Consider the following 72,089-nt stretch of genomic DNA (forward strand, 5'->3'; position numbering starts at 1 on the left):
TATTTAGATAGAAATATTTTCAGCCTGGACCATCCCTTTAACAAATGGTACTGCACACTTAAAAGTGGATTATTTTCCTCAAGATTTTTAAGGGGGAAAATACATCGTTGCTAAGGTAAATAGTGTTGCTAGGCAATGGAATTGTGTCAGTAGATAATGGTACAACTCCGGAAAGCTGTTTGCCTATCGATAACAAACTATCATGTTAATTTTCTCAATATTTTTACTCTAAGGCACAACTTCCTCAGCACATTTGGCCGAGATGAAGAGTGGTAACATAGCCGTTGCTAGGGAATGTTGTTTCTAGGCAACACCTTTGTCTCCAAGGAAGCTATAAAATAGTCAGTTTGTTGAATGATTATTGAAAACGAGGTTGTAGGCATCTATATGATAATTGTGTCAGTATTATTGCTCATAATGGACTATTTTTTCCACAGATTTGTCCAGGGAAAAGAGTGTTAACATAGTCGTTGCTATGGAAAATAGTCGTTGCTAGGCAATGAATTGGTATCCATGGGTAATATGAAATGGCCATTTTGTTGTTGTTCTATTGAAGACAAGATACTACATGTTAATTGATCAGGTATTATCAACTCAGTCAACTTTTTCACCACAAAATATAAAGTATGTGACTTGTACATACATGTTTCAATGCACGCAGTCAAAATGAACATAATATGGCGATTTGTACAATGTGAAGGGGTATGTCAGTTAGAGCTTAGCAAATTTATTTGAGGTTCGCAATGGTTAAAATGGGGGTTTTCAGTTCTTTTTATTATTTTTCAATAATACTTCATAGAATTTCATTGGTGTAATTTATTTGGTTTAATTTAACCTAGTTAAAAAGTTAAAAGTTAGGTTTGAAATGGAAAAATAAGTGGTTTACTTAAGGAGCTAAATGGTTGCTAAGGAAAATTTTGTTGCTAGGCAACAGTTTCTGAGAAAATGTTCATAAAATTCATGCTAAGTTGTTTTTCAGTAATTCTTCTTACAATATATAGTGGGTCTATCCTTTGAAAATTAGAAAAAATACCTGATAATTCAAATTAATGAGTAAAAAATCAATATTCACAAGAAATATTCAATAAGTATTTAAAATGGGCGTGGCTTATTCAAGGCTGGTTTCCATGGTGATGCTACACATTACAACATTTTTAATGCCCAATTCCGAAAAATTCAGAAAATTTCCTTTAATTTGATGTATGATTTTGCTTTGATCCAGCCGGGGGGATTAAAGTCAAGAAATAAGGCACTTTTTGGCTTCTGGCCGCTCACCTATTAGGGGGGGGGGGGGGCAGTCAAATATATTGCTGTACACACGCGTGCCAAAAAAAATGCGTCCAAAGGGGTGTTTTTCTTCAGTTTTGGACGCGGGCCGCGCGTGCACTCGTCGAGGGTATCAAAAACACCGATTTAAAAAAGGGGTAGTTTTGAAAGACTAGTCAATGGTCAATCGCAGGGTCAAACGTATTTAGGGTATGTTTTTTCCCCAAAGCTTTTTTTTAAGACTAGCCAATTAACATGTTTAGAGTATGTTTTTTCCCAAGCTTTTTCCCTGGGGCCATAATCTAGTGACAACTTGTTTAGGGGCCAAAATGTATAAATAAAGCCCACGAAAACTTGTTTAGGGGGTTATTTTGCGCATAGAGAAAAACTCGTTTAGGGGGTGTTTGGAAATAATTTGGTCACGCATGTGTACAGCAATACATTTGACTGCCCCCCCCCCCGGGGGCAACACCCCTATGTATATATCTCCCTTATCTTTCTTTGTCACGAACCCTCACACACGCCGCTCTGTTGATCTATTTTGTTCTTAGGACCTGGAAGAATTCGTCCAGAGTTCAGGGGATGACGGAATCATCATCTTCTCTCTCGGGACCTACGTGATGCACATGGAAGAAGAGTTCGTTGTCAAATTTGCAAATGCCTTCGCCAAACTTCCGCAGAAGGTCCTCTGGCAGTTCCGTGGAACAGTGCCACCTCTAGTTGACAAGATACCCAACATAAAGACCATGGAATGGCTTCCTCAGAATGACCTGCTTGGTAAGACCGTTCTCGTGTCTTGATGTGTCTATGCCAACATTTAAAATTATGGGTGGAATGACCAAAACTGTCTTTCATTGATGGCATGTATTAAGAAATAAACCCTGTTTGTAGTTCAACATATAGAAATTAGTTTAACTTCATATTATTTTATGAGGCTAAAGTGGAACTAAAAAGTTACGAGTGGAAAATTACTTGGTTTCTTACTTGGTAACATGATGATTCTGGTATGATTGCATCATATTAAATTTTCCAATTATCGCCCTTTTAATATATTGTTACTGCAGGCCACAATAAAACACGTGTCCTCATGTACCAAGGAGGAAACAACGGTCTGTACGAAGCGCTTTATCATGCCGTTCCTGTCGTCGTCATACCCTTGTTCGCTGACCAGTCCGACATCGCAGCTAGGGTGACGTCTCGAGGCATTGGCATCTCACTCGATATAGTGACCATAACATCGGAGAAGATCGTCGACGCCCTTAATGCCGTCATCCATGATAAGAAGTAAGTATATCGAGGCGAATCCTACCTGGTGTTTCATAAAGCTGTACGAATTATGGCAGTCAGACGGCAGGTCCCAAGAAAGTGGCTTCTTTCATCCAAGTGATATTCATGACTTGATATGTTTTGCATATTTAATGAGCCTGATGCGGACCAAAACACCTCTTTTCATTCGGTCATTGCTGCTCTAATTGTGCATCGAATTTCATGAATTTGGTGTCATTGTAAAGAAGAAGAATCATTCTTTCAGGTCATGTGTTTGAATTTATTCAAAGATTTTGTGATATAGGTTAAAATTTTTATCTAAAATATGCTACAAAATAATTATTTTCACCTGACAAAAGCTGCTATTTTCACACTTTATTTTTGTTTGAGCCCAAATGATTTTTAGATCATGATAAAGCTGAATATGTATGCTTTGAAATGATATAGGTTTCAAAATAAGAATTGGTTTAATCGGGTCAAGATCACACTTTTTATTTGCCAAGTACATAAAGCAGCTTGAAAACAAGAATACTGCACTCTGATTGGTCAAAGAGACCACACAGTGGCAAATTCCAACGGTTCCAGTGCCTGTGTTCATGGGAAGGTCACATTTCCCATGTGGTAATCTCCTCAAATACCCCGCGCCTGTTGTTCTGTGAACCTTATCCAGCCAATCAGAACTCTGGATTTCATGCAAGTACAAAATTTCAGAAATCTCGTCTTGTACCTTGGTGGGAAAAGTGTGATCTTGACCCGATTAAAAGGTGCCGCATATTAAGAGTGGCATTGTGAGAAAGTACAGAAGTTCAGCTTTATGGTGATATAGATATCATTGAGGCTCAAAATAAAAAGTTTTGCACAATTTGCAAAAGAAAACAGAGGAAGAAAATTCAGTTTTGAGGCACATATTCAGGCCAGAAATTTACTCATTTAACAAAATATTGTATACAAAATAAATGACCAATATGAAAGAGTAACATTTACTCTATCTGATGACGCAATAATATTTCATTTAACTTGATGTTAAAACAGGTAAATTCTTAGAGAAGAAAATCTCACGAATCACGATATTTTGCAAGGAGGAATATTCAGCCACGAGATGATTTGGATGAATCTGGCCTTTTTGCTCATTAGCATAGGGACCTGCGGTCTGACTGTATGGTGATCATTTCACATGGGCGGGTCCAAGCACGCCCCGCCCCTAATTTTGGGGCAACCTTCATGCAGGAAAAAGTGTCCTTATTAACTTCAGATAAATGCTCAAGAACAGAAAGAAAAGTAGGAAAGAGGTATCATACTCATGTTTAATACGTCCTCGTAACGGCCGGCCCGACCTATATAGGCCGCATTCTGTTGGTTCTAGTCACACAAAAGAACGCAAACCACGCTATCGCACCTGCGCGCCCATCAAAGACATATTCTGCACATGGGTTTCATGTAGTCTGCTGTGCAAACCCTTCACTCGAGTAAAGGGTCTGAATTTGCAGCCTATACTCATGCCTTGTGTACTGAAGGTCGTCTCGCTCAGGCAAGTGTTGTATGTGCTAGTCTTTGCGTGGAGACACACTTGTTGATTAAAGTTTCAATAAGGGTCTGTGCCTGCAGACTAGGTTTCCTGCACGCCATCAACGGTCGAGAAGCTCAAAAAGGCCGTAAGAAAAAGACATATAGGCCCTACTAGTAGCCCGATTTCGAAAAGGTGGAAAAAAGGAAGCAACAGCTCACACATTTCGACAGCTTTTCACACAAAAAAAGGTTTGTTCCCGACTTTTTCCACAATGCAAAAACACCGATGCTAATTTACTACCAACCCGGTATCTATACTGTGCTTATAATAGAAAAGGGGACACTTTTGAAAAGTCTATCAAAATTTTGTTTCAAATCATGAGGTTTAATTTGGATTTTTATAGATGATCTGATGTCTTATCTTTCAACTGCCATTAAAAATGAGTTCCATTCATGCTTGAGCGAACACGGAATTTATATTTAGTGGTTCGAAAAGAAAGCTTGCGCCAAATGGCAGAAAATTAGAAAATATTGATCATCAGACTTTTTGCTTGTTTTTGTTCAGTTTGCTGTTATTTATTTATTTCTTTTCATAACTGGTCAACATAATCCTTGAATGATATCATATATCTATGAGCATAATAAGGTCCAAGGTCATCTAGGGGTACCTATTTGAATAAAAAAGTAAATTTTCACGGGTAATTGGGATCTTCCTTTTCTAAAACCATTTTGTTTGTTTCTTAATATCGATTCAACAAACGATTAGGAAGCGTTGAAGCATACATCGTAGCTGCAATTGGTGACAATGTGTTACCTCTTTAGTTTGATGGTGATGAAATATCCCCTATCTTTCGAATAGGTACAATGGACGACAATGAGAAAGCTTTGGGTTTATTACCAGTTAGAGTTGCATTACAGAATTTGAGAAGAGTTTCGTTAATACATGTTAAAAAAGAACTCTTCCATAATTATCATAGCAGGAATGTTATTTGGGTCAAATGACGTTGAAACTTGCACCTTTTCAGAGCACAAATTAAGAAGCTCTGCCTTAGAAAATGACCCTGTTTTGATAAGGAGATCACAAACTGTCCTGAACTGGTGAGCCGAGAAGGTCTCTGAAATGCTTTAGCCAATAACCTCTTCTTTTTTCAGAAGTGTCACCTTTCATCATAGTAACTGGATTAGTTATATGTGGAGCGTTGTGGCCCAGTGGATTAGTCTCCGGACTTTGAAACAGAGGGTCGTGGGTTCAAATCCCAGCCATTGCGTAGTTTCCTTCAGCAAGAAATTTATCCACATTGTGCTGCACTCAACCCAGGTGAGGTGAATGGGTACCTGGCAGGAATTTATTCCTTGAAACGCCCCAGCGCTGTAAAAAGCTGCGGGGCTAAAGCCAGGGTAATAATATCCAAGTCCTTTGGAAGCGCATAGAGACGTTATTTATAATGTGTTATGCGCTATACAGGAACTGTCTATTATCATTATTATTATTATCTTTCAGGAGATGCCAAGCTGCTGCGTATTTCTTATCAACCTAAAGACTTTCAATCTTTTTTCAGTTTTGTCTTTCATTTTGTTTTCAAGGGCCATTGTATAGGCCTCATCATGCTGCATGTTTCTTACCAACCTTATACCTCGGTCACATTTGCTCTTAGGCGGCCGTACGGCGAGTCGAAAACACTGAGACGTTTTAACATTTTGTGTCCCAGCTACATATAGGTGTTTAGAATAAAAATTAATAAAACGGCTGTTTTCGACTCGCCGTACGGCCGCCGGATATAGAGCAAATGTGGCCGAAGTATAGACTTTCAAACTTTTATGTTTTGTCTTTAAGTTTGTTTTCAAAGGCCATTGGATAGGCCTCAACATATGCCTTGTTCTGTTTACTATTTTGAGTAGGCCTTGCGTGATATTGAGTTGAAGCTTTTTTTTTTTTATATATCCCTAATTTTCATCGTTTGAGACATCACTCATTTTCTTTGTTTTCCTGGGGAGAGTTTGAAGTGCGATCTCTTTATCACCATCAATGGGTTTATTGTATGCTTCCGATGCCTCACTATACAGCGCGTCCCGCCAAAAATATCCCTCTCACATAGGGCTGAATGATTAACTCCGAGATGTAGTAGTATTCTCAATAAAATGTACAGGAGTATTAAAAAAAGCTTATTTCATAATCTAACTTCTACGAAAATTTCATTGGTCTCGCTTCAGCGTCTTTGAATACACACCCTGTTACGTATAAACAGTGGTACCTTCCAGCCTATTCCAGGTTTTCAGCTCTACTGTATTGCTGCATTGGCCGTAGCATGTTAACCCATATTTACCATCCCTGGGGGCCGTTTCATAAAGCTGTTCGTACGTTAAGAGCGACTTTAAGAACGACTGGGGATCCTTTCTTGGGGTAAATAATATACACAAAAACCTTCACTGGCGAGGGTTTTGCGCGTAAGAAAGGATCACCAGTCGTTCTTAAAGTCGCTCTTAACTTACGAACAGCTTTATGAAACACCCACCTGATCTATCAGGGCTCATCCAATCATAAACTTTAGCATGCGCAGAGGGGTAAGAATCATCAAAAATGAAGTTTTTGACGATTGACGGGGGATCAGTGCACCGAATTAAAAGAAAGTATAAATGATGGATAAGTGCTTAAGCTGAACAATGAAGGGCAAACCACAAGTGTATCACACTTCGCGAAAGCGAACCCTACTCGTGGAAATTGATTTTTCATTCAAAATGTACAGTGAAGGAATGAAAACAAAAATGCAGTATTGTTGGAATTAGGCATGAAGCAAAAATGACCTGTTGTTTCAATCATTTGCATCCCCCATTAACAAACTTGAAATGAATTTCCCGTTGTTACCTTTCTGGAAGTTCTGGGGCCCGTTGCAGAAAGAGTTGCGTTTAAACGCAAGTCAAAATATCAATCGCAAGTCCGAAATGCGCGCTGTTGATTGGTTGAAAATCAAGTTGCGCATGATTTTTAGAGTTGCGATTAATTGCAACTCTTTCTGCAACAGGCCCCTGGACATGCAAGGTTGTGATTTGATAAGCCTTCTTAGATATTAGAAGTGTAGGCCTAGATCTAGGGTCTACCTTTTTTTTATTTGATAACGTCTAGAATTTTACTTTTTAGGTTAGGCCTAGATCTAGATAAGTTAGAATCTAGTCTTGCATTTCGGATCACACACATTATATCAAGTTATCTAGATCTAGAGTTCTAACTTACATGTGCAACAGTTAGGTTTATACAGCTCTACAGTGCGTACCAGAAAAAACGAAACCGAGATTTAGCGATGACTTATCATAACTTAATCATAAATAAAATAGACAGATGACCTACCAATGTAAAGCTTAGAATCTCCTCTTTCATCTGGTATAACTTAGATTATTCCTCATTCACGCATGATTGAGCAAAAACAATTCGAAGAAAGGATGCCAAAAACTCATTTGGCGGGGGGTATCTGAATTTCAAAAAGAAAATCACATGACTAAAAAGTTCAATATCTTCTCTTTTCTTTGATACCTAAATCACAGAAAATTGTCAAGTAGTAAAAAAGTTATGATCCCTCGAAACAATGCTTGTATTTCCATAATTTCATTAAATAAACGTGTTTTCACCGGTTTCCCACTGAAACTATCGCACGGTAACAAAAGACTTAATGCATGGCTGAGCGTCAACAAAACGGAGTGTCGAGTGAGTTTGAACGCCAGCCTGTAAAACCTCTTCATTTTATGAAATTATTGAAATTCAAGCCTTATTTCAAATAACCAGAACTTTGTTATTTCTTGACCATTTTCTGTAATTGAGGTATCAAATTAAGAGCAGATATTGAACTTTTTAAAAATGTATTTTTCTTTTTAAAACCCAGATACGGCCCGCCAAGTGACTTTTGGGTATCCCCTTTTCAAATTGTTTTTGCTCACTCATGCGTGAATGAGAAATAATCTAAGTAATTTCAGATGAAAGGGGAGATTCTAAGCTTTAAAATGGTAGGTCATTTGTCTATTGTATTTGCGATTAAGTTATGATAAATCATCGATAAATCTCGGTTTCGTTTTTTGTGGGACGCACTGTATTGTGTAACTGTCAATATTTGTGTGACAATTTTAAAGTTGTGCATGCCATGACAACTTTGTTGTCAGCGACATGAACGATTCGTCATGCAGTGGGTTTCCGTGCAGTGCTACATGACAAATTATTTTTCATACATTACGAATTAATTTCCATGCATGACAAACTTATGGAAACTTGGAATGGGCTTAAAAGCACCATCGTTACATATAGACTGTGTATTCAAAAGCACTGGAGCGTAATTTTTTTTTGTCGAAGTTATATAGATAAAATGGCTTATTTAAAGATCAACGCATTTTCTTTAATGATACACAATCCTATTATGTAAATTATGTGATCTTAAAACAAAGAATTCAGGTCAGTAGAGAAAAAAAAGAATGCAGTGGTAGGTGAGCGAAAAGAAAGAAGGAAACTATACGAATGTAAATGGAGGTCGTGAAGGTGTAATGATATAAATGGAGAGAATGAAAAAGGGAAGAGAGAAAGGGAGGAGAAACCAAAAGGAGAAAAAGAACAGATCGACGCTCATCACATCTTGACATGTACACACCATATACCACTTAATAGAGATGGTAATAGGTAAAATGCAGTGAGATTTAAAAACAATATGATCGAGATGAGCTTCCCAATACAACACATTATAATTGAGAACAATTTTCAACTTTTGAAATAATTCAGCCATATATATTTTTAGGGACGCGTTGTACTATCATCTAATTAATCACAAAGTGTACAAAACCTTTGATATTTTTTTTAACACTTTGTGATGAATTAGATGACAGTACAGCGCGCGTTCCAAAAAGTGTCCCTCTGATATACGGCTAAATTATTTCAAGAATTGAAATTATTACAATAATACTCATTATAATGGTAATTATTATATAATAATTATACGCAACAACATGTGTATAGATCTTTCAACTGGTCATTTTGATTTACCAGAGCCAATCAATCAAATACTCTATTAAACTTCATGAGGTCTTTAGATTGAGTTTTACACATCCGATAACTTCTTTGACATTTACATGATGCAATTCGATCATGATCAGACCCAACTCTTTCAGAAAACCGATATGCTGTACTATTCTGAACTGAATAAGCCAGTTCGTAGTTCCTTTCTGCGCATGATGAAAAGATTCTACGCATGATCAGAGGAAGGTCATTTGTACTAAAGGGACATGGTGGTTTAAAATCTAATGAGATAAGCACCAACTTAGATGTCTTGATTATTCAAATATTCTCTTGAATAGTGGTATTCATTTACATCCACAAAAAACAACAATGCGTCCACGAACGACTGGTATTTCACAGTTTGCCAAGTACATTGTGCAACATGCTATGATGTGCATTCAAAGTAGGAATGCAACAAATACCTTCATAAAGCGTTCATTGGTGTGCTATTCTAGTCACCTGTTCTATTCAAGTTCTTCATCCTGCTATGTAAGGCAAGCTTACGTAATATCTTGCTTTGAAATCTGCCTATCATAATGAAAGAAATGAAAGGTCATTTGACCAAAATTGTCCATGAAGTAACTACGAACTGGTCCATTGATCCACTTCCTTCTGACTAGGATATATTTGATTTGAGCAAGCTGACCATTTGCTCGCTTGTGGGTCCATTCCGGTGTTGGAATCTAGAATTTGTCGCGAGGAGGTTGTGTTGCTCCATAAAGTCTTTGAGGAGCATGCCATGCCTATTAGTTTTGTATAAAATGGTACAGTAAGCATCTTCGGGCCCAAGTTGTGCATTAAAATCATCGCCAACATAGAATCATGTGCAGGCAAAGAGTATATAGCGAAAGAGAGCTCATCATAGAACTGAGCAACGTCCTCTTCAGAATATTCATTATCATGATTATGTTGACTGTAACAGCAACCACTAAAGTTTCCTGTTACTAACAGGAAACTTTAGTGGTTGCTGGATTGCCGTTCAAAGTGATTTCAACGATACGATTCCCAAGCTTTCTAATTTTAAGACATGAATTTTAAGACATGCTCTCAGAGCAGATGGTGAGATTAGAAAACCAACACTTCCAGAATACTAGTATGCATTTATGGAGATCTTCCATGCAGAGAAAGTAATCAAAGTATAGGCCTACCCGTTCGCAAAATTTCTGTTGTACAATTGGTTCAGAATGATCTATCCGATGTTCTTTGAGAAAAATAACATCAATGCCGAAAATATGGTGCTTCATCGGCTAGTTCAACCCTCAATTGCCTCTTGATCTTGAAGTAAAGGTATATTAAAACTACTCACTATTAGAGTTTTCTTTCTTTTGATAAGATAATCCACCTTGACTTTGTCACTATCATCAAGGTTGGTCCGTCCCGAAAGCTTTAGGGTCAACCCGTCACTAGGGTTTGGATTAGAAGCAGGGGGCTGAAGCCTGGTGCTGTACTGTTGTGATTTCATTCTTGTCTCCTCATCTTGCAGCCACTCCTCATCTCCCATGCGACAGGTAGTGCCGACCCAGGGGCGGATCCAGGATTTTCCAAAGAGGGGGGCACATTTTTCCGAGGAAAAATTTGACAAGGTTTTTAACCAAAATTTAAAGAAAATTGCTTCGCAAAAACAAGTTAATATGGTCTTCAATATCAAAGGGAGGGGCAGATCCGCCAGTGTACCAACCTACATGTTATCGGTTGCAGAAATCTGCCCAAACACATTTACGTTAGAAAGACTGACCTGACTCAAGTGTGGGCTGTAACAGTTTCCGATTACAGCCGACACAGTAAAAATATAACAAACATGCTATGAAAGAGAAATTAAAATGAAACCTAAATCTTTCAAATTTGGTAACCAATTAACAATACATTAATAAATACATGTTTATATCTTGAAATCGCCTTTCCCCGTATAGTGCCAAATGTAAATCTTTAGTTTAAGGACTTCTTGTGTTTTCTACGTATTTGCAAAATTGGTAAATGACTACATTTCAACTATTCAAACATTTTCAAATTAAGCCTTTAAACACGAAAAATAAAACATAAGTTCATTAATTCTTTTCACAAAAATAATTTCTTGTAAATTCTTTAAGGGGAAATGCATTTCATAATCATGGTTCCAATTCTGCTTTTCAGGCATGTCTAGTTTGAGGTTTTTTTTCTAGATATTTGCAAAATTGGTCAATTAACCAATTATAATAATTTACTAATTGTAAATTTCAATTATTTGAACAATTTCAGATACAAAGAAACGGTTACAAAGCTGTCGGCGATATTCCATGACCGACCGATGACACCTCTTGAAACGGCAGTCCACTGGATCGAACACGTCCTCAAGCACGGTGGCGGCTACATGCGATCACCGATTCATGACCTAACCTGGTATCAATATTACCTTCTCGATGTCGCCGCCGTCTTTCTTCTCGTCTTCATCACAGCAATTGTTTTTGTGGTGTATTCATGTAAACTTGCTTTTAAGGGATGTAAGCGAATGTTTATCGGTAGCAAAGCTAAAACTGAATAATGACACCTTTTTGTCTTTGGGGTATTATGTAAGAGGATATATGTATTGACGTCAGGGGCAAATTCAGGATTTCGAAAAGGGGTGGCACATTTTCCCCTAGGAAAATATGACATGCAAAAAAAATTAAAAGGAATCGTGTCTGAACGACATATTGCCATTAAATATTTTGAAAGATCTTAGAAATGCTTTCAAAAACCATTTCTTAAGAATATTTGCATAACATTAATGAAACATTAGCGTTATCATAATATCAAGCATATGCTTTGATGGCCAGACAAAAAAAATTAAGACATTTAAAAAAAATGTTATCAATATGTCCAATCATGATGTTAAAATGACATGAAAAAAACATTAAGAAAACGAAATAATATTTTTCTGACGTTTTTATAATGTTACATAATTAATGTGAAAATACAATTTTTAGAACGTTCTTAGGATGTTATGGCAACAAAATCTAATGTTATAAAAAGTCATGAAAATATGTTTTCAAAATATTTCAACAAGACATTTTTGAAAAATGTTTTTGTGATGTTCTTTAAAACTTTTTCAAAAATGTATTAGAAACATAATAATTTTGACGTTTTGTGATATCCTTTTAACGTTTTGAGAGAAACAAAATGTTTTAATGACATCTTTGAAATAATATATCTTTGGTGTAAAAATAATATTTTAAAAACCTTAGAATATTATGACAGTAATAATAAATATTCTTAAAATGATATGAAACGATGGTTTTTAAATATTTTAACAAAACATTTTTTGAATAATGTTTTTCAATTGTTTTCCAAAAATGTTTTTAAAATATTTGAAAAGCATTTCCTTTTTTACGCTTTTCTGATGTAATATTAACATTTTTTGAGAAACAAAATAACATTTTACTAACATCTTTATATGTTACACATTGGATGTGAAAATATCATTTTAAAAGCGCTGTTACAATATTCTGACAATACCATCAAACGTTCTCGAAATGTTATGAAACCATGTTTATATAATATTTCAACTAAAAGTTTCTAAAAAATGTTTTCCTAATATTTTTTCCAAACGTTACTGAATGTATTCTAAACATATTTTCCAATGTTTTTATGATATGATTTTTACATTTTTTCAGAAACTTCGTAATATTTTACTAACATTTTTAGAAGGATATATATTTAATGAAAAATTAACATTTGTAAAAATGTGTTAGAATATGATAATTACGTCAACAGTTATAGAAACGTCTAGAAAATATATTTTTTTTCTTCAAATATTTGCCAAAATATTTCAGAATGTATCAGAAACATCCTTACTTTAGTGTCTTCATAATACAAGTTTAACATTGTATAACTTTACTATTATCTTTATACATGGGATCTAAAAATATGTTTTAAGGTTGTTATAATACCATAGCGATAACGTTCTTGAAGTGCTATGAAACTATGTTTTTAGATTATTTTAACTAAAAAAAGGAGAAAAATATTGTTTAATACGTTTTATGGTGCAACATTATTTCAGAAAAAAATACATTTTACTAACATCGTTCTTATAATGTCATACATTATGTGAAAAAACATTAAAATATGTTTTTAGAATATCATTAAAATAACAAAATATTCTCGAAATGTCATGATAATATGTTTCTCAAATATTTTAACAAAACATTTTTTAGAAATGTTTTTATAATGTCTTTAAAAAATGTATCAGAAATATCCTTATTTTGACTTTTTTACATATCATTTTAACATTTTTCTAGAAACAACTATTTACTAACATCTTTATGTTATGTATTGGGTGTGACAATAACATCAAACGTCCTCGAAAAATTATGAAAATATGTTATTAAAATTAACTAAAAATAAAAAAAAAAGGTTTGTAAGTTTTATCCAATGTATTTATCGTAATAACATCTCTATATTACGATAAATACAATGGATAAAAATACAATTTCAAAGAATAGTCACAACTTAATGATAATAGCATTAAGGGTTGTAGAAAAGTTATTTAAAAAATTGCAAAATATTGATGCATTGAATAGTTTACAGACATTATCTATACCCGAATGTGAATTTCAATTCAGTGAAATGAAATAAAAGGTTATGTTTTTAAGCCATTGTTTTTGCAAAATATTGATGCATTGAATAGTTTACAAACATTATCTATACCCGAATGTGAATTTCAATTCAGTGAAATAAAATAAAAGGTTTTTTTTAAGCAATTGTCGTACATTGATTGTTCAAAGGCTGTTCAAGTGGAGTTGATAGCATACACCCATAGCTTCTTAAACGGGGTGCTCCTTTTTAGTAGAACCATTGTTTTTTTTAAATACAATATAACATTTTGAAATTGTACTACTAGAAGACATTTAAAGACGGCAAGAATTACTTCAAGACATAAAGGAGGGTCATATGATGTTGATAATTTGAGACCAATATCTGTTTTACCTGCCTCGTCTAAAACATTAGAAATCAACTTTATGAATACTTGAATGAAAACAAACTGCCAACGAATTCTCAGTCAGGATCTAGATCTTTGCATTCATGCCTAACTAAAATCAAATACTATTTGTCTGATAAAATGGATCAGGGGCGAATAATCGGAGGTATTTTCCTCAATTTACGTAAAGCTTTTGATGGTATACCACACAATTTCATTCTTGGAAAACTGAAGTATTATTGAATTAAGGGTAAAGAATATGATTGGATGTAAGCTTTTTAACAGACAGGAGACAGCTTGTCGAAGTAAATAACTGTATTAGTGAAAGTGTAAAAAATAAATCAGGCGTCCCACAGGGATCCAGTTAGGGTCCATTAATATCAGTTGTATTTTTGTCAATGATGTATGTAACTTGAATTTGAATGTTAATTCCAAAATGTGTCTTCATGCAGATGATACTGCTACTTTCTTTTATGATGTTTTATCTAAGAAGATTAAAAAAAAAATTGCAAAGTGATTTTGATGTTACCTGTAACTGGCTCGACCAAAACTGTATGCATTTGCATACAAAAAAGTCATAAGAAAAGATAGAAAAATTATGCTTTAATGATAAAATATATAAATGAACCCATAGAAAATGTGAAATATAGTCAAATACTTAATGTACGTGGGTGCAACACTTGACTCTGGTATGACGTGGGGAGAACATGTATCTAGTATCATTGTTTAAATATGTCGTATGATAGGTTGTATAAATATGAGCTTCTGAATTTCTGCGATGACGTCAGGAGCGAGAGTTTTGGATTCCTTTCTCGAACACGCCGAGTGAGGGCGTAGTCGATTTATCGAGAATCGAAATGTTTGAGATAGAATGAAAGTAATTTTGGGATTTTTTCTCTAAAATTCAAGTCAATCTGGAGATGCCAAAGTTATTGAACAGTTCAAGTTAAAGCAAAGATACTACAACGGAAAGATCGGACACTTCGACGATATTTTGAAACGCTCGATAAATGCTTATGGGGAAGGGCGCCCAACAGCGTTGAGTAAGTAAACCTTCGCATATCGGCACGCGACTGTGTATAAAACATGGGGGAAATGAGATAGGAGAGTTTGGAGAGGGCTCAGGGGTGGCGCATGGGAATGATTCCACGTTTTATTACCAACAAAACTCTGAAAATATATTCATCTCAAATTTAAGGGGGGAAAATGTAGTATTAAAAAAAAGTGATGTAGTATCTTTGGTTAAAGATACACCTCATTTGTCATTAAAATCTGGACTCGTGTGACAACATTGGTACTCATCTTGGCACTAATTCGTCACTCCAGAAATTATGTTAGAAAATTTCCAAGCTATGAATTAGTCATCCTGTCACAAACGCCAACCGCCACAGGTTGTATAAAGAGAATCAGACAATTTCTTCCGCCTAGGATTCATAAGATTTTACATTTTGCCAGGATCTTACCTTATATTAATTATTGTTGTACATCTTGGGGAAGCTGTGCAATGACCAACAAAATTAAGATACAAAAACTGCAGGATAAGTATGCCCGAATAAGTTTGAATAAGGACTATCTTACTCCTCAGCATGAATTGTTACCACACTCAAAAGGCAAACAGTGCTTTGAAAATACAAAACGATTTAGCACCAGCGTATCTGGAACCACTTATCTGCAAACGTAATGTAACTTATAAAACCGATATTCTGAACAATGTCCCTTTCAAATACCCTGCCCAAGGACGGATTATAAAAGAAAATCTTTTGAACATGTTGCTGCCGTCATATTTAATTCGCCTTCTTGTGATAAACAAAAATGCACGTCCCACCATGCATAAAAAAACAGTGTATATCATGAAAATTCTTGTTGTCATACACTGAATAACTTAATGTAACGATTCCATGATACTTCACTCTTTATGTATATAATGTATTCTGCTTTTACTTTATTGTTATGTCACATACATTGAATTGCTATTGATGTAGAGTTATTTCTTAAACTGCAGGGCGCCTTTGGAAAGCAGTTTTGAATAACTGAACAGGCCCACCCTGCAGAGTAAAAAAAAAAAAAAAAAAGATAAACAAATAAATATTCTTGAATTTTTTTTTTTTCCCGAAACACATTCTTTAAAACGTTTTTATAGTATCATATTCATTATTTTTCAGTAACAAAACATTTTAAAAGTGCTATTATGATATTACTTTAATAACATTAAACATTTAAGAAAGGTCACGGAAGAGTATTTAAACGATGTTATAATGAACACCATTTTTTTTTACGTTTTCAAAACCCTAAATAGATAAAAATTCATTGTAAACATTTTTTTTTTCATGAATCAATGAAACATCTTAAAAACGTCATGTGAATGTTTTGTATGAAATCAATCCATGTGATTCCAAATAATAAACACAAAAGTAACATTTTACACCAGTATCCTGTTATATTCTTCTCTCAACTGTCCTCTGTCCCATTCCTGTTCGACCAGATGCTCGTCGGATCCCCCTTCCTTAACAATCTCGACTGCATGTCTTTGCCTTAGCTGAATACTTCGTTTCACACTTGCAGTATGAATTATGACTTTCATCGACAAGTAAGTTCAAGTAAATTCTTGTAATTCATGGGAAGCAACCACTGTGTCATGAACAAGTACGGGCAGGCTTGAAATGTCACTAGTCATAAATTACTGGTCGAGTCACTGGAAGGCGACTGGAGTCCTGATACACTAGCGCCATCTTTAGCTCGGATCGGTTGAAATTATAAGATTCTATTATCTAATATGATGAAATTGTTGAAGATAATGGACGCGAGGGGCGGGGCAAAGCGCATAAAGGTAGACATCAGAGAAGTGGCTGAATATTCTTGGTGTAAAATATTGCAGCGGTCGAGAGGACAGAAATTATCATTCTGATTTTTTTTTTCATGTATACTCTCGAGGGTCCAGATCCAGCCACTAAAATGACTAGACCTAAAATAAGCATTATGCATGTGACGTCATTATCTCATTTCAAATGTGTCGTATATAAATTATATAATAGACTTGGAATGAATTCAGGAATAATTACGAAATTGTATAGAAATTATTTTTTTGAAATCTGAAGATATCTTTACCAGTCCAAGACTCATAACGAAGATAAACACATAACTATAATGATAAATGACATGTCACTTGGCAAAAGCTTCAGGTCCTTATCTGATTTCTTAGAATTGGAAAACATAAAAAACACCTTTGAATTTACACGTCAAATGCCAAATAACATTTATTTAGAAAAGATTAACCGCATATTCACCCATGCATTGTTTATTATCGTTATATCGTCTATTAAACAGAGTATGTATACTCACGATGATAATAAATTGATTTTCCTGCTGATAACTCGTTCACGTTGTTAATTGGTGATCGCATTGTTCGGGTGCTCGTGGCCTTCTCATTGTTTGTCCGATTTTTCTCGGGCTTTCGTTTGTCTGTTTCTTTGATTTTTCTGATTTCACACGGGCTATTTTTGTTCTAAGGGTTTCATTCTCCTCTAATACTTATCATATGAAGCATCATTGTGAAAGGTTGGGTGGTGTTATCAGATTATCTTGCCGTGATTACTTCACTAGTTCGAACTGAATTTCATTTTTTAATGTCATAATATGATTATTTACAGTATTTTGTTATCATATTTCAGTAGCTATGTAATCTCATTTTTTCAATGTCTTAACATAATTATTTACAGTATTTTTTTATTATATTTTAGTAGCTAAGTTTAAATATATATATGTATTTTGCATCATGATATTATTGTAACTTTATATGTTTTTTATCCCTGTTAAATCAGGACATTGATGTAAAACAGCAATTTAGCTGATCTTTTTATCCTGAATAAATATTTTCTAATAAATAAATAAATAAATAAATAAATAAAATTGCAAGGTCAAAATGTTTGAAACATTGTCATATTCCATCATCATGGAAAAGGTGATGTACCTTTTAAAAACGTCTTTGTGCTTAACATGTACGGAAAATCCGTGTTTCATGAAAGCGAACATTTGCTCGCGCTTACTGATAAAAGGAAAAACCTGCCCTCCAAAAAAAGTTAAAAGATAAAACTACCAATATGTATACGGTTTAAATTTATCCCGATATCAGAATATTAAGCATGTTAGGCCTAGCTACAGCAGAATTTTATATTTAAAAAAATATAATTTGTGGTAGATTTTGACACAATCAGAAAATAATATTATATATCGCACCACCCCCTCTTTCCTTTTTTTTCTTGGTAGTGAACAATTTCAGGGGGGCGCCTCAAGCCCCCCCCCCCCCAATATCTGTACGCCACCGAGCTACAGCTAAATAAATCATTACACTAAATTATTGCTTCCTAAACATAGCGTATTACTACCGTGTGAATAAAAAAAACACAACAAAAAACAAGTGGAACGCCTCTGGCAGTCTCGCCTGCATTACGCGATTCGGTATAGCAGCAGTGCTGACTTTGAAAACAGATATTGAATAATTATTCACAAAATAAAACATTCATATGATAATGTAATACTATGTCCAATGACCCAAAATGACTTTTGACCATGATCATGTAACCGAAAACATGTGCAAAACAGTTATTAATACCTGATTACCATTATGTCTATGTTTAATGAACTATATCCATAAACTTTCTAAGTTATGATGCCAATTTAACAAATACCCCTAACACGATCAAAGTTCATTGACCTTAAATGACTTTTGATCTTGGGCATGTGACCTGAATCATGATCAGGATATCCAGGGATACATGGTTGCGCTAATGTCCAAGTTTTATTAGCTAGATCCATAAACTTTAAAAGTTATGAAACCAAACTGGAACATGATTAGAATCACGAACGCTAATCACAGTCACGATTACAATGATGATTCAAGATTCACGTGTAAAAAGACCCTTAGTCGTCTCTCATTACATACATGCACTGCACCAACTATTTCCTCTTTCCACTTTCTGGTTACGTTAACTGATTTCCTCAATAAGCCAGTTCACTGTTAGCTCATGATCAACTTTTCTCAAATGACCTTTGTGATTTTTCATTAGGATAAGCACTATCATTTTCAAATGTAGATGTTGCGTAAGCTTTACCGGTAGAGTATTCAAATTCTAAGAACAAAAGGCATTGTATAGACTAGAATAGTACATCAGGGATAAAGTTTGGAAATCTGTTTTATTGTCTGCCTTTGGCACATTTGACTATTGTTTAGGCTACTGTCAAATACCAGTGATTATGAAGGCTCTATTTATTAACTCTTCAGCTTGGATGTGATAAATATTTTGAAAGGAATACATGAATAATCATCAAATCACAAATGCCTATGTCAGTGAATTTGAAAGCCACCTTCATTAGTAATTGGCACTTTGACACTCATCCAAACTTCCTTTCTTTCTTTTCTTGTGCGCCTCGGAATAGAATATTTCTAGATAGATGGCGCTATATAAATGCCTATTATTATTATTATTATTTCATGGTTTATCTCAAATGACCCTTTTCTGCTCGTGCGCAGTTTACAACCGTGAACAGGCTTATTGCAGCGCAATTCGAATTACGTTCAATGCTGAAAATACTTATGAAGTATTGAGATTTGATCAATCGTTCTTGCTTTAGCAACATAATTTTCCTTTATAGGGATGGTCCAGGGTAAGGATTTTTTTTTTTCAATAAATAGAGTAAAATTCACAAAGCAAAATGCTGAAAATTTAATCAAAATCGGATAACAAATAACGAAGTTATTGAATTTTTAAAAATTTGCATTATTCCGGTGAAACAGTTCTAGGCATGTCTTTGTGAGTATTCATTAGGTGGGCTGATGATGCCATATCCCCACTTGTTCTTTTGTATTTTATTGTATGAAATTAGGTTTATTCAGAATTGTTCTACCCAAGAACTAAAACAATTGGATTGACAACTGATTAAGTGCATTATTTATTTATTTAAATTCATCATTTCATCATAATGGAGACACACCATTTACATATGATATGACTATGAAAAAAATTAAACATTTATTATTTCATGTAATAGCATAGGAAAAAGGAAAGTGGGGATGTGACATCATCAGCCTACCTAATGAATATTCATGACGTGCATATAACTATTTTCACAAAATATTGATAAACTTTAAAATTCAATAACGTTTTTATTTGTTATCCGATTTTGATGAAATTTTCAGCATTTTGCTTTGTGAATTATACTTAGATAAATTATTTATTGAGATATTTTTATTATTATATATTTATTTAAATATAATATATTTATTTGAATATTTTCAGCCCGGACCATTCCTTTAACTCTATTGATGATGACAAGTTTTTGTTCCAGTTACATTCAGATAGGCTTATGAATAGACATACAATTAATCATGAATATGACATAAACATCTCTAATGATTTAGATACAAACTCAGAAGATTTGACTCTTAATTTTGATGAAAATGATCAAGCGCAGCATTTTACCGCCCTTTCAAACAGTAAACACAAAAAAATCGTAATTTGAATGATGATTCCAATGATGATAATGACGACTTCTTAGCACATATGAAACCAAACTAGAACATTAACGCATGCAATTAACGCCTGCAATATTGCACTGTTTGTCTGATTTTCCTTTCCCTTTCCTTTGAGGCCTTTATCAATTTCAAGCTCTAAGCTTAAGATGAAGGTCTCCCACATTTCAAAATGTATCATGTCGATATAATTATGTATATATAAATTTTTTCTGCTATTTGTTTTTATAATTAAAAAAAAAGAAATTTATCAGGTATAAATATATTTCAATTACATTGTTAGATTGTATATATGCATATGTTATTAATTATGTCATTTGCTTATTGTTATGTTATGCTAAGAAAAAAAATGATTACACTTGTATATACTTTTGTTATTGGAATGTGAAAATAAATAAATCAAATCAAATCAAATCAATTATCATTACAATGATATTTCAAGATTCACGTGTGAAAAGGCCGTAAATACGATTAACGAATTCAAATCAAATAGTTTGAACAGTACAACATATAGCACTTTTCTTTTACATCTAAATATCAGGAGCCTGAACAAAAAATTTGATCAGCTTGATCAACTCCTAGAACATTTTAATGCACTCAATAGCCCTATTATTGGTCTTACTAAAACTTGGCTCCAAGACCCTAGCAACTCTCTATTGAATATTGATTGTTATTCTTTACAAAGAAACAACAGACAAAAGATAATAGGGGCCTTTCACACGTGAATCTTGAATCATCATTGAATGATCTTTAGAACCATCGGACCTTTCACACGGAAAATTCGTACCATAATTTGAGTGGAACTTAACTGGAATTCACTTCCGGAGTAGAACTTGAATTCGTGATTGTGATTAGCGTTGGTGGTTCTAGTTTGGGTTCACACGTAATAAAAACTCGTCATTAGCCTTGTTTTCACTGGAATCATCATTCAAATTATGATTTTACTTATAGTGTGAAAGGCGGTAGGAAGAGGCGTTGGTATGTTCATACCGAACCAACTAGAATACTCGTGTCTAAAAAATCTTCCCCGTACCCGAACTCTCTCAGCAATGACATTATAAATACCGCTAGTTTGAATTGTTTTATCAAGCTAAAAAAAATATCTAATCATATACATTGTAAAAAATGAAGTGCTAATTTAGCACTTACAGTGCTTGTATAGTGACTGCACTACGAGTGTTGATTTTCTAGTTTAAATTTGAACTAGAAAATCAGCACTCGTAGTGCAGTCACTATACAAGCACTGTGAATGCTAAATTAACACATCATTTTTTACAGTGTAGGGCGAATTCCCATTGAGCGATCGGTACACAACTAGGTTTGTCTTACTTCATTCCCTCTTTTTTATATCTCTTTCTCTCTCTCTCTCTTTCTTTTCTTCCTCTTTCACTCACACCTAAGCCCCATTCTATCCTCTCGGTTACTTTTCTTTCTTTCATTCTCCTATTAACTCCATATTCCATTTATCAACAATCAAATACATTTTATTTACACCCCCCCCCCTCCTCGTATGTTATACTTAGACCTACTAATATATCTTTTATCCAATTCTGGAGGGATCCACATTTAACAAGCACTGCTCTTCAGTGGATCCCTCAATTTCCTCAACTTTTATTTTATTAAGAAGAGCAATTAAAATAGCCTTGCAGATGTTTAATCGAGATTGTTGTACATTTTGTTTTACCATTATTGTATATATCATAACTGTATGATTATCATTATTGTTTATTACTGAAAATATTTATCAATTTTCTTTGTATGGTCATATTGCTTACATAGTATATTCCCTTGTATTGATTTGTATGGTTATTATTTCATATCTGTGTATTATGTTGAGTCGAAATGAAATAAAGGACACCAGAACTTGAAACCTCATCACTATCAGAGCGTTAACACATATCACAGAAATATGGCACCATTTTTTTTAGAACATACTCTTTCAGGCCATACATAATATTTATGTGTTCATGACATATTTTACCTTAAAGTTCGGGATATGTTAGGTGTCAGGGTTTGTTTGTTTTTTACTGGCATGGGTTGTATCTAAATATACTACTCCGAATGCTTGTAGTAGATTATATTTCATGTTTGGTAGAGACGACAGTATAAGCTTTGAAAACTATTGCGCAAGAAATTTGATCGATCTGAATAAACTTCGTGGCATTGCGAGATATAGCAAACAAAGTTGGTCATTAACGTAGACATGAATGTAAAAATAACTGGATAAAAAAAAATCCATCTGTTCTTGACTCATTGTAGTCTGATAAACATGATAAAGTTAGCATGATCACGAAAACTTGTAGTACATTTTATTTCGTGTGTGGTAGAGACGACAGGATGAGCTTTGAAACTTAAAACTATTGCGCAAGAAGTTTGATCAATCTGAATGAACTTCGTAGCATTGCGAGATTTATCCCAAAGTTGGTCATTAACGTAGAAATGAATGTAAAAATAACTGGATAAAAAAAAAATTCCATCTGTTCTTGACTCATTGTAGTCTGATAAACATGATAAAGTTAGCATGATCACACAAGTTTTTTTGCCAGGAAGGTTGTTCACCACTAAACGGTCGGCCATTGTCATTTTGATAGAATGGTTGATAAACGTTTGACAACGAAATAACATAAAGAAGGCATGGAAGGTGCGCGGTGTGTGTGTGAGAGAGAGAGTGTGTGTGTGAGGGTGTGTGTGCGTGTGTGTGGAGGGAGGAGCTTGTCAGTATCTCCATACCGGTCAAAACTCTCCTCTTCAAAAATCTGACGAGCAAATAGGGGATGGGGTTTTCAAAAAAAAAACCAGTAGGTCCCTACAATAGGGCCGAAGTATTTCATTTCCACATTTCATAAAAAGAACAATACAAACAGTGCAAAGATGGTATTATATAATATTGTACAATATATACATATAAATATTCCAATGCAAAATAATACATTGCATGACACAATAAACCAAAATCTAAACAATACTTATTTACAAAAATACAAGATAAAAAGAGTGGAGCAGTTTGGGCTCTGAAACAGAATAAAATACAATTTTGATTACTCTTTTTTGTAAAACTAAAGTTCTATCTGATAAATATTTATGTGAAGACCCCCAAACGATGATTCCATGATTTAAATATGATAGTATTAAAGTGTTATAACGTATTAAGATTATATTTTGTTGGACAAATTAACATAATCTATTTAAGAACCTATATTTCTAGAAATGAGGGAGTTTGTCTTTTAACATGACTTTTCCATTTTAAATCATCATCACTATAAATTCCAAGAAATTTGACACGTAATCCCCAGCCGTTCTACTTCAATATCATTAATATATAATTTAACAGGTTTTTTTGTCTACATTGCTTCTACTGATAATCATAGGACCTTGTTTTCTGATTATTCAAAGCTGAATTATTAACAAAGAACAATTTCTGTATTTTATTAAGTTCAATATTCATATTTTGTTGTAAATAACCTATGTCACGGTGGCTAAAAAATATATTTGTGTCGCCAGCAAAAATTACAAATTTTGACAGAGATGAAGATCATTGACATACTGTATATAAGAAAAAAAGAGGACCGAGGATTGAAAGCTGTGGTACGCCTATTGATGCTGTTTTGAACTCAGAATGACATGAATCATAAAAGACTCATTGCTTTCTATTACTTAAATAATTGTGTATTAATTTATGGGCAATACCTCGTATTCCATAAAAGCATAATTTACCAAGCAATATGTCATGGTAAATACAATTAAAAGGCTTTAAGATCAATCAATAAATACTTCGAAACGTTATTTCATTATTATCATATTAAAGCATCTATAATATCACTTAAAGAATCTACCAGAGCATGAGATGTACAATGTTATTTCTACTTCCAAATGTTTTTTTGATAAAAAATGTTTATTAATGAAATATGTAATTAGCCTAGTATAAATACATTTTTCCAGCATTTTAGAGAAACATGATAACTGGTCTATAATTTGAGAAAACATTTTTTTAGGGGCAGATTTATATACAGGAATTAGTTGGGATATTTTACAACTATCAGGAATTATGCCTTCTTGAATACCTAAATTGAAAATAAAGCATAATGGTTTACCTAAAATATGAATAGTCTTTTTGACTTTCATGAAACGATCAATATTTGTTAAGCAAAATTACCAGTCATCTTGTAAATTATCTTGACTGAATAAAAATCACTTTCAATTGTAACATATATTGGAATTCAACTCTTATTTGATATTTTTCAAACTAAATAAAAAGCGACAAGTGCTCACATGGAAAATAAACGAAGGGCGTCTTCGTGTAGGTAAATGTCTAAATATCAGCATCGAGCAGTATATTAACGTGAAATGAAACACTCTTATTAAAATTGATTTATCATCATATCAATATCGTGTTTATAATTAATTATATATACATCCCGAGGAATATATTACTCGAATATCAGACAGTAGAATTATGTTTTTATTTTCAAATCCCTGGAGTGGTTTCATAACGAATAGTAATTCCTGAACTGTATTTGTATGTATTGCGCAAGACCTGCGACTGACCCGAATGAACTTCGCAGAGTTGCGTGATTGAAATTTTTGTAAGCAAACAAAGTTAGTCATTTATCATGTTTATCGGTAATGAAATTAGATAAAAGTATGAACTGTGCCTGATATGAATGTATGTCTTGCACTAAATTTAGATTTCTTCGAAGTGAGTAATAAAACTAACCATCTTGTCACGCAAACAGGTGCACTTCAGATAGGTGAGCACCTCGTGGTTTATACAGAGAGTGGTTCAGACTCTCGCGTCGTGGGTTCGAATCATAGCAATGACGTGTTTTCATTCAGCAAGAAATTTAGCCGCACTGTGCTGCACTTGACCCAGGATTAATTCCTTTAAGGCTCTGAGTGCCGTTGACGGCGGAAGCTCGAGTTATAAAGCCGCGGTGGTAATAGCCTCAGGTCATCAGTTCCCCCATATGCACCCCGACAAGGAGGTGCAGAAAATGTTTTGGGAAATGCGAAACTTCAAAATGTTATATCTTTCTCATTCTACACCCGATTGTGATATTTTTTATCACTGTTAGGCCCATGCTTGCTTGATATTTCTCTTTTTATTCACATCAACTTTTGCAAGGGTGGGCTTGACCTTTAGGAGTGTAGCTATTCGTCACTTAATGGATATGCTTGATACATGCATATGTTCGATCGTATGCACGACACAGAGATAAAGACTTGTAATTTATAATTTAGGTAAACATAGGACTGTAGTATACGTCACTATTATTTACATTTTTTTTTTATAAATCAAATCCAGGTTTATTAACAGCGGGGGGGGGGGGGGGGTCACGGGTGGGGATGCTGTGTAGGCCTTCATGTTTTAAAAGTGGAAAAAAGTTAAAAAGTTAAAAAGCAATTGAAGTGATATTCTTTATATGATATAAAACCATAGTTATTATCATTATACTCATAAACACAATTTTTCTTATAATCATCATTATAATTATATATTATATGATGAAATCAAGTCATAAAGTTCATTTTTTCTCACTCGCTTCGCTCCCTCAGAACTTTCTAAAAAAAAATATAGAGAGGATATAAATTTCATAAAAATAACGCATTTGTACAGTTAGTATATACACACACACACATATCGAGGTGGGGGCTACGAGCGCACCCCCAATATACATATACAATATACATACATATATATATATATATATATATATATATATATATATATATATATATATATATATATATATATATATATATATATATATATGTATGTATGTATGTATGTACGTATGTATATGTATTGTCAGATAAAACAGCCAACAAGTAGAATCATGAAACACTCAAGGTTTGTTACATCGAAAGCATGAATTAAGGTGAGACAATATCTTTTTTTGAAAATATATTTAATGTGATAATGATAAATATAATGGTATTTATTCACGGAATCTCAAACAAGAAGTTACAATTACTGTTTACAGAGTACAATATAGGTGATAAAATATTACGATAGCAGGAATTCGGAATTGTTGCAAAAACGTTTACCCTTTATAGACATAATCCTACAACATTATGGAGAAAAAAAAATGATTGCATGTTTTTAATAATCGACATGAATTTAATTTTCATAAAGAAAAAAAAATGTCAATATCAATTCAAATGTTGATTAATTAAAAAAAATAGTTTGTAGTAAATGTTATGGCAATACACCATGGATTTTGACTTCAGGGACATTAGATTCATTCAATGCCTCACTTTCGCACATATTGAATTTTACAACACAGCAACACTCTTCCCGACAGTGGCGCTTGACCCCTCCCCCAAAAAAATTGACGACCAAGAAAATTAAACAGAAACGGACAGACAGAAGGGTGGAATATGATGTTATTTTTTTAATATTTTATCGAAATCTATCACAAAGTTGGATTTTTGAAATAAAAAAATTATTGCTCGCTCACAACTTTTTATTAATTTTGCCAATACACCATATCTTAACCCCACAACAGTTTTGGCTTATTACGCCACTGTCTCCCGATTACCCTAGCTTAAACATATACCACATAATACTGATATTAAAGTATTTGTAAGAAAAACTCCTATAGGAGATGTATATACATTTTATTTTCAAGTCTGCATCATCAATGTTCTTTTTTTTTCTGACTGACTCGGTATGAGAAACGATTTAAACGTACACAGAAAGAGCTAAAGAATATAAGCAAACATAAAATAATAATGATAAAAATAATAATAACAATAGGCATTTGTATAGCGCATTATAACTAGAAACAATTTATTACGAGGCGCACTGCTATTAATATTATTACTGCGGCTTTAGCTTGAGCTGCCTTTCAGCGCTCATGCATTCAAAGAATTAATCCTACCGGATAACCATTCACCGTACCTGGGTCGATTGCATCACAGTGTGGATAAATTTCTTGCTGACAGAAAACAAGCCATTGCTAGGATTCGAACCCACGTCACTCTGTTTCAAAGCATAGGCGAGATTCATAACCACTAGACAACGACGCGCCCAGATAACAGAAAATCTATTTTGTTTGTCTATCAGAAGGGCATACTCGGTCTATTATCTGCTGGGATACTGTTAGATATTAAACAATAAAATCCATACACATTAGAAGACATATAAATTCATCATCTGTTCACTTGTGTATTGGATATAGATTCACAATATGAATGAAAAAGGGGACATATTGGAGCCAAAAAATACTGAAGAAATGCATGTAGAAAACACGTTAATAGCATTTGTTGATTTATTATCGTATATATACATCTATAATGTGACTGAAGCTTACATATTTACAGCAAACCATGAATTAAATAGGAAAGTATGTATAAAGAAATATTGTCACCATATCATCATCTTGATTTCACATGTAGATCTAGATCTGGTTCAAATATGAAATCCACGGTGAAAACGATCACCAAGCACATGCTTAACATGTACACTGCAAAAACTCTGGTGTTAATTTAACACCGACCTGGAATCTATATATGTCCAAACCAGAGAAGTGTTAAACAAAACCAGTTTGGTTTTGGTCTAACACAAGATAGGTGTTTATACAACACCAATTAATATCAAAACAGCATCGGTTTGATTCCAAACCGGTGTTGTTTCAATACTTCTCTGGTGTGGACATATATAGATTCCGATCTGGTGTTAAATCAACACCGGAGTTTTTGGAGTGCATAGTTTTACTTGGAAATAGACCAGAAACCTTTTTCTATAGTCATGTCATGTTTAGCATTTATTCTATCTTTGTTTATTGATTGCTATCAAGCAAGCAAACATATAACCAAAGTGTTAAGGTCTTCTCCAAGGGACCTGGTAGCGTGAATAAATGCCTTTCCAACGTCACTATATTAAAATCGGAACTGAAATGTAATCACTGATCATGTTAGATGACGAAAAAATTGTTTTACGCCTCCTCTTCCTGCTATCTCCTTTCTTCTTTTTTCTTTCTTTCTTTTTTCTTTCTTTTTTCTTTCTTTTTTTCTTTTTTCTTTCACTCTTTCTCTCTCTTTAGCAAACTAAACACACATGAACACAAGGTCACTCACCAATGCACATTGCGGGGGCGGCCCATTTTATTTTAATATACGTGAACAAAACCTATTTCCTACATGCCCCCCCCCCCCCCATTTTAAAAATCGGTTCGCGGCCCTTGCATCATCTTGGGCAGGCCTTACAAATCAAGATATTGAACATGAACTCTCCTTTTGTCTGTTTGCTTCCATAATTCGTCTGAGCTCATCCTGTCTGCTAGCCTCTGCTTGTCGAAGTGCTCGTTCGTAGCGCCCATCGCGCTCCTGCTCCCTCCGTGCCCGCTCCTGTAGTTCCCTCTCAAGAGCCGCTGCCCGAGAACGCTCCTGTTCCATCTGGAATCTGTGTTCCTGTTCTTGCATTATTCTTGCATAGTCCTGGTCAATGCGATTTCTTTCGGCCTCGCGCCGATCTTCTTCAGCTTTCCGCGCCTGCGCGCGCTCGTTTTCTTCGCGTTCGCGTTCCCTTCGTCGCTCTTCTTCCTTTCGCTCCTTCTCTTCTTGCTTCTTCTTGATCTCCTGTCTTCGTTTTTCCTCCTTCTGCTGGTAGTATTTAAAAACGAGCGTTTCGTCGCCGTCTGTCATGCACCTCTCGATGAAGCTCAGGAGACTGAGTTGGTACTCTTCTTCTAGTTGTGCCTTTTCATCGGTCAGGTTGGCGACCTCGAAGATGTCACTGATACCACACACACGCAGCACTGATTTGAGGGTTTCAACGTTGTCCTTCCCTGTCACATCTACGTGGGTTATGACAGCCACTGGATAACGACCTGACAGAACGAAGACGAGGACCAAGAATATGTAAGATGTTCAAAAATATGCAAGCGAGCTTGTAATGGAGAAAGAATATAAAAGGTCTCCATGGATATTTTTAAACATAATCAGGAGCCAAGGAACCGGGGGGGGGGGGGGGTTGGGGGTCGTGATTAAACTTTTTTCAATAAAAATGTACATTACTAAGAATAAAAATGACTATCTGATTTTGAGGGTACTTTGCATGTTGGTCTTTCAATGGTCTCCGTTCTGTGGAATGGGGGCCTTAGGCCTTAGGCCCCCATTCCACAGAACGTAGACCATTAAAAGACCACTGAAAGACTTAAAATTGGTGACAGCGGTCTTCAAGATCACTGAAATTTGTCATCTCTGTGGAATGGCTCAGAAAGACCCCTCAAAGAACTCTGAAAGACTGAGGGATATGTCTTGTCTTACTGGTCTTAGAGTAGTCCTAGAGATCTTTCAATGGTCTTTCAGAGATCTTATATGCAACAAGTGATCTTTCAGAATTCTTTCCATGGACTTTGCCTGGTCTTTCAGTGATATTTGAATTATCTTTCAATGATCTCTCATGAGTCTTACAGTGATCTCCGCAAAAATCTTCAGAGACTGCCGAAAGATCATTGAAAGACTATGAAAACCTTTGAAAGTTCATCGGAAGACTGCTGAAAGACCACTGAAAGACCATTTTCCTGTAAGACCGTTGTAAGACTGTTTTGAACCGTTTAAAAAAGTTTTGGAGCCCATGAAGACCACAAATACCACTGAAAGATTGGTCAGGACTCTTGTAAGACCTCAAATACCATTGGAGTTTCATTGACAGACCTCTGAAAGATCAACGAGAATTTATGGTCTTTCAAAGGTCTTTCAGCGGTCTTGTTCTCTGTGGAATGGGGGTTGTGGTCAGCCCCCCCCCCCTTTTAAAACCATTTTGCGGATAAGTATATACAAAATTATTATTTTGCCACTTCTGTTTCCACAGACTAATTCTTATTTGAAGCAGTGAAATCATTTTTTGAAATAAATTCCATACCTTGGTATATGTGTAAGAAGTCCACAACTTCCATCAACCCAGTAGTATTTTCTTCAAAATCATGTTTAGCGCTGTGGCAGAAAGGGAGAAAGTTGTGAAATTGATCAGTTAACTGGGGAATAAATAGACTACAACCTAAATAAAAAGTTGTTTTGAATGGAAAAAATCAGAGAAGCAGGTGAAAATTTGAATAGTCTCGGAAAAGCAATAAAAATCTTTGAATGATACAGTGAATATGTTAATAATAACAATATTATTAATAATAATGAAAATAACAACAATAATATTAATATTAATAGTTAATAATGAGAATAATACAAGACACCGACTGCAAGGTAAATTATGCACAGAAGAATGGGGAATATGACAAAAGAAAACAAACTGTAATTATTCAAAATAAAATAACACCCTCTGCATTTGATATAGGCCTTTAGACAACAACGTTGGAAAAGCACAAAGGCTAGTGATATCCAAATGCATGAAGGAGTCACGAGACTTTTCAAGGCGTGGATCTAGAATGAAACTGACACTCCCATCTCTCACGCAGAATCCAGATCCCAACAGATACCGGATTAAATTATTTAGTTTGTCCTCGGTGTAGGTTCCAATGTAATATTTAGAATAAATTGAAAAGGACTCACCCCCATCTTTCTACTAATATAACACTCTCCAAATGCAAGGGAGCCAATCTGGTCCCTACAATCACACTCGTCTCAGAGTGAGATGTTGAACCAGTCCTGATGTAATGAGATTTCAATCTTTCAAGATTGAATTTTACCCCTTTATGGAGTGAAAGTGTAAAAAAATGTGCACATTTTCACTCCAAAAAAAAAAAATCTAAAAATTCACTCTTGAAAGATTGAAATCTCATTCCATCAGGACTGGTCATTCATCTCACTCTGAGAGACAGATTAGCTCCTTTGCATTTTAGAGAGTAATAATTACAACCACAATCACATTAAGGTGAAACGTCCTTTGATTCAAGACAACTTCTATATTATATTGTAATTCAATTCAATTATTTATTCCATTTCCATTCAAAACATAATACAAAGTAATATAAAGTAATACAAATCAAATACAATTTTACAGACGAGCATTCTTACTTCGTAAAACCAACAAAAAACAGTATAATATTGAGCATAAATGGAAATGAGGGGGTCCACTAAAAAAGCAAAGCTTATAAAGTGTGGATCCCCCTTGGAAATTAAGAAAATATAATCGATTTATTCATATACCCTGTATGCGTTTATATACAGGAAAGAAAAAAGAGAAGGAACAAAAATGTCGAAATCATATTGATGTAAATATAATTGAAGGACAAGTGCAAAGCTATTCACACAAAGAGGTATTCGCTGTGAAGGATATGTTGCGCAATAATCTGGTTACCTGAAGACGAAGACAGCACAACCGATTGGATGTCCTTTGTTTTCCTGGTCCAAGTCCAGTTCTAAGGTATCTGGCTCGTTCTCGTCTCCTTCCCCTTGCCATTCGACTTTGGATCCGTAGCCTCGCTCTCCAGCTACAACAAAAAGTATGTCCCAATCATTCATAATAAACATGCACTCATACAGCACAAAACATTTGTGAAATACACGATCTACCAACAAAAAAGGCGCCATATGGCCGCACAGCGCGGGGATCTCCAAAGGTTATTTTGTTTGTTATTATAACAAAATATTCATAAAATTACAAAAAATTATGCAGCAGATCCCTGAATGTCATTCCAAGAATTCAACAACTTTAAAATCAGACCGACCGCTTTTCTATCCCCCAAGAAACTCATGTGTAACGAATGCGGCGATGACGGCATTATATTCTGCTACCCTTACCAGACAATAATACTATCAGAGGCGTCGATCCTGGGGGGGGGGGGCGATCGCCTCACCAATGAAAATACTGGGTGGGTATATATATCGTTTTGCCCCCCCCCCCCAAATAATTCTGGACGTGCAATAATAAAATAAGATTGTAATGTTACACAGAAATCAGAAAGAGAGATTGAGATACACAACTCGCTCTTTATTCAAAATCGTGCTCAAAATGTTCGCCTTTCAGATTGGAATATAAAAATTTTCAGCTCGCGCTTCGCGCTCCCATCATTTCTTTAGCAAAAACCCATACTTTTCATGATTAAATAGGTGAACAGAATGTCCAGTTTTCAGTTGTAAACCTCAAAAGAACTCCCGCTTTGATTTGCAATAATCGTTAAACGGATATATATCCTGTTCTTTATTAAAAACTTACATTAAACTGTCAATTTTTTCAGATCGAAATAATAAAATTTTCAGCTTGCGCGCTTCGTGCTCGCATCTGTTGTTCTTTTAGATACCCGTCTTAATCACTGAAAAATGCTTAGAATATCAAGCTTTTAGGTCAGAATATAAATAAATCTTTAGCTCACTCTCGGCACTCGCATCATCTGTGTAGTGAGATATGTATCCTCATCATGAGTCACTACAAACAGTCCTAAACAGGTGCTTTTTCCTGTTTTCAGGTCAGTATACAAAAAAAAATTCATCTCGCGCTTCGCGCTCGCATTAATTTCGTTCATATATATATATATATATATATATGTGTGTGTGTGTTTGAGTGTGTGTGGGTGAGTTTGTTTGTTTCGTGTGGTCCAGCGCCTTTGGAACGATGATTCATGATTTTGCCCCCAATCTGAAAAATGGATCGACGCCCCTGACTAGTATTATCCATCTACTGCCCGTGCTGCTTGTGAAAGCTTAATCTTTAAATCCCCCATGAACTATACGTTTGAAATCATTCAAAGTGCATAATTCAAATATGAAAAGTAAATGCACCTACCACCACGCGCTGCCTTTACACCTTCTATATTCATACGCACAAGCGAATTAGAACCTCCCATACACTTTCACACCTAGGCACATGCATTACTTACACCCACCATGCCGCGCTCGCACACACACTCACTCACCCGTACTTTTTAATATGCATCCGCACCCTCTGTACGAGTATATCCATGCGACCCACACGTCCTCACACACCCATCGAGCCCAATCATGGGTAAAAAATCTGAAACATTATTTACGAATAATTCATTTGTGGAAAAAATATACAATCTTAAAATGTTTGGCAACATACTGTCCTCACAACAATTGATTTAAAAAATATCACTCTTGGTAGTTTTCAACCAAAACTATGTAGTTTTTACCCAAAGCTCACATAATTGGTTTAAAACTTCCCAGAATTTGATAAATGCCCAACGTTTTTAAGAGTGTATCTTATCAAAAGCTATATAAGTAAATAATTGGCTTACATTAATAGGGCCTATCCAACCCCAAGCACATCCTTACCTAACTGTGCAAGAAGTTCTGCAGTTGCTCGATCGGTGTTAGGGTCATCGAGACCTCGATTATCAATCACAAAAATCTTCTTGGTAATATCAGCAAATCTTCTGTACATGGTGTGCCCACCGGCCTTTTCCTGTGTAGCTACCTGTAGCCATTTAGCTCTTCGCAATTTTCCATGAGCGGCAAACTTCAAGGAATTTATCAGCGATGTTTTCCCGCATCCCGTTCGACCAAAAAGCCCTAATATGTATATATATATATAAAAGTTATTATCGATGTAGAGCATTTTAGCGGTGGGTGACAACTCATATTTTGTCTGCTTGATTCGGCTGTTCGTTATCACAGCATTTTGCACAATGTGGTGAAATTTAAGAAATTAAGAGGCTTTTGTACAAAACTTGATGTGGCAATATCGTGCCGTACGTATAACACAGTCTGATCAATAATGATAATTAATAATAATAGTGTTTGTATTTTATCGTAATTTTATTCGGGTAGTAGACATGTTCTAATTCAATGTTGCACTCAACTAAGAGGTGTAGAATATTGGAACTAACTATTGGAATATATTATTTTGAAGTATAGCCGAAAAGAAAAATTACAAATATATTACAACTATGCTTCTTATAATTTAATTTCCTCATGTTTACGTCGTATCCAGGTTGGTTAAGATATATAATTAAAGGAACAGTATAGAACTTAATTAGCGTTTACCTATGTAAAGATTGTCCGGGAATTCAACTCGTTCAGGATGCACCGATGCTTTGCCCGGTTCATACTCCAACACCTCTCCTCTTAGTTCCTTAATTTCTTCTTTTAGCTCCTCTCTGCTAGATGCCGCCATGTCAGATTAGAACGTTAGAATGCACAATTTTCTATCATGTCAGGTCATGAAAAATCGATCATGAAATTCTTGAGATTATCATTCTAGTTATGCATGGGATAATTGTAATAATCATAATGTGGGAGTGGTATCACACAGACGAAGATTATTTTTTACCATGTTTAGCTATTGAGCAGCGTTGGGCGGAGCTACATTTGCATGGACCAACCCCCCTTTGGTCACATGGTTCGAATACATTACAGAGGGAAATCTCTGTCACAATACGTCACCTGACACGCACTCATGTTCCAAGAATTATTTGACGATGATTATATATATATATATTGGACATGTAGGATTAAGTCATCTAGAGCGTACTCATTGGGATAACTGACGACTGACGAGTGTAAATGAAAGGAAAGACTTAAAAACTAATGACCAATTTTTCCTTTGCTTACCATTATTATTTGGTCATTTTTACTTATCTTTTCAAAGATTATGTCGCATCTTTCTAATTGATTTGGTTTTCCTAATTCAATTCTATATAGAAATATTTTAATATTATAATTTTCAGTAAGGTGAAGTTGTTTGCTAGCTTCATTCGCTTTAACCGTCTGATAGTATACCAATTCCATAGACTATTAAGGATTTGCTTTAAAACATTTTAAAAGAACGTCGTGAATTACAATGAAAAAGCTCAAAAGTCGCTGTTTTGGGGGTGCGCCCGCGGCTACCTTGAGTTCACCTCAACTCTGTTAAACGTGATTTATGATGTCCGTGTATGGCAACTGTGATTTTCCCAAGAAAGTTTTGTTGCATATTTATCTATGTGTTTCTTTTATGTCTTTCAAAAGTAAATTTACGCTTACCGTTATTTATCTATATTCTCCTAAACTGTTATAATTGACCCTTTGAGATTTAAATATGTTAAATCAGTGATTATCATACCAATAATTAATTAAAAAAAATAAAGATGAATGATAAATAGTTATTCTCAAGAGCAACGATTGTTATCATTTAGCATCATAAATTTTATCTACGCTGGTCTTTTAACAATTAGTTCAACATTTGTTTATATTTCTGCCCAAGCCACTTTCTAATCGTAAAATTTTCAAGGGTGCATTATTATTATGGAGTATCATTTACTTCGGTTTAGTTTATATCAGTCATCTCCCCTCCCCCTCTCTCACCCTCCCTCTCTTGACGCTCCCACGCACTTAAAACTATCATGCACACACACACATACACACCCATACGCACCCTATCTAGCCCTCCCATATTCTCACACACACACTACATTTTAAGTTCTATCGCGTTTCGGAATACATTCGTGTATAGTGCTGAGGATAATCAATTTTTACAATTTGCCCTTTTTATGAATATTTCACAAATAACTATTTTGATCGCTTCAAAGGGCTGTCTAGTAAGAAGTGCTTATACCTTTTAGATTGATATTCTATTATTTTCTTTATATAGGTGACCTATTATTATTATTTTCATTTATTCATTTCTTAATGGCAATAGGCCTACGTATCGACTATGGTTTGTAACTGTAATTGTATTTTTGTTATTACCAAAAATAAGGATGATTTTATTTTTCACATACTGTAGAGTTTCATTCATGAATTCGCATTATTCTTTAGTTCAAATATTTGGTATTTCCCAAACCTATTTCGCAATCTAATGAAAAAAAAATCTCATAGCTTCCTCCATTTACATTCCACTGTGCAAAAGTTTATTAACATTTCCTCTTTGTTTCGTGTTGCCATTCGGGGTTTCTTATTTCTTAATGCACTTGTTCAACGGCATGTCGTAAAACAAAACTGTTAGACAATTGTTATACGCTACTGAAATCCTTGCATCTGATTGGCGCAGAACATCTTAGGCAGGAGAATCACAGACAAGATGGTTCATGAAACACTTAGTTTATTCAAACTATACACATATACATGTATATCCTAATAATTTACCCAGTCTCGTTTGTGCTGCATATAATACACTTTCCATTACAATTCTGACATTAAAGGAGTCGCCTAGTAATTTGCTGTAGATTTTAGTCTGGTTACTCATTGAGATTAAACATTAACTTCAACGAACGCGATAACTTCATAAGTCAATATATCGCTTTGGTTTCGTTTCATTAAGAGCTAAGATAACTTTTGTATATACATCTTGGAAGCTTTGCAAATGGCTGCTGAACATCGTGACCATGGCAGTTGCCTTAATGGAAAAGCTATCTCAGGGCCCTTGGAACAACTTTATGACTCGGGTTTGCTGTGCTGGTGTAAATTTGACAAGCAAAAAAACCCGAAGGTTTCTGTAGAAAATTTAGGTCATTTTGGTTACATTTCTCCATTTTTCACACCTTCCAGAATTACTGATGCTGCCTATGAAAAATAAACACGCAGCACCCCGCTTCCCAGGGCAATGAGAAACTACTCAACATAGCCTTTCGTGAAAGCCCCCCCCCCCCCCGGTTGTCTGGAAAGAGCGCGGTAAGTGCACCCCGTTTCACTCCCGCTCAGCGAACACACACTGTTGTCACAAGCCGTTCAAGTAGTTATTTTTTCTTTTGAAAAAGATGTTCTTTCTAATCATGTCAAGCATAACCCTTGGACATGTCTGTGTTTGTATTCTGGATATCATAGCTGTTTTATTGTTTGTATCTAGATAATACTAAAATGATACTAAAATAATTATAAATATTTTTTTCCAAATTCCAAAAGTTATTTAATATATATTAGTGATGGGTTCCCTCCATTAGGCCTACCAGTAATCAATTGTCCATGATCATGCTTTATTACATTTACTACATTGCTTATTTGGAATAACTAAAAATTTCTTTAGTCATTTTTTGTTTGCTTCTATTAAAAAATCAATTACATGTGAATATTTAATTATCACAAACTTTTTTTGCTGGGTAGGCTGGGTAAATGGATATATTTTTAATTACGTTAAAAACTCTGACAGAATCTCAAAATAAAGTTGACAATTGACATCATTTAACAAGCGAAAGCTCATAAGTTACAAAACACTGCGATATAAGGGTAATGCATTTTCACCGCTTGCCACCGGAGTACGTTGCTTGAGAATAGGTTAAGGGTATTTCAAAATACGATTTATTTTGCTTTTCACCGGCCTCCAGTCAGGATTCATGTTATTTTGTCATTTTGTGCCAGTAGTGTCGTGATTCCATAGCTTTGTACACACACACAAAATGGATGACCTTTTTCTTTGCTTTCCGGATTACACATATTATTTTCTTAAGAAATATCATAATACACACATCATAATAGCCTTTCCTGAATGATAAAATAGATGATTTTTTAAATGTTTATCTCATGTTTTATTTCCCGTTTTTTAGGCGCAGCTTTCTATCTCTATCTCCTATCATGTTTAACAAGTTTTCCTGGCAATCTAGGCAAAATAAGAGCAAAACTAATAATCATAATCACAAAAGCTTATCAACAGCTACAGGACTTACATTATAATAGGAAAAGACCTCCAGATGATTGGTAATAATCAGACACTAATGATGATTTTTAAGGAAGGTGACTAAAAGCGGTAGGTGTATTATGATCATTTGATAAAACTCAATTTATGATCAATCTTATTACCTAGATTAATATTCCTTTACATATAATGTTAAGTAAAAAAAATATATAATGAATCGTAAAATACCTTTTTTCAGGACAGTAATAACTCCTGATAACCGAATCTTTACTCAGTGGTTAAACCATATTTTCATCATATTTGTATATACCGTACATGTGATGGTTTTCCCCCATGGCGTATGTTTCCGTAGAACCAGTTCGAATGAATGATTGTATTGGTGCTAAAAAGGGGTAGCTGTTGTAAATTAATTTACCACATTTTGAGGTAGGTGGCATTACTGTTGCAGGAATCATACTGCAGTACTCGCAATACTTTTTAGGAGTGTTTGATCTTGGCCAGCCTCTTAAATGATTATTAGTGAACACAGTATGTGTAGGACCCTCAGCTCCACCGGTTGAGCTACGGAATGAAATTAGTGGCAAGTGTATTTTGTATTTTTTATTTGTCGATAGAAATGAACTTACTCTGAAAGAAATGAGTTTACTCTTAACAATAGAAGCTCTATAGAACTGCCGCTGGGCTAGCCCATCGAGCGTCTTAAAATTGTGCGCATGCGTCCGCTCAATACGTCTACAGTCAATGTGTGTCGACTGAATTCAAAATAATTTTGAAATCACTGAATACGACATGAAGGAAGTGGGCTAGGAAGACTGATTACTGGTTGAAACCTTGGACATCTAGCTCCCTTGACGGCATTATTTGCCTCCATGACTCGGATGAGTTCTCCCCGATTATCACTCTCGATCTTCCGCAACTGTTCTTGAAAGCGACGTTCCCTTTCTTCCTCCTGGAGTTTCATCTCCCGGATCTCCAGGGCGTTCCGTTGCATCTCAAGCTCATGCCTCTGTTGCTGTAGCTTCATCTTCATCTTGTGCTCGTACTCTAACATCTCCAGTTCCATCATCTTCATCTGAAAGTCGTTCTTAAGTGTTTCAATCTCCTTCCGTTCCTCCTCCGTTTTTTGCAACGTCTCTTTAACCTCTCCCCTTTTGCAACGCTGGTATTCAGTCATGTCAGTGGGCTTGGTACGCGCAGCGTTTTCCGGTGTTACTACCTTTTCTCTACGACCCATCTTCAGCATATTTTTCTTCTTCTCCTTCTCTACTCGTTGGTAATGCTTAAAGACAGCAGTATTATCTCCGATCGTCATGCATCTCTCAAGCAGGGACAAAAGATTGAGTTGGTATTGCTCGTCGAGTTTGGTGTGTTCGTCTGTGATGTTAGCCACCTCGTAGATGTCACCAAACCCTGATACACGGAGCACGGCAGCCAGGATTTCGACGTTCTTTCGCTCTGCAACGTCAACGTGAGTGACAACAGCGATGGGGTAGCAACCTATAGTTGAATGACAAAATGTACCTGTGACATTTACCCTCTCTAATTGATTTCTATATAATAATTACTATGGCAAAACTTTTATCATCACTCTTTTTAGCCTATTGCTGTGTATTTGTATTACGAATCTGCCGAGGTCTTAACTTGTAATACATGTATATGCCTCGAATGAATGTCACCTCTACACATCGCTTTGTATTTTCATTACAAATCTTGCAAGGTCTTATTATGCCTTGAAGGAATGCCACTTCTCCAAATGTTTTTTTGTTGTTATGTTGATGATGCAAATTCAATTATCAGAACGTTAGAATGCAAACAAAAATATAAGATTTATCATTTTGCTGGGGACAAATTTTTCATGAAAGGGACACAAACAGGAAGATCGCTTACAGTATAATAATTGACATTTGGTTTTGTTTTGATTGATGAAAATTGCAGACATTTATGCTTCTCAAGGCTGTCGAATATGCGGGAATATGCCGGCTTCTAGGCCAGTGACAGCGTAGGCTAACAATTATTTGCCGATCGAAGGGCTTGGACGAAATGATAAATTGAGGAATACCTTGGTGTCGATGAAAGAAATCGATCACGAGATTAAGCCCTGCGAAGTCAGCCTCTATATCGTGAATGGCGCTGCAAGAAATAAAAGATGATTTCTAAAAATAAGTGCTACCATAACAAAACAACGAAACCGATGCAACATTCGATCGGTATGATGATAAAACAAATGAACTTCTATCATGTCTATTAACCATTTCAAACAGAACATCATTTGAAATTACTCAATGAATTTCTGCAGAGAAGTAAGTCGTAATCATTTCCCTTTCTATCTTAAGAAAACTCTTGCCATGATTTTGTATTTTTGTCGTCTTTTGATGGCGTTCTAGAAATGGAGCAATATCACCATATGTCAGCTTGCAGTACGTTCAGGCACTTAGGCAATAGGTAGCTCGCCTTTTAGACGATAAGCTTGAAAAGTCTCTGCACCGTCGGTTGTTTCGCTGAACTACCACTACGTTCGCTATAGTCAAATGTCAGAAATTTTTTAATAAATTCACAGAAATGATTCCTGTCTACAGGATGGTAGGTATTTTGACCGAAACAGTGGTATTAAGACTAGCATACTCCAGACGGCGATGTGAGAACACTATACCAACTTATCAAGCATTTTCACCAGTGTTAGATTTATGGCTAGTTCAATTGGCGTACATTACGTGTTTATGGTGATTCATAACACCCAAGGATATGTTCCTCTCAAAACACCGATTCATGTTGTTATTAACAAGTAGACCTATACCCTTAAGCCCGACCACCGCACAATATGCGATCCGATATGACGCGATTTATTTTTATCGCATATTGCATTAAATATTAAAGTTCCTAGAAGAAAATTTCTTTATTTGAAGTTCGACACAATATTAGAAATAATAGAATCATAATTGTGCTTTGCGACAAGCCCTGTTGTCGGAGTAAAGTCCAAATCGGCTTTAAGTCGCAGACGGCCGATGATACGTCATTGTGAATTTTAATTGAATTTGATTTGATTCTTACATGGAGGCTTGAACTAGACTGAAAATGTATTTTACTATAGTCCTACCTCTATTCTTATCTCTGATCGCTAAGATATTATTGGTTGGAATGTTTATATCATATGTTATTATGATTTCTTTGAAAATCAAATCGCAACGAATCGCATAGTGTACGCCGGGTTTTATGTTAAGTGTAAATACCTGAACACGAAAATAACGCAAGAAATCGGGTGTCCTGTTTCAAGGTTTAGTGTTGGTGTACATGACGTATCAGAACTCGGTTGCTCTTCATCAACTGCCCACTGCACACGTTCACTGTAGCCTCGATGACCATCTTATAATAGAAGTAAAATATGAACGTCGATTCAGTTATATTACATGACAGGGCCGTTGTGGAAATCGTTTTGAAACTGACATTGCCACCCTGTATAAATAAAACTACAAATAAAAAAAATATGTATTTGTAGAGGACAGAATTATGCGTTCCAAGACGTGGGTATAGGCCTATATGATACAGCGCATTTACCTTACGATTACCTCTAATAGATTTTGCCTCTACGATTACAGGCCCCAGGCTAACATTCCAAAAGAGACCACTTGAGCAATAGAAACATTGAATGTTACGGAGAATACTATCTTGTTTTCTAATTTCTTTCTGTTTTGACTTTTCAAAAATACTTTATCATTTATTGCTGAAATTACTCTGAAATTTTCTTTTTTTAATTAATGTACCTGTCACTATAACGATTGCGCTGCTGTACTTCCATTAATATCTCATTCACATAGTCACGAATCGTGCCACGATTGAAACGGTGCATCGTATTCCTGAAGACTTATTCGTATAGTGATCGTATCAGATCACATCATACCAGTTGTGGCATTCGTATTGATGTTGGAAAAATCTGAATGGTTTAAAAAATGTTCGCAATCAATTTCGAAGGGCTAATCGATATCGTGACGTTCGTAACAGATCGTACGACATAGGGTACGGGTTATGAACGTAATTGCCGTTCATACTTTTGCATGTCTTTCACTCATGTATGTTTAGATGTTGTCATGAAATGTATGTATGTAAATACCAAAACAAATTTTCTTTATGGACCTGAATAAATTGAATTGAACTAAGTCAACTAACATCTCGTTACCATTGCCGTACGATCCTTTACGAATGCCACGATTGGCCTTTCGTAAATGATCGAAAATTGTTTCGAACAATTCAAAATATTTCTACGATGGTGCGATTACCACGACTGATCTGATAAGATCTGATGGGATCACTACGATTACACGATTAAGCACGCCGTTTGAGTCGTGGCGCAAATCGTGACAGCTGGAACTAGGCGTGGGAGTAGTTAACTGAAAAGCGGAGGTGCTGGGAGTGTTCCAGGTGAATACCTTATTTTGTGCTCGTCAAATTTTTGCTGACCAAAGTCATATTCCTTTGGGAATGAAAAATCTTTTTTTTTCGTGGGGGAAGGGGATTGTCAATCTTTTGTCCACAAACCAGCACCCCTTTTTAGAAATCGTTCCCATACAAATCTCTGACCAAAACACTGAAACTTAACTTACCCAGTTGCGCTGCTATTTCACCTTGTGCTTGTTCTGTACTCGGGCTGTCCAAGCCTCGGTTATCAATTACGTACATGCAGTGGGTCAAATTGGCTATCTTTCTGAACATTGTGTGGCCTCCTGCCTTCTCTTGACTTGCAACGTCGACCCACTGTGCCCTTCTCAGACGTCCTGATACAGCAAATTTTAGGGAATTTATCAGAGAGCTTTTCCCGCATCCTGTCCTGCCAAACAGTCCAATGAACAAATTTTCGGGAAATATTATTTTGTCGGGAACTGTTACAGTAATACCCGGTTTGTAATTTTGAACGATCTCACGGAGTTCTTTTATTTCCGACTCCATGTTGTCTTGAAGAAGTTCTGCTGCCATGTGACTTTTCGGTTTCAGGCACTCACTGTCTGGAGTTGCAGAATATAAGCGAGGAAAGTAGTTTCTTTGGGAAACGTTTGCAGTTCGGTGTCATTACAAAGAAAGAAAATGTTATAACCAATCATGCCAATTGTAAAATATAACTGGAAATTCTATTGCGAGGGGTGGAATGAATATAAAAACACAGATAATTGATTTCGAAATTCTTAGCATAATGTGATCAAATAAGGCTTGGTGAATAACCTTTCAGTGGAAGCAAAGTGCGCATGCTTAACATGGGTATAAGAAACGCCCATTAAGGCGGGCCTCCATAGAACATCCCGCCCTCTCCTCAGGGTCATATGACATTTCGCAATCGTCAACGCTTGTGGAAATTATAATCATCAGATTTCTTTGCTACTCGAATTCCAGTGTATTTTTCTTACAAGTTCCCGCACAGCACAGCAGAAACAACGCAGAATAATGGCCAATGCTGGTGGTATCGAAGTTGCTTTTCTTTCTCTCTCAAAGGAATCCTGTGTCGATCAGTTAATTGAACGTATTAATACAAAACATGGACTGCATTGTACTCTTGTGAAACTTACACATCGGGACTTACAGTCCTTTGTGCCTCAAGATGAGTATGAAGCTGTGGTTCTGTTACATTCAATTTCACAAGGTCGTAACTCCATCACTGATGTTGCGGACGCTAAATACAACAAACTGCTGCTCAAGCTAAAGGAAACATATGGTAAATATTAAACATTAAATTAAATGGCCGTTCCAACGAGAAGTTCTGAAAGATCTACATTATTTAAATTTACATTTACATTAAAGGTCCAGGCTGGCAAGTCAAATGTGGAGAAGCATCTGGTTGCATGGGCAGATACAACATAGGCGGATCCAGGGGGCGAGGGACCCCACCCCCCTATTGGCGGAGCTAAAAAAAAAATGGGGAAAGGAAAAAGAAGGGAAACAGAGGAGAAAGACGTGTGAATGAAATAAGTTGAGGTGAAGACATGGAAAAAATAAACCTTTCATGTCATCATATACAATTTTTGCAATCGACCCTTTTTTTCAGATCGGAATATCAAATCATATCGTATATTGATTTTCATGATTAAAAAATGTATTTAGATCTACACGCGCACGCATGTTTAGTGAGATACGCAGCTTGTTCTTTATTTAAAACATGCTTGAATTATCCAGTTTCAGATCAGAATATCATTTTTTCTGCTCGCGCTTCGCGCTTGCATTATTAACATACGAAGGTACCCAATTACCCATCTCTTTTAATCAATTAGAAAACATGAATAGAGTGTCCCATTCTTAAGCCTAAATCTCTTTTTTTTTTCGCTCGCGCTTTGCGCTCGCATCGTTTTATATATATATATATATATATACCTATTCTATTCATGATTACGAAAAGTACTTAGAATGTCCATTTTTTTTAGGTCAGAATGTCAAATATTTTCAGCTTGCGCTTCGCGCTCGCATTATTTGATTGTTGAAATATGTATCGTCCTCACGGCTGTACTGCAAACAATCCTTAACAAGTCCTTTTTCGACCAGGAAAGAAATACATCAGACATTTCTGCTCGCAGTTAAGTACATACACATCTTGTTCACGATTACAAACATTGCCCAGAATGTTCAATTTTCAGGACAAAATTCATAAATTTTTCGCTCGCTTGGCGCGCGCACTATTATAATAGAGTTTAAGAGATTATTATATATGTATGCTCTTTTATGAGAATATAGCTATAGCTAAGAAATGACTGTTAGGCCAACCCTTCAAATAAACAAACCAAAATCAACTTTGAGCAGCCGATCGGGAAAAATATGGGGGATTTTTTGTCGGGCCCCCCTATTGGCAAAAGCTGGATCCGCCCCTGGATACAGAGGGATCGAAGGGGCCGTCCTACCCACTTGTGGCGGTGCAAAAAAAGTACAAGGAAAGAAAAAAGAAAAAGACAAGACTAGTTGGATACAGATGTGGGGTGGTAAAAAGATAGAGGGAAATGATTGGAAAATCAACATTCCCCTCGTGACTGATCGCTTTTGCATTGCCTTTGTAATGAGATTCATCTCTTGTTCAGACAGTTCAGGTGGATTATAAATAGCGCTTATAATAAATTTTAAGCCAATTATTAATTCACGTACAAAAGATATTTTCGTCGCTTCGTGCTTTGGGTATTTCAGTGAAATACGAATTCTGTTTTTTTTTTATTGAAAATACTTAAAGTGATTGGTTAACATTGGTTTGGCTTTTAAAAAACCTGAGCTAGAAGGTCACACTTGTCACCTGTGTCTGTGATATGTTACAAAAATGAATCTCATAAAAAATTGCGTTCGAAAATAACTATTTAGTGCTTCAAAAATTTAAATATAAAGTGACCAGTAACACCATCTTAATTTCATCCCATACACTTATGTGTACTATTTTATAGACGCCTATTTACAAAATCGGGCTTGCCTTGTAGTTATAGCTTTTCATTCTCAATAATGGTTGTTTTCAGGGTTTATTAGTTCTAATACATGCACTTGTACACATGTTTCATCTTGGTGTGAGAATTTTTTAAATCGGCTGCTCACAAAGTTAAACAATACCTTTAAATGTGATCAGACACTATGTTTTTCTATCAAAACTTTCTGCTTGAGCTTCAAATTTGTCGTGGCGTGGTTTAGCGACGCCAGTGTTAAATGAATTTCATTATAATTTATGTGGAATTTTACCTTTTGAAAATACTTATGTAATCCAATGCACAAGTTAGTTGTCAAACTACGAAGCATGGAGATATGTACACTTATTGTTTATATGTTTTTTATTCGATTTTAAACCAATTTTCCATCCGATTATTGCATTGTTAAATTGAAATTCTTTTTTTTTTTGTTTGTATTATATAAATGCTATTGTGAATAAATACCACGATCTGAGAATTAAAAAAAAATGTTCAGTTTGGAAAAAAAAAATTACAATTTTAGTGTCAAGCATACTTTTCTATAAAAAAATAACAACATCGAAATTTTACTGCAAATTGGACATCATGATTTACTGTACTGTCCAGCCCTCTAATTTCCATTACTTTTTGTTTTTCTTGTCTCATTCTTTTATAACATCCACTGAATCATTATATAATTTGGTTATCACCTCAGGGGCGTTGACGACGGGAGAGGGGGATTATGGGGCAATCGGGGCTGCATCCCCAACTCTTAGAATGGAGACGCTGTGAACACCCCCCCCCCCCCCATTTCAAAGTGAGGAACAATCAAGTGATAATCTTTACATTTTTTGAACTTATTATTCCTTTATTATTATCACTATATATATATATATATCCCTCTTTCGCTTCGCTCGCGTTTTTAAAAACACACTCGGTGGAGGTTAAGTTACACACATTCACATATGTACATATGTTTACATGAATACACACATACTGACGTAACGATAGGGGCTTGGAGGGGAAAACAATTCCACAACCAAGAAAATGAAAGCGAAATCAGTAAAAATAAAAAAATACTGAATAGCATGTCCAAGTCTATCACAAATTGAGGTTTGCATTTGGACAAGGCCAAAATTTTCAAACCGTATTCAATGAAGAGCACCCTTTTAAAAAGTTTTTTTATTTTATTTAAGTCACACCCACCTAACCCAAATAGCTACTGATGAGTTTTCCCCTGTTAATTCGTATAAATAATTTATGAACCATCGTTATATTTTTGTTATTTACATGTACTGCATAGGTAATCACATAATGAATGCTTGTTAATGATGTATGTGTGTCGACTTTGTTGAATATCATTTACAATCGCATCTTCTCAAAGAATGCACTCAATTTCCATCAGTAGATGTTTCATCTGCAAATATTGTTTAATATCACTTAATTCAGGGCCTTTTCTGGGCACTAATCGACTACCATCATTCTGAAAGTAAGCTAAAGTAGTTTCCTTATCATCAAGAGTAGACTTCATCATTGTGATGTATCAGGATATCGGTATTACGCGCATGTGTCACTGTATAATGATCAGTGAATAACAAGACTCTACATCTCTTATACATTTTTTCTGCAGGTCCTGATCGTGTGGGTGTCATTGTTCATTCCATGACCAGTTACAGCCCAGTCTCAAAGAGCGCCCTCATGATGGTGTTTAAGAAGTCACAGCCAACAACTTTCAAGTGTTCTAACTGCGTCATCCAGTGTAACAACCCGGCAAAAATGGAAGATGAACCCAAATCGCGCCTGATTAAGTTCCTTGAAAATGCACCGCATCATGAAAAACCGAAGCCTCTCCTAGAAGGGTCTACATCCGGAGCGGGGTTGAGTGGAGCAACAACAACGATTATGGCCAGACCTAAGCAATCGCTTTCGTCGGGGGGAATCCCAGAGACTAAATCTACTTCGACTGCATCGGACAAAAATAGTGTAACGAGACACAAGGCCAGTTCTCCTGATAACGAGAATCCTGCTTTGCAAATTACACGTGGTACAGGAGAAGGGCAAGATGTTTCTACTGCTTCCGCCGCTGACGCACCGATGGAGATAGAGGACTCTAAGGAGGGGACTGAGGTTCCCCAAAATACAAGGCCAAGGAGAGATTCTCCCGCTACTATTGATAGACGTGTGCCTTCTGTCAAAGCTGGCAAAGCAGATATGTCCCCACTTCCACATCCATTATCACAAGATCCTCATCAGCCTTCTGTTAGCCTTAGCTCGGGATCATACATTGATAAAGCAGGAGGAAGTAATTCTTCAGGATTTTCCCAGCATCGTAACACAACTTCATCCGGCGATGCCTACTCGTCAGCAGCCGTCAAAGGATATCCCCAACCGATGAGCCATGGTTACGGACAAGCGACTTCAGCAAAGACGCAACCATCTGCGCCATCGAAGTCAACTGTAGACCAGCGTGTAGACAAAGTGATGGCAAGTAAGCAGATGATTATAGACGAAAAGTGCCTCCTTCTGGCCTTCTTGGATTTCTCTCGTAGTGTAAACCAATCAGTTTCGGAGGCTGTTAAAAGCCTCTTTCCTCAAAAGACACTTATGCAGTTTAGCGACTGGAAAAAACTGCAACACAACTGGCATTTGTACACGGTCATTCTTATCGACGTTGGGAGAGTTACAGCTATCCGGTCGTATACAGAATTCGAAACGGTCCTGGGAGCTTGTCTGGAACTAATGTGTACGTATTACGTTTAATCTATAAGTATAATGTACTTCTATATTTTACTACTCAACAATCGTCAGAATAATACTCCCCTCCCCCATTTTGTATCAAATAATGTTTGTTCCCTTTTTATCTATTTATTTTTACGAAATCCAATTAACAGAAGACGGATTTAATTGATGTCTTTAAACGCTATAATTGGTCCAAAGTGTATCATTGAATTGCGGAATTTCAAATGTAGGGTTTGCTTGCCCAACATGCTCAATGCTTTTGCTTGTATATCATTCAAAATAGTGATCCGTATCCGAACTTCTGCCCCGGAAAAGTCATGATTACATCATTGGTTTAATGGGTTCATTATAGTCTTCATAGAAATGAGTCTAAATTTCTAAACATGTTGGTGTGTTTTACAAAGGGTCTGGTCAACGGACCCGGACATTCGTACATTCAGGGGAAAAACCTGCATATTTTCAAGATGGAGGTATTTTTGAAAAAGGGTTATCAAGAACGTATTCGGTGTGCATGCTTTACCCAAATCGTAATAGACCCAGGTGCATTTGCACCGTATTATCTGACGCGAACGTTGTCTTCTCTTGAGTTACTACACAAGTCCTGTCGATTGAAGGAAATAGGAAGACGCAGATGAGTTGCGCTTTCTCTGGATTTGCCTGGAGATGATAATTATGTAGCACAGCAGGCCCATGCAGTCAGACCTGCCAGTGCATTTTTGTCTCACCTGCATAGCAGAGTGAGACTATAGGCGCCGCTTTTCCGACGGCGGCGGCGTCAACACCAAATCTTAACCTGAGGTTAAGTTTTTGAAATGACAGCATAACTTAGAAAGTATATGAATCTAGTTCATGAAACTTGGCCATAAGGTTAATCAAGTATTTTACTAAACATTCTGCCTGAGTTTCACGTCACATGACCAAGGTCAAAGGTCATTTAGGGTCAATGAACTTATACCATGTTGGGGGAATCAATTAACATCAAAATCTTAACCTAAGGTTAAGTTTTTGAAATGTCATCATAACTTAGAAATATATGGATCTGATTCATGAAACTTGATCATAATGGTAATCACGTATTACTAAACATCCTGTGCAAGTTTCAGGTCACATGATCAAGGTCAAAGGTCATTTAGGGTCAATGAACTTTGGCCAAATTGGGGTATTTGTTGAATTACCGCCATAACTTTAAAAGTGTGTTGGTCTAGTTCATAAAACCTGGACATAAGAGTAATCAAGTATCACTGAACATCCTGTGTGCATTCTAGGTCACATGACCAAGGTCAAAGGTCAATGAACTTTGGCCATAATGGGGGTATCTGTTGAATTACCATCATAACTTTAAAAGTTGATAGATCTGACTCGTGAAACTTGGACATAAGACTAATCAAGTATCACTGAACATCCTGTGCGAGTTTTAGGTCACATGATCAAGGTCAAAGGTCATGTAAGGTCAAAGAACTTTGGCCACGTTGGGGGAATTTGTTGAATTGCCATCATATATCTATAAGTGTATTGGTCTAGTTCATAAAATGTGGAAATAAGAGTAATCAAGTATCACTGAACATCTTGTGCGAGTTATAGTAGTTTTCAAAATCAGCACTGCTACTATATTGAATCGCGTGATGCAGGTGAGACGGCCAGAGGCATTCCACTTGTTAGATGCTTTTCTATCTATTCAAATAAATTCTTCTGCGCGGCTAAATTGATGCAAAATAGGCAAAATATGCAAAAGGCTCCTAAGACTTGGATGGATGGGTTGCTCATTTGTAAAGATGTGAAAATGAATTGGGGCGAGGACGCTTCCTTGTGGGGGTCCATTTTTGTCTCGCCTGCATAGCAGAGCAAGACTGTAGGCGCCGCTTTGCTGACGGCGGCGGCGTCGTCAACATTGAAATCTTAACAAGGTTAAAGGAGAATGAAACCCTTGAAACCAGCTGAATCCATATCAAAGAGAAAAATCAAAGAAACATATTGTTGAAAGTTTGAGGAAGATTGAATGAATAATAAGAAAGTTATGAGCATTCGAATATTGAGATCACTAGTGCCATGTAGATCCTCCCAACGGCAATGCGACCAAGATCTGTGATATCACACACGTACAACTCCCTCATTACTTTAGTACTTATTTCACTTATATTCTCACTTTTATAGAGTCTATCACAAGGTGAGGTGTTCTCTTTATGAGATGACAAGTACAGAGGTTTCACAACATTATATCATTGATGAATCGTTTGTCATATGATTAGAACGAGCAAAAAGAGATGTTTTGGGGTATATTTTCAGTGTCCAAATGGGAGAGTTGTACGTGTGTGACATCACAGATCTTGGTCGCATTGCCAATGGGAGGATCTCCATAGCATTAGTGATCTCGACATTCAAATGCTCATAACTCTTTTATTACTAGTCCTATTTTACTCAAAGTTTTGTTGATCTTATTCTTTGATTTTTCTGCTTTCACAAAAGCTAACTTGCTCCAAGAGTTTCATTCTCCTTTAAGTTTTTGAAATGTCATCATAACTTAGTGAGTATATAGATCTCAGGGGCGGATCCAGCTTTTTATAAAGGGGGGGGTTGGGGTGGTATGCGAGGGAGCGTAGCGACCGAGTCCAAGCGAGCGGAGCGAGCGAGGGGGGAGGGTGTGGGAGGGGGGTGTCCCCCCTCCCACAGTAGGGAAAATTTTTGAAAATCTGTGTGTGAAAATGGCGTTTTCTTGCATCTAAAACACCACTCTTTTTGGTATAGAGGTCGTTGCCAAATTAACCCCCATGAAAATTTGTAAAATTAAGTTGCATTTTCCTGCAAAGGGACTCTGACATTTGTTCGCCCAACCCCCCCCCTCCCCCAAAAAGAAATAATAATAATAATAATAATAATAATAAATGAAATAAATACATAGAAATATAATAAAATAAAATTACAAGTTTAAAAAAAAAGATAAGATTTACAAAAATGGTCCCCGGATTTTTTTTTTTTTTTTGGGGGGGGAGTTGCAACCCCCCCAACCCCCCCCCCCCTCTAGATCCGCTTCTGGATCTAGTTCATGAAACTTAGACATAAGGATAATCAAGTATTACTAAATATTCTTACAGATTTTGAGGTCACATGATTAAGGTCAAAGGTCATTTAAGGTCAATGAACTTAGACCATGTTGGGGGAATCAATATCGAAATCTTAACCATGGTCAAGTTTTTGAAATGTCGTCATAACTTAGAAAGTATATAGCCCTAATTCATGAAACTTTGACACAGAAGGGTGATAGTGTATTATTAAAGATCTAGCTTGAGTTTCAGGTCGCATGACCAAGGTCCAAGGTCATTCAGAGTTAACGAAATTTGATAATGGTGGGGGTATTTGTGGATTGTCATTATAACTTTCAAGGTTTATGGATCTAGTTCATGAAATTTGGACATAGGAGTAACCATGTATCCTTGAATATCCTTTGCATGTTTCAGGTCACATTGCCAACATCAAAGGTTATTTAAGGTCAATGAACTTCGGCCATGTTGGGTATATTTGTTGAATTGGCATCATAACTTAGAGAGTTTATGGATCCACACATGTATTTCATGAAACATAGACATTAAGGGTAATCAAGTTTGAATGATTGTTTCGCACACGTCGGGTCACGTGATCATGGTCAAAGGTCATGTTGGGTCAAAGGACATGAGTGTTTTCTTTTTTTATAATTATTCAATAGCTGTTTTGAAAGTTAGCACTGCTGCTATATCGAATCGCGTAATGCAGGCGAGACTGCCAGAGGCGTTCCACTTGTTCTTTCTCCACCATCTGCTGCCCGAACCATGGACTTTCACAAATATAACCGCTGATTCTAGAACAAGTTCTGGATCAGCTGCGTCAACTTGACGTCCATCCGCATCATGATCACCCTTTATAGACAGACGAGTTGTGTCCAATGGCTTCTGATGGCAAGGTTTTCGGTTTCATTAGTCCTATAGTGAAAATCAGTATACTTTAGGGGCAAAGGTAGTAGCAGTGATTTAAAATTCCTCTAGAACTTTCAGGTTAACAATAACGTATAGGCATTTTTCTCATTCCATCAAAAGTATTAATTTTTATCTGCTTAAATAATTTCAAAGCATAAACATGACCAAGTGTTTTCTTAATTACCAAGATTTTTGTGGTTATATCCAGAAAGCACGAATAAACTCAAACCTTAATCGAACAACATCAAAACGTTCGAATCTTTTTATTTCTGTTTCTCTTCTAGACAATAAGAAAAATGTTGCTTTCTTGCTGCCGATCATTCCTCCTGGTGCCATCTCAGAGCCTGAATGTAAGTTGCCTATGGAAAACATTCATAAGACCGCTGCTCATGTAGTGCTGAGCCTAATATCTTTATGAATATTCTGCCGCGATGCATGCATGAGAGTCAGGGATGTGTGTGGGTGGGCCGGGGGGGGGGGGCAAGAGTCTTCCATGCTGGAGTCTCTTCTGAGTATCTCAAACAAGAAAATGTAGTGGAAAACTTCTTGCACAAAACAAAGCATAATATTTCTATTTGAAAGTAAGTACCAAAATATGTTTCTGAAAACCATAAACAAAATGTCAATAAAGGTATTTGGCGGCCATTTTGAGAAAATTATGCTAGTTAATAGGCAAATGAAGCACCCATATTAACAAACTGTAAACTTTATCAAATGATATCCCATAGTTATATATCTGACCTCGAAAATTTAAATGAGTCAAATAATTAGGCTATTGATAACTATGCAATAGGTAAAGATTATGTATTTTGGCGACAATATCGGTCGATTTGAAGTTTGGAAGTTTGTTTTACTGTATCGTTTTTATAGTCATTTTTTTCTCTCCCATTGAATCCAGATAACGTTTATAGCCTAGTTTCAACTTCAGAAGTCTGCTACTTTCACTACTCCCCGGAGTCCGGAATATTTGATGCCAATGCCAAAAAAAGCCTGGTTCACTGGCTCAGCGACTGTTCCCTCAGACATGCAGATCACTTGCAGCAAATGAAGAAAAGTCATAAGTTCTTTTGGAATAGATAAGAGTATTAAGTATTGCCTATAATGTATATTACTCTTTAAAGCAATCTATAATACGTTTCGGTTGTCATAACGGTGTCTGAAGAAAAGAGTATATTTTCATTGCCCAATGGCCACAAAGCATTTCGTGATCAAGTAGCATGTATTTTTCACCTATTTGTTTCGAGCTTAAAGGGATGGTCCAGGCTGAAAGTATTTATAACTAAGTAAATATCATAGAATTCACTGAGCAAAATGCAAAAATTTCATCAAAATCGGATAACAAAGTTATTGAATTTTAAAGTTTAGCAATATTTTGTGAAAACAGTCGTCATGAATATTCATTAGGTGGGCTGATGATGTCACATCCCCACTTGTTATTTTGTATTTTATTATATGAAAGTAGGTTAATTCAAATTTTTTCCTCAAAGAACTAGAAAAATTGGATTGACAACTGATTTAGTGTATTAGATATTTATTGCTGTAACTTATTTCATTATAAGGGAGACATATTATTCACACAAGTATGAAATAATGAAAACAATATGATTTTATGTAATAACATAAGAAAATGGAAAGTGGGGATGTGACATCATCAGCCCACCTAATGAATAATCATGACGACTGTTTTCACAAAATATTGCTTAACTTTAAACTTCAATAGCTTTATCATTTGTTATCCGATTTTGATGAAACTTTCGGCATGTTGCTCAGTGAATTCTACTTTATGCATGTAGATATAAATATTTTCAGCCCGGAAAATCCCTTTAAATGCTTAGTTGATCGGCTGTCACAAGATTTGTCGGTGAATAAAACCAAGATATTGTGTTTCATGCAATTTACTTTAAGTGTCGCTTTTATCAAAATGTTCGTTTGAACATATTGGCCCGAATTCACAAAGGTGGTTTCGTTTGAAACCATGGTTTTTAGAAACCGTCGGTTTTAGAAACCATGGTTTCTAAAACTTGCGATTCACAAACGATGGTTTCTAAAACCCACGGTTTCAACAGTGGACTCAAATGAAACCATGGTTTAAACCGTGGGTTTTACCTCAAAACCAGGGATTTCCCCTTTTTTAGCGTGTACTGCATGAGCATGCTCAGTTCATTAAAAAACTTACAATCAACAAATAGCACTGGTAATATGGTCTGATTCTTCACTTACTACAACTTTTTTCGGTGAAATATAAAAAAAAGTGTAATTTTATGCGCTTCTAGCTATCTCGCGATTCCCATGTAGCCGGCCCGCGTTTATTTAGCTGCTGTACCTTATTGGTACTTGACTCGGCCCCGGCTCAAGAACTGACTTAATTTTGTGATCATAATTCATTTTCTTCACTTTTGTCGCAGAAGATAGACTTTCTTGTATTCCCTTAACTCAATTTCTTCGTAGAAAGAGTAACATTCACTGTAGATGCACGATTGTTGAGGTTTGTCATCTTTTCTCTCTGATCGTGAGTAGCGAAAATCGGATGAACGATTCGGTGCTTTTCATCGCAATACTGCGTAGCTCGGCCCCCGTAGCTGCCGGGGCGCTTCCGCCCCGAATATCCTCAACGGAAGTGGGCGTGTAAAGAGCCGAGCTGAGCTGAGTGAAGCTTAATTTGACATCGTAGGCTCTGCCCTTCTACATTTTTAAATAAATGATTTTGTTTATGTATATTTATTTTCAATGGTGTATAGCTTAGTTTTAAGTAATAATAGGCTTCAATTTCTTTGACTTGTGGATGTTCGATTCAGGCTAAAATTAAATCCCCACTCCTCAGCATGCGTACAGTAATAAATTCACCAGACTAAAACCATAGATGGAGTGACCGGGAATTACAGGCCACTGGTGTACAGCTTAGCCTTAGAATGAGTTCTATGCTTATTACGTGGCTGTTTGAGTATTAAGGGAAAATAAACATGGGGCCGGCTTGGTACGCAGCAGTTGCCCCCCCCCCTGGAATTTTTAATAATTTAATTTTACTAAAAATGTTCATATCCACTGAAAGTGTGCATGCAAAAATTCAGTTTCACTTTCAAAAATGCAAGTTCGGTTTAATAAGTATACAGTGTTTACTATGTAATTATTCAAATTTATATGGTAAATAATAAAACCCACTTTACTAAGGGATATTATATTTCAAAAGAAGTATTTTGACTGTTGAATTCTATCTTGTGTATAGGCATTTTCCTGAGACAAATGGAGATAAGAAAAATGGAGATGTTGAGAGGGATGGAAATGTTGAGAGGAAAGAGATGGTGATGGAGATAATGGGAGGGATGGAGGTGATGAGGGTGATTGAGACGGGGGTGGAGATGAGGGATGGAGGGGATCGGAGGATGGAGATGAGAGGATAGAGTGATGGAGATGGTGAGAGGAGGAATGGATATGGTGAGGAGGAAGGGAGATGAGAGGGATATATATAGATAAGAGTGCTGGAGATAAAAGGCGGATGGAGATGAAAGGGGGATGATCATTACTATCGTCAACATCATTACCATCAACACTAACATCAACATTGCTATCATCTTATCGTCATCACCAACCTCATCATCAACACCAACCCATCATCACCACCAACATCATCATTACCATCACATGTATGACCACCACCACTCGTCACCACCAACTTCATCAGCAGCAACAACACCATTAAAATCATCATCACCACCAAAGTCATCTTGATCATCTTCATGATTATTTCGTCCAAATCAGGAAAAGGGAATTAAGACTACTCTTGTATCTTTTCTGTATATCTTTAATTTGCATGAAATCACCTGGTACCTTGGAAAATCACATCAGGAAATTACATAAAAATATAACACACTGAAAATCTAATACTCAATTGGCATTTTATAACATATTGTAAAATTACAAATATTTGTGAAATAAATAAATACTTATTCCAGGTTTTGATATCTTGCCACATTCTTGTATTACAATACAATAATGGCCTATATGAATAATCATTAGTGTTCATTAGTAGCTGGTGTTTTTCTGGTTGACCGAGTCAAGCTCTACTCGTTAGGCTGCCTGGTTTCCTCAACTAGGCCATCAGATTATCCTTGGGGGGTCAATTGAAATTATATTTTTTCCAAGAAAATACATTAATTGCCCTTTTGTTTCATTCATGCCCCCTAAATGTGCATGTGCCAGGCCAAGCTAGTGTTTTCCCAGTTGCCCGAGTCGAGCTCTATTCATAAGGCTCAGATAGGCTGTTGCCCTGTGGACACATGAAAAGAATACATTTCAACAAAAAACAAGGTGAACCACGTGTCTGATATCACGATCAATAAACTATGCAATATGATCTTTTGACCTTATCATCCTCTTGGACATACATGTACATGTGGTATTTAATACCCAATGGTTATCTGTGCAAAATGTAAACACAACTAATGCAAAAACAAAGAAATTAGAGCAATTTAAATTGATGACCCTTGACCTCATCATCCTCATGGACACATATGCATATTTTGGAGCATGCAATAAACTTTCTGGGAGCTATCAATGTTCTAAACATTTGAAAAATACAATTTGAAATATGTGAGAATATTTTACATGAAAAAGTAAATGAGGAATTTACATTTGATGCTTCGTGATTAAATAGTGTTTTTTTTTAACAAACTGTTTAAATTTAAAAATCATTGAAGATACATGTAGTCTGTGAAAGAAACTAAATCTGATAAAATTTAATTTCAAATACTTAAAAAAGAAATAGATTAGATAATTTCCTTTGTATTAATGTGAAATTCTCAAAAATCATGTGCTATTTCAACCCTAAAACCGCGGGGGGGGGGGGGGGGTTGAATCAACCCCCCACCCTCGACATTTTCCACGACCATTCCACTGTGAGAAATTATACGACCGTGCCGCTCGCCAACATTTTATTTTGAAGTCTTGCACATCTTTTGAGACCAAATTTACGATGCCTGGTATGCGGTTGGAAAATTACTCAACATTACATAAGTGCATGTCAGACCCAAAATTGCTCCAAAATGGGATTTTGTGTAAAAGGTCAATGTTGAGTTTTCTCATCTTCTTAATAAAGAAAACCAAAAGGTTGAAAAACAAAGATATGCATAGGAAATTCATAAAACAATAAAATACATAAGAAATTCATTTTCAAACTAGGATTTTTTTATATATTTGATTGTTAGCATTTTATAGCAATGGTATAAAAGTATAATTTACACATAAATTAGCATAATTCATATAAAAGATCTGACAATTTCGGAAAAATTAACCATATTTCATTGCACATTACATCCCCCACTATTATCATACCAATTTTCAAGGCGTTTACGTGATCATTGGCCAAGATCTCAAGGGAGGTTGCTTCAACCCCCAGTAAAAAAGCGTTAAAAGAAAAGACACAAATAAATAATGAAATTCTTACATGTACATACAAAAATACCTGTTCTAGAGCAAGTCCACTGTACAACAAAAAGTTTATTTGAATGGATAGATAAAAATAAAACATGCATGACACTGACAACATCAAAATATGATGTAAAATAAGTAATGACATATCAAAGATTCACACAAATCACTTATATGCACAAAACAGGTGATATGCAATTAAGTCTATGTCACAGTCTTTCTTTTGCATATCAAGATATGAAATATATTATAAAACTTGAATTTTTACAGAATTCACAATTATAAGTCTTCATTGAATTGAGTTCAGGTTGGCACAATGGCTTTTTACACAAATTTCAGGGAGAAATCAAAGCATACCGGTACACCTGTATTACACATTATGAGGCGATAAAAAAATCATATTTAATGATATATTTCAAAAGAAACGGTGAATGGAGAACATCACTTGGTCGCTCATTTGCATAATGACCAGGATGTGCACAGATGTTTTGTGAAAATAACTTATAAGCAAAACTTCAAAATGTCAGAACTTTCTCATTTTACATCAAATTTTAATGAAAGTTTCAGTGTTATGCTCATTGGACTTTTCTCTATTATATCAAAGAAACTCTTTGTTGGGGTGGACTTGCCCTTCAAAAAAGTACAAAGCTTGTGTTCCTCCAGGAATTCTTATTATCTTATGTAGACATGGGTCCCATCGATCACACCTATGACTATTGAATTCCTGTAGTACTGGTACTCAAAATAATAATATAGGGTATTTATATTGCGCACATATCCACCTTATTAGGTGCTCAAGGCGCTCCTATATTACCTGGCTAAGCTAGGCGTTCACAGCTTCTTGAGGAATTACTTCCTACCAGTAACCATTTACCTCCCCTAGGTTGAGTGCAGCACCGTGTGGATCAGTTTCTTGTTGAAGGAAATTACGCCATGGCTGGGATTCGAACCCACGACCCTCTGTTTCAAGGTCCGGGAGACTAATCCACTGGGCCACAACGCTCATACAGTTGTTGTTGGGTAGCCTCCATCTCATCTCTGGTTGTTGAAGTTCTCACAAAACCTTTCTTCTTGCTATGGCTTGCGAAACATTTTTTGATCACTCAACAGCTGATGTCTCATCACCATGTATTCCCTGAAATTATCCTGTAAATGAAGATTTATTGCCAGAAGTTGCACATTACTCTGTGATTTTATTTTTTCAGATGACAAAGAGAAAACAAGAAATAACTATTTCATTGTCTTTACATTTAAAGATTAAAAAAAAAAAATCATTTTTGATCCCATATGGAATCCTTTAAATATCATAGAACTCAGTTTAACATTACTTTACTGGTCTAAAGGCTGAACTTTTCCCAGCCCCATAAACAATTGTGTGACAAACATACATTGAGCAAAGCAGATGCAGTACTTTTTTCAAATAACCAAGATAATTATACAACCTAAATGTAAAGTATGGATTTTTGAAGAATCTGTCGACAATGGATGACAAAACTTCTAGTTCTAATTTACATTTCTGATTGTATATTCTATTTTTTTCAAAAATATAAAATAATAATCATAGGCTCAGTTCATTGTGAATTAAAAACAGGCAGTTGCCAAAATTTATTATCACTTTTTACATTGAGTTCGATTTCTTTTTACAGCAACATCACTAATATTTGCATACACTAGGCTTGTCTTGAGATGTTTATGTCATAACTTTCTTATAAAAGAAATACTTACATCATACAAACGCAGAATTGTCGATATTTGCAGATACAAAGGTAGTCGATCACTAGGCCATTTGTCCCTCCTCAGGCTCAGATCATCTTCAAGCATGTTGATAAGGTAGCGTGTGGTGCTTGAAAGCTTCATCCTCGTACAAGTCACAAAGGTTCCTCCTGTCAATGACTCCTAATTGCAGTTCTGGTTGGCATATTCCTAGTGAGTTAGAATAGAGTAAGAAGCAAAAGAAAATATTTAAACAACATTGAATAAACAATAACTATGTATTAACTACCTTTATTGCATATTGTCGAAATTTATTGGCCTACCTTTTGAGAAATCTGCATATTTGGTCAGTTGACTTATGAATTCCTTATTTTGCCAACCTAATCACATTGTCATTCTCATAAATTTAAATTGATCAACTGGATCTACAAAATTTTTGACATTTAGGCATGTACTCTATTAGACAGGAATAACCGTCGTTTCTGGGGATTTCCTTAACAATTTCTGACATTTCACTATAATCCTTTACGCAGTTCAGCGGAACAACCAAAATACAGAGACTGAAGCCTTTGGTCTAGTACTCTATGACCATTGATCATGTGACACAGAATTAAGATTAGTTCAGTAACTGTCAGATGTGTACGTCAACCAAGTTTGAAATTGATCGAAATACATGCTTCTTTATCATGAAACCAATTTTATGATTAATTTTTTTAGATGGTGACAAAGAAAAAAAAAATAGACAATAGTCCACATAGAAAAAAAAAAATATACCTCTCTAACAATCCTCCTTCATTCTTCAGGACAGCCTGCACATGTTGTAAGATGTTTTCATCCATTCGAAAATTTACTGCGGAAATAAAAAAAAGTACAGACCTGTAGATCTACATGAAATTACTTTTTTTTATAAATATAATGGAGATAATTCAACATCTCTCAAATCTGCCAGATTAAATGATAGTATTTCCAACCAAAATGTAAATTCATAATATCATTTGCTAAAATAATTTATTCAATGAATTGTTCTATAGAATGGCGCTTCATAATGTAGCTCATCGTATTGTAGCTACATCATATAAACAAACTGAGTCAAGCCTATGTATTACGCAGGGTGAGCAAGGGATGGCAAGATTTTGCAATGGCCACTAGTCACTAGATCGGTCTGGTAAGAAACCTCTAATTTTTCATGTTTTCATTATTTAGGCCCTACATAATATTTGTTATTCCTTTTATATGCTTTAGTTTAGGTGGTAAAAAGGTATAAAATTTAAATTAATTCCATTCAGTGTATTCTAACCAATTGGCAGTGATGTGGATATTGAAGGGGATTCCATCATTGACAATTTTACCAACTTCTTCGACACACACTGACACAGCCCTACGCAGGCCTGCCCTAGCCTAGCGCGTGCTCCATAATGATAAGACACTGTCAACTCAAAATTTTAAAAATATCATCACAGAGTCCTCGTCCTCGAGCCGAGGCTAGATCTAGTTCCAACATTTCTCCAGTTGGATCTGAATAAGTAAATTTTGAAGAAAAAAAATTGCGAACACTATTATTATAGACAGGATCTACAAACAATTAACAATGACTAGACACAGTTTATAGGAAGTGTTTTCCCATTCACTAAATTTACCCAACAAGGCAATAACAACACCACTCACACAACATGCGAGGTTAGTATACTAATAGAGTTACCAAAAGGTCGGCCGATCCACTGAGCCAAATTGCTATGGGCAAATGAAAAGCCAATTGCAAGTGCGTAAACAGTGTGCATTGCCACCATCGTCTGTTCTCGACGGCAAAAATGAGCATTGAAATGCTTTTCCTCAGCAAATTAGTTCATCTTAGTGAAAAATATAAGGCCCTGTGTTTTCTATATTTAAATTGACTTATGTGGGATAAAGTGTCTTACCTTCATGTGGTATCGAAAGTGACGTTTGGAGGTTAAATCCACGAGAAATCCACAGAGTATCGTCGCGTGTATTCGCTATGGAGAAAAATGCGTGCGATCGCATGCGTTATTGCAAGCTCGAGACGGCGCTGTTGAACTTGGTCTGGAAATTCATAAAAAATAAACAAAAATCCTTTGAGTAGGCTCAAAATAAAATCATAAAAAATATGCTTTATGGCCAAAACGGTAGTACTCTTGCCCACACATATCATAATTGTTCTTGCGTAAGAAATCCTTTTTTCATGATAAAAATATAGCAATAAATGTTTTAAAAATTATGTTTTCCACATGGAATATGTTTGAAACATCTATATTAGAAGAAAAATGTGTTTCTTGAATGAATTCAAACTAAAATGAAGTTTATACATGCTTGCACTTTTTCATACTACTCAAAAAACAAAATGGGCCGTCAATCAACGTTGGTTACCTCGGCAAGTAGGCGTGGTCTATCGTGAAGTTCGCTGGTGACGTACCTTTCTCGCTAGACTTTACTCAGCCGCCGAATTTAATTCATTCTCCGCGCACGTGCAATTAACTGCAACTTATTATCGTCACTGCTCTGCTGGTGTTTGCCGCATTGAGGACAGATGAAACAATTCAGATAGAGTTGCGCGTGTACAATGAGTGAAACAGCGCGATCGTTTCATGATCGAATGAAACAGTGTGCTTGTCGAGATAAAATTCATCTGCCATGTTATTTTCTATCGTGTTTTATGCAACTGCAATTGATTTGTTATATTATTTTCTTTGATATTTCCTGTATATGTATGTATGAATTTTATTTGAAGTGAATGAATTATGCTGGTGTCCTTGCCATTGAGGACAGATGAAGATGAAACAACACTGATAGAGTTTTGCGTGTACAAGGAGTGAAACAGCGCGATTGTTTTATGATCGAATTAACAGTGTGCCTGTCGAGATAAAATTTATCTGTCATGTTATTTTCTATGATGTTTTATACAACTGCAATTAATTTTTTTTTCTGTGATATTTTCCTGTTTATGTATAAATTTTATTTGAAGTGAATGAATCATGCTGGTGTCCTTGCCATTGAGGCAGATGAAGATGAAACAACACTGATAGAGATGTGCGTGTACAAGGAGTGAAACAGCGCGATTGTTTTATGATCGAATTAACAGTGTGCCTGTCGAGATAAAATTTATCTGTCATGTTATTTTCTATGATGTTTTATACAACTGCAATTAATTTTTTTTTCTGTGATATTTTCCTGTTTATGTATAAATTTTATTTGAAGTGAATTATTATAAAGATTAATCCAAAACAAAGCAAATAATTGTCGGCTTCATTGTATTCGTGATGAACAAGTTAAGGTATCAAAAAATGATGCTTATTTTTTTTTATTTGAATGACTTTGAGTAAATTGGAATTGAAAAGGACGTTTAGTGTTTCCTGTTCAGTGCAATTTTTGTTTTCTTTTTTTCATTTCACATTCTCGGGATGCGAACCTCCACTATAATTATAAATAATGAATACCATTATAAACAAAAATATTTGAAAAATAAAGACTCGCACAAATTTTAATACTAGTGCAACGGTGATTTTTTTTATTTTGTTATTTCATTTACTGGGAGGTACGACAGACAAATACCCGGTGTAGATCAAAATTTTGCTAATGGGGGGGGGGGGGGGCTACAATTTTTACCTTTTTAATTTTCGCACCGCCAGTAGGAGGGGTTGCCGCCGCCCATAATTGGGTCCGGCACCTGGATCTGCCTATGGAATGGATGAGGAATAAGGAAAGGGGAGAAAAATAAAGGTGCCCCCTCCCGTAATATATCAAATATTTGTTAGTGGATTTTGTCGTTCATTCTCAAGTGAGGACTTATTTTTCAACTTTTCCCAGGAATTTTGTGTATGGAATGATTTTTTCTTAGCATACTAGGTCTTGAATGCCCCCACTTTGGAAAATCCTGGATCAGCCCCTGTCAAGGTGTATATAGATGAAACTAAACTTGAATAGGGCTCCACATTAATGATTTTCTAAATTTAGCCATTTCCTATTTCCCCGTTTAACACTGTGAGGTGAATAATTCAAATGCTTTCACCATCGCTACCATAGAAGGATCCAGGGGGCGGTCATCCCCCCCCCCCCTGTTGGCGGATTAAAGACCAAAAAATTGAGAAAGGAAGAAGAAACAGAAGGGAAAGAGAGGGGAAAAGGAAGAGGGGGAAAGGGAGGGAGAAAGTGAATAAAATTAGGGAGGGGAGACTTTGATGATTTAAAAGAACATGCAAAATTGAAATTTTCGCTCGCGCTTCGCACTCGCATTGCTCATTTTCGATAAGTACATATTGCTCAATAGGCTGATATATATGCGCTTGACATTTAAGCTTTGCAGTCAAAATACAAAACAAATACTGTACGGTCAGCTAGGACATTGAACTTTCATTATTCTTTTTGATTTATACCTCGGTCACATTTGCTCTGCGGCGGCCGTACGGAGAGTCGAAATAGCCGTTTTATTCATTTTTATTCAAACCACCTATATTGTGCTTAATTTGACCTTTTTACATCGGAATGTCCAATATTATCAGTTCGCGCTTCGCGCTCGCATTATTGATTTCCGTGGTAAAAAGTGTATTAAGAATGCACAAATTCTAGAACACGCATGTTTATTGAGACGGGCTGCTTATCCTTTATTGAAAACAGCATGCTTAAATTATCTCGCTTCAGATTAGAATATAAAAAAAAATCTTCTCGCTCTTGCATTATAAAATAATGTAAGACGGTAACCAATTACCCACCCTTTTCACGATTTAGAAAACATAAATATAAAATAGTGTTCCTTTTAGGTCTATATATCTCAATTGTTATCCGCTCACGCTTCGTGCTCCCACTGTGTTCTGTTCATACACAAAGTGCTTGGAATGTCCATTTTTATGGTCAGAATTTCAAACATTTTAGCTCGAGCTTTGCGCTCGCATTATTTTGATTGAAATATGCATCGTCTTCTTGGCTAACTGTAAACCGCCATTAGCAAGTCCCTTTTCGATCAGGCCAGAACGTATATTTCTCTCTTTTCTTACTTACTTTTTTTTTGCTCCTTCGCGCTCGCAGCAATTTTAGTAAAATACGCATTTTGTTCAAGTTCACAAACATTGCCCAGAATGTTCAATTTTGAGGATAAAAAACATGAAATTTCAAAAATATTTTAGCTCGCGCTTCGCACTTGCACTATAGGGGCTGTGAGATTATTGTATATTGTATTTTGTGTATGCTGTTTAATGACAATAAAGAAGTGACTGTTAGGACTACCCCTATTAACTTTGAGCGGCTGATTGTGGAAAATACGGGTGCAAATATTTTTCGGCCCCTTCCCCGGTTTATTTCAAATTTGTCTAATTGCCAACTCGTCTACTATCGTTTGGTCCATCAGTTCGTCAACTCACCACATAGTCTTTTTTTTTCTTCATTTAGTCTAATGCCATTCCGTCTAATGACCAGTGGACCCAAAAGCCATTTGGTCCATATACCATTTCATCTAATTGGACTATAAGTGTATTATTGTGCAAAATGAATGAAAATAAAATGGGTATTAGACCAACCGGTTATGAGACTAAATGGTCATAGACGAGATGGTTATTAGACGAAGTGATGACTGGACCAAATGGTTAATGGACCAATGGCTGTTAGACGAAATGTTGATGGACAGATTGGCATTAGACTAAATGAAAGTAGACCATGTAGTGAGTGGACAAGTTGGCCGTAGACGAATTGGCACCCCCCCCCTATTGGCGATAGATCCGCCCATGCACTACTACTTCTTTCTTATCTCATTATGATCTCTCAGTTCCATATCCTCCCATCTCTCTCACTCTTTCTACGAGGACTCTTTTATCGTATGCATATCTTCCTTCGATCCCCCCCCCCTCTCTCTCTCTCTTTCCCTCTTCTGACTGCTGTTCCTTTATAGTTAATTCCCCTCTTTTCTCTCAAACCCCCTTTCTGTCTCAACATCTTTGCCCCCCCCCCCATCGGCTTCTCTCCCATTCGTAAATTTCATTCAATTATTCTACCCCTTTCAATATCTCCAACATGCTTCTATACTCCTCAATGTGCCATACACACCTTGAGAGAGAAAAAAAACCCTCAAGAGATAAATGGGCAGAAATAGCATGGGTCAAAGAAAGAAGCATTAATGGTTCAAGATTATGGGATTCACATAATTTAATGCATATGTAGAGTAAATACATGATTATAATGTAGTAACATATTGATAATGGCAGTTAAAAGGAGGGTAATCCTTGTGACTTGGCCTTATAAAAATTTTGGCTCGCGTCTTGCGCTCGCATAAACGGTTAAAAATATTACCTGATACATCATATTCATAATTACAAAAGTGCTTGAAATGTCCAGTTTTCATACCATGTTATCATCAGATTTCGCGTCTCATTAGGCATTTATAGATCAGATATTAATTTTAATGGTTAAGTTGTCCTTTCTGTTTCATCTCGCGCTTAGCAAGAGGAATAGGAAGATATTCATCACTTTCATGTCCCGGTCCTTTGTCAAATCTATCAGCTCTTTATTAAGTGCGATCCAAATCCACCTCACAAAGTACTTGAGCTGAAATTGACCCCTTTTTCAGATCAGAATGTCAAATATTTTAAGGTCGCGCTTCGCGCTCGCTTTGATTTTCAATTTCATGTTAAAATATATATTCAGAATGCCTAGATTGTAGGCCTAAATCGGAAACACGCGAGCGCATGTCTATCTAGATACTCAACTTGTTAGTATTTCAATCATTATCCAGTTTCTGAAAAACAAAATTCTGCTAGCGCTTTGTGCTCGCATTTTTTATGTAGGAAGAACCCCTATTACTCATCCTTATTATACACAACATGAATAGAGTGTCCCATTTTTTAGGTCTAAATCTCGATTTTTTTCCCGCTCGCGCTTCGCGCTCGCATTAATTGTTTTATAGCGACGATCATGTTCATGGTCACAATAATTGATTAAAATTTTCCATTCTTTATGTAAAAGTGTAAAAAAAAAAATCGGCTCGCGCTTGCATTATTTTATTGTTGAAATATGTAACGTCTCCATGGCTAAGTGAAATAAGCAGTCCTTAACAGGTACCTTTTTGATCAGTTCAAAACGTATACAAAAATATTATGCTCGCGCTTTGCGCGAGCATTATTAAAGTAACAAAGATCGGCAATTTGACATCCTTTCCATTTAAAAGACATGACTAGACATGTCTCGTTTTTAGGTCTAAATCTTCCAATTTTGTGCTCGCGCTTCGCATCAATTGCTAAGTTATATACCTATCCTGTTTAAGTTACAAAAAGTGCCTATGATTTCAATTCTGTTTGCACTTCGCGTTCTTAGTAATTATTTAGTTGCATACACACCTTTTTCATGATAAACATTGCCCAGAAATTTCAAACTTTGGGGAAAAACATATTTTTTAAAAATAAATTAGCTCGCATTATATAAAAAGGGTTATGATATCATATATTTATGTTGATTTATAAGACAAAAGCTAAGAAGTGACAATTTCTTCATAGAAACAAATATAAATCATATTCGCGCGGCCGATTGTGGAAAAATAATGGTGAAAAAAAATTTGGCCCCCCCCCCCTTTGGCGAAAGCTGGATCCACCCCTTTATCCTATTTATTTCTCTCCTTCCGTCCATCTCTCCATTCTTCCAGGAGCCGCGGAATAGTTTTGAATTTCTTTTTTTTTTTTCATTTCTACCAATAAAATTATTAATGAAAATAATGCGGTACAAAAATCAATGTCATTCTTCTTCCTGTTTTAAACTATATATACGTGTACAAAAAACGCACCACCAGCTAAAAAAAAAAAAAAAAAAAAAAACTTGGGGGTCACAACCCGAGCACCCCACTTCCCAGGGCCATATACAAGGATTCTAATTTATTAATTTTAAAGAAAGCATGAGACATCATTTGTTGAAAAAAAAAATTAAAGAGACCTATTAATGACTGCATGTGGTCCTACCGGTACGCTAGATCTGCGCACAAAACTGCTTTCATATGACACGCAAAAGGGATGAATCTTAGTGGAAAAGTGGAATAAAGCAAACAGGATTTAGAAACTGCCTTCGTTGGCGTTCAATAATATGGGTGGTATGATACAAATTCTGCTAGCTTATTCGTACTATTATTTCTGGCCATTGTACTTAGATCAAAATTTTAATGTGGAAACATTTTTTAATTTTTTTTAATGATACAAATCGAGCGAGGCAAGCACAATGATATGGGGCAGAGTTCCAAGTCTTCATGCCCCAGACTGAATATATTTTGACATCAACTTACTCTAAAAACAAGTGTTTATGTTTTATTTTGTATTATTCATTTTTTAAGTATAAGGTAAAATTATAAGTCTCGGAGTGTCAGTTAATGCTGCAAAAGATGTATAAGGCCTACTCTTTTGCAGCACTATCCAGCTACGGCGGCGAAGACGCCCTCCGAGAAGGTAGCCATATCAAAACTAAAAACAAAAAATTCCCCTTAGATTACTGGTGGATCCAAGGGGCATAATTATCGAGAGCCAAAATTGTAATTTGTAATATAAGCATGCCCCCTTGAATATATCTATATGCCCTATTTTTTTGCTTGTCAATTCTTAGGGACGAAATGACTTTCAATTTTGGTAAAAAAATATTTTGTAATGCTCATCAAATTTGCATCGGCAAAATGTGCCCTCCATAGGCCCTGTCCCCCCTAAATTTGAGGTGGGGACCATTGGCAGCGGAAATCAAAAATTTAGGGAGGGGGACCACCAAAATTTTGTGACAAGCCCCCTCCCCCCAAAAAGTTTATCAACCCAAATTTTAGGGGAGACCACATGAATTTTTTAGGGGGGTCCACTGGAATTTAGGGGGCACGCAGGAAAAAAAAATGACAAGCAAAAAAAAAGGTTATCAACAACAAAATTAGGGGGGGGGGGGACGATCGTCCCCCCACCTCAAATTTAGGGGGGGCACGACCCCCCCGCTGCCTATGGGGGATGTTGTTAGCTTTTTTGGGGGCTAATTTTTTTTTCGGCCCCCCCCCTTTGATATCCTTTTTTTGTCAAAAATTTTGGTGCCCCCCTAAATTTTTTGACTGCCGCCGCTAATAGTGCCTCCCCCCTTTGGAAATCCTGGACCCTCCCTTAATTGCCTAGATATAGATGTTTAAATAATTAATTATTTTGAAAGTCAGAGTGCCCTCGCCCCCCCCATGCTTTAGTTATCATGGCATAAAACTTATGTCATATCTAATCCTTATATCAGCAAGAGGTCAGAGCATACTATCCGTCACCAAACGACTGCATTTGAGCCATTCATTTTCCCTTTTCTCTTCTTTCTATTATTTTCTTGTTATTTAATCATTGTTTATTTGTATAAGCTCGGATCCGAGACTAACTGATACGGTGAACGCACTTTCGTTCGAGTTGTATATTTGCGTAATAATAGACCGAGGCGAGAAAGGACACGCCCACAATCCCTCGTTCAGTGCTGAGCTCTGTGCGTACGTGTCGACCAAATTTCAGAGAGAAATTTGTACACAAATCTGTCACAATTCGGACCTAATTTCGCCTCAGATTAACAGATATTTAGATCTCTTTGGAACACTAAAAGTCATTCACTTGGGTTTTTTAATATGCTGATTCAGGTGAGGTACTTTTCAATGCTTTTAAACATAGATTTAAAAAATTAGATTTTCCCTTTAAGATCCCTAATACTGACCTCGCACAACGCATGTGATTTCATAGTGCATTTTGACGTTTTCATTCATCACACGAATGTGAGGGACTAAACTGCGCCAAACCTTTCAATATTTGTCCACTATGTTAATCTTGATCGTATTTTTAAGATCATTTTAAAAAGGAATTTTAAATTATTTATAAAAGTGTTTTTATCGCTTACCTCCAAATCTCAACCAGGATACTTCGCTCGGTCCGTCCTTAGTCATCCTTCATACTGCGGTGGAAATTACGCAAACAACAATAGAAATGCGAATTTTTCCTATCAAACATTCTCAATTCAAGTCGTCGGCGCATAAGAAAATTGTACCAAAAATCAACAGGTTGCATCTCATGTATAATAAAAGAGGGTCCTATTTGGTCAAAGTCGTGAGAATTGAAATATTGTATAATTCGAACAATAAAAGTGAAACAGTGAGTGACATTATTGACTCTCTCATTTAGATATCAATGAATTGTGCATGTAACTGTTTTGTGATAAATAAGGAAAACTTTAATATGTCATAACTTTCTTATTTTACATCCGATTTTGATGAAGTTTTCAGCGTTAGTCTTGTTTCATAATTCTCTATTTATTCAAACATTTTTTCTGGGGTGTACTTGAACTTTAAGAGATTTTCCAATGAAAACTAAATGTTTTCTGTTAAAGCATAAAACCAGTGGCGTACCTAGGATTTTCCACAGGGGGGGGGGGGGCAAAATCGGCCGCCAAAAAAATTGACAAGCAAAAAAAAAAAAAAAAGGTCTTCAATAAAAAATAAACGTTTTCGTACCAGAAAATAAATTGAGAAGCAAAAAAAAAAAAAAAAAAAAAAAGGTCGTCAAGCTCGTCAGGGGGGGGGGGGGGGCGATAAAGATCTTAAAGCTCGTCAATAATAGAGTATACCGCTTGACAGCCAAAAAAAAAAAAAAAAAGAGGAAAATAATGCTGAGCGTCTAAAATGCAGCTAGCAGTACAAGCTGCAGAACCGTAAACAAACATCTTGTGAATAATATCGCGCGCCCTCTTTAGGCAAAAGTTTACAACCACGATGACCCTGCGGTATCTACGTGAAGATCACGAGAAATTTTATTTTTTTTTCTTAAAAACACACCAAAGAGAAGTCAAGAAACGATCCATATGGTTCGGTAAGTGTCATAGCACAATTAGAAACATTATTTTAAAAGGAATGGCATAGTTATTTTAGTAAAAAGGGTGTGAAAAATTCGCGTGCACCATGTGCATATGAATCCTTCGCACGCGAGATGCATTGATCCCATGAGTGTAACAACACAGCCTCACAGGCAACATGCCCATTATTATAAGTGATGCTGTTTGTGCAGTTACTTTAATTTATACTAAAAAATCATATCAAACTAAGGTATAAATAAAGAATAACATTTTCTTGAATTTTGCACAATTGTGTTTGAAAGTCTGACTACTTTGGCGGCTTTGTCATGCATCGCTTCTCCAGAGCTGAGCTAACCAAGGGAGCTCCGGCCTGGAGCTCCCTGGAGGCTGGGTTAGAGCTGAGCGATTCGGTACGGAGAGCTCTTCATAATCTTTTGACAGGACACAAAACTACACGCGTGGGACTAGAAAATAATAATAAATAATAACGATAATGCTTTTCCCCATCACGAGTCCACCGTTCCGCTCCTCAATCTGCATGCATTTACAGCATTAATTATAATATTTCTTCACAAACAAATACACACAGACGTAGAAAAAATATTCATCGTCGCTATAAAATGGTAAATTACTCACGATGTTCTCACAGCTCGGCAAATACCGATATTACACGCTTCGCTTCTAGCTTCTTTTCTTTTCGTGCAAATCTCTTTATCGTCGTCTATCTCCACTTGCTCAGCACTGTACCGAAATACTGTCCTGTGATTGGTCAATGTGCCTAAAATCCATGGTTTTTCTAAAACCCACGGTTTGAAACCACCTAAAACAGTTGACTCAAAATCATGCCGAAAACCCACGGTTGAAACCATGGTTTCTGCAAAAACCACCTTTGTGAATTCGGGCCATTGATATACCTGGTATGTTGTTAATGATTGATTTTGAAAAAGTATTCGATTGTGTATCGCATAAGTTTCTATTCAATGTCCTTGACTTTTTTTTCAATTTGGTCCGTCATTAAGAAATGGATTTATGTATTTTATTCAAATGCTTCTTCTTGTGTAACAGTGAATGGTTTTTGTAAAAAAAGATTTGATATAGGAAGAAGATGTCGCCAAGGAGATCCGTTATCAACCTATCTCTTTTTACTTGCTAGTGAAATATTAGGAACTTTAGTTAGACATTCCATTGGTCTACATGCAGAAGGAAAATATAGTAAACTACAACAATATGCTGACGACACAATTTTTACACTCAACGGCTCAAAAGAAGATTTACTAGGTGCACTGGAAATATTAGGTTATTTTGAAAAAAATGTCGGGCCTCAAGGTCAATATATCAAAGACTTATGCAATATGGAAAGGGAAAATAGATTTTGTAAAAAGCAACTTCTTCCTGAGCATAAATTAAATTGGGTATCAGAGGGCTACTCTAGGTACTTGGGTATAGTTTTTTTCTGTTTAGTAGAAATGGTCGACCATAACTATACTGAAAAAAAATAAAGAAATAAAACGTCATATTGTCTCATAGTCTAAAAGAACTTTAACCGTTCTGGGAAGAATTACTGTAGTAAAATCTTTGTTGGTACCGAAACTAAATTATTCATTGCTTTTACTTCCAGAACCAAGTCAGGCAATAATGAAAGATATAAATCGTTCTTTTATGCATTTATATGGGGAAACAAACCTGATAAAATAAGTAAAAGGCAAATGTGTCAACTGTATGATAAAGGCGGGGTTAAAATGATATACATTTTCATACATGCTAAATCTCTAAATATTTCATGGACAAGACGATTGTTAAATGATTCTCAAAACAGTTTTACTTTTCATATGTTCAATGTTTTCTTAAATCAAACACACAACTTTCACTTGGACATGGGCTCACATTATTACAGAACATTGGCAGACACGAATTACAATCCATTTTGGAAAGAAGTTTTACTTGCTTGGTCAGACTTGCTCGAATTGTTAATTGATGATATAACCTGTCAGCCTCTCTGGAATAACCCTCGAATAAAAATGAATAACAAACCAATCTATTTCAGGTCTTGGGATTTACAGATGGTACCTTCCTTCCATACTTTGAATTTCA

General features: G+C 35.9%; 3 protein-coding genes across 3 annotated transcripts; 1 reads left to right on the forward strand and 2 right to left on the reverse strand.

Annotated features, from left to right (window-relative positions):
* Window positions 1–1,817: 1,817 nt before the first annotated feature.
* Window positions 1,818–14,752, forward strand: LOC135155191 (UDP-glucuronosyltransferase 2C1-like). Its single transcript, XM_064104058.1, has 3 exons — window positions 1,818–2,043; window positions 2,331–2,550; window positions 11,300–14,752. The coding sequence occupies exons 1-3, from the start codon at window positions 1,887–1,889 to the stop codon at window positions 11,580–11,582; spliced, it is 660 nt and encodes a 219-aa protein (XP_063960128.1). The 5' UTR covers window positions 1,818–1,886; the 3' UTR covers window positions 11,583–14,752.
* Window positions 14,753–28,548: 13,796 nt separating this feature from the next.
* On the reverse strand, window positions 28,549–34,626 carry LOC129266669 (intraflagellar transport protein 54-like). The gene is made up of 5 exons (XM_054904502.2): window positions 34,426–34,626; window positions 33,715–33,951; window positions 31,781–31,913; window positions 30,392–30,462; window positions 28,549–29,354 (listed from the first exon to the last, which is right to left on the reverse strand). The coding sequence occupies exons 1-5, from the start codon at window positions 34,553–34,555 to the stop codon at window positions 28,735–28,737; spliced, it is 1,191 nt and encodes a 396-aa protein (XP_054760477.1). The 5' UTR covers window positions 34,556–34,626; the 3' UTR covers window positions 28,549–28,734.
* Window positions 34,627–36,448: 1,822 nt separating this feature from the next.
* On the reverse strand, window positions 36,449–43,563 carry LOC129266936 (uncharacterized). The gene is made up of 4 exons (XM_064103182.1): window positions 42,583–43,563; window positions 41,215–41,347; window positions 40,047–40,117; window positions 36,449–39,484 (listed from the first exon to the last, which is right to left on the reverse strand). Exons 1-4 carry the CDS (start codon window positions 42,950–42,952, stop codon window positions 38,763–38,765), a joined length of 1,296 nt encoding a protein of 431 aa, XP_063959252.1. The 5' UTR covers window positions 42,953–43,563; the 3' UTR covers window positions 36,449–38,762.
* Window positions 43,564–72,089: the final 28,526 nt, after the last annotated feature.

Source organism: Lytechinus pictus, chromosome 8 (genome assembly GCF_037042905.1).
Source record: "Lytechinus pictus isolate F3 Inbred chromosome 8, Lp3.0, whole genome shotgun sequence".
Taxonomy (NCBI): domain Eukaryota; kingdom Metazoa; phylum Echinodermata; class Echinoidea; order Temnopleuroida; family Toxopneustidae; genus Lytechinus; species Lytechinus pictus.

Bases quoted from the DNA above. Each gene is read 5' to 3' on its own strand.
- LOC135155191 (XM_064104058.1), top strand. From the start codon at position 1,887: ATGCACATGGAAGAAGAGTTCGTTGTCAAATTTGCAAATGCCTTCGCC. The intron at 2,044-2,330 runs GTAAGACCGTTC...TTGTTACTGCAG, and splicing joins TCCTCAGAATGACCTGCTTG to GCCACAATAAAACACGTGTC. The intron at 2,551-11,299 runs GTAAGTATATCG...GAACAATTTCAG, and splicing joins GCCGTCATCCATGATAAGAA to ATACAAAGAAACGGTTACAA.
- LOC129266669 (XM_054904502.2), bottom strand. From the start codon at position 34,555: ATGGCGGCATCTAGCAGAGAGGAGCTAAAAGAAGAAATTAAGGAACTA. The intron at 31,914-33,714 runs GTAAGGATGTGC...TTTTTGTTGTAG, and splicing joins AGAACTTCTTGCACAGTTAG to CTGGAGAGCGAGGCTACGGA. The intron at 29,355-30,391 runs GTATGGAATTTA...TCGTTCTGTCAG, and splicing joins CTTCTTACACATATACCAAG to GTCGTTATCCAGTGGCTGTC.
- LOC129266936 (XM_064103182.1), bottom strand. From the start codon at position 42,952: ATGGCAGCAGAACTTCTTCAAGACAACATGGAGTCGGAAATAAAAGAA. The intron at 41,348-42,582 runs GTAAGTTAAGTT...TTCTATTATAAG, and splicing joins TGAAATAGCAGCGCAACTGG to ATGGTCATCGAGGCTACAGT. The intron at 39,485-40,046 runs GTATTCCTCAAT...ATTCAACTATAG, and splicing joins TTTCTTTCATCGACACCAAG to GTTGCTACCCCATCGCTGTT.